General features: G+C 42.7%; 2 protein-coding genes across 2 annotated transcripts; one reads left to right on the plus strand and one right to left on the minus strand.

Annotated features, from left to right (window-relative positions):
• Positions 1-36,034: 36,034 nt before the first annotated feature.
• On the plus strand, positions 36,035-39,470 carry marcksl1b (MARCKS-like 1b). Its single transcript, XM_048613037.1, has 2 exons — positions 36,035-36,476; positions 38,134-39,470. The coding sequence occupies exons 1-2, from the start codon at positions 36,408-36,410 to the stop codon at positions 38,719-38,721; spliced, it is 657 nt and encodes a 218-aa protein (XP_048468994.1). The 5' UTR covers positions 36,035-36,407; the 3' UTR covers positions 38,722-39,470.
• Positions 39,471-51,189: 11,719 nt separating this feature from the next.
• Positions 51,190-67,768, minus strand: LOC109913967 (probable histone deacetylase 1-B). The gene is made up of 10 exons (XM_048613038.1): positions 67,603-67,768; positions 66,993-67,134; positions 63,116-63,208; positions 62,752-62,860; positions 61,698-61,838; positions 60,558-60,666; positions 58,045-58,175; positions 54,654-54,803; positions 53,184-53,241; positions 51,190-51,898 (listed from the first exon to the last, which is right to left on the minus strand). Exons 2-10 carry the CDS (start codon positions 67,047-67,049, stop codon positions 51,862-51,864), a joined length of 885 nt encoding a protein of 294 aa, XP_048468995.1. The 5' UTR covers positions 67,050-67,134; positions 67,603-67,768; the 3' UTR covers positions 51,190-51,861.
• Positions 67,769-68,484: the final 716 nt, after the last annotated feature.

A 68,484-nucleotide genomic window follows, 5' to 3' on the forward strand; every position in this document is an offset into this window, starting at 1 on the left:
AAAAAACAGAGTTAACATTTCGGGTCAGAACAGTTCTGAGGAAGGGTCACCGGACCCGAAACGTTAACTCTGTTTTCTCCTCCACAGATGCTGCCAGACCTGCTGAGCTTTTCCAGCAACTTTGTTTTTGTGTCACTATTTCACAGCTTTAGCATTTCTGATCAAAATATATTATAATCATAAAATATTTGGCACAGAAACAAGTCCATTTGACCAAATTTTTAATGTGTTGTTCAAACAAAATAATCCAATTTTTTAAACTCATTCTTTTAATTGCTTTTCCCTCAGGAATGAGCAGGATCCTAGTGAATGAATCCACATTACATTCTTGTTGATGCCTCAATGTTGTTTTTGTAGTGTGGAGCTCATGCTGCATTTAGCACACTAACGGGTCTCAGTAACATTTTATATACGATCATCATTGTTTCATGACTATTGTACTTTAAATTGCTTGATAAAATTTTTATTTTTTTGATGCTCTTATCAACCTGTAGTACTGCCTTTAGCATATGTGAAACTACATTTTCCTGCACAGCCATTCAATCATTGCTGCTGTTACTTTGAATACTGAAATGTATCTGTTCACATTTATACTGAATTCCATCTGCCAATTTGTACCCATTCTCCATCTGATTAATATCACTGCAAAGCTTCCTTTGGTCTTCTCAGAATTAACTGTGTGCTCTATTTCAGAACAATCTTAAGGTGTTAACAACACTAGATCAAAATCATTGCTAGACGTATGACAGATTTGAACCATATACAACACTGGCACCTACTTCAAACTCTGAAAAATGGTCCTAAACTCTGATTCTCACATTTTAATGTAGTTTTATATCAGTTTTTGAGCCACCCCCCTGTTCAATACCCAGACTTTCTTGAGTAACTCCCTCACATGGTATTCAACGAGGCACATATTTACAGTCAATGTAGATATTTTCTAATCAACCTGCTCAGAGATGTTATTGCACATTTCTAGAGCAGGTGGGACTTGAATCCTGGCTTCCTGGCCCAGAGATAGGGACATTACCACTGCACAACTGGAGACCTGTTAAAATCTATGTTGATATTTTTAATCAAGTTGTTCAGACATAACACACCTCTGAAGCAAGTGGGACTTGACCACGGCTCTCCTGGCCCAGAGTAGGGGCACAACTACCTTATTACTCTCCTCTACAACCAGTCAGTTGATCATCCTTCCAAATATCCCCTTGTTTGACTCTATATCCATCTTGTCTGATTGTGTTTCTGGGGTGCTCATTGGAATGTTATAATGGCTCAAAATGCTTTATATAAACATGATTTGCTGTTGTTTAACCATAACATTCTTGAATCCAATGCTTCCAAAGTTTCATTAAGTCATCTGTCTACTTCCCTACACCAGCTTTAGTGTTTGGTGCCATATCCCCCACTGGGAATTATTCTTCAATCCATTGGAGGTAAATGCATCTGATTATGCTGGTTCCTGCAAATGAGCTAGTTCTATGGCTGAAAACAGCAAATGCTGGAGATCACAGCAGGTCAGGCAGTATCCATGGAGAAAGAGCAAGCTAATGTTTCGAGCCTAGATGCACTGATGAAGAGTCATCCAGACTTGAAAGTTAGCTTGCTTTCTCTCCATGGATGCTGTCTGACCCACTGTGATCCCCAGCATTTGTTGTTTTCAGTACAGATTCCAGCATCTGCAGTAATTTGTTCCTATGTAGTTCTATGGCTACCTAAACAGTGTTTTTCAAAGGGCGGTAAATATTAATGTTATTTGTGTAAATGGCTGCTAACATAGTCATCTTCATTCATAGGCTGCTGTTGCCTGGATCACTCCCATCCACTTCCCAATTGATAAGCAGATGTGTGTATATTGCTGGGTTTTATTGTGACTCTAGACTTAAACATGTTCAACAAAAACACGTGTCTGATTGTTTTGTGGTTTTGACAAGGTTTAATCAAACACTCATTAACACTTCATAATATCTACTTTGTTCAATTGATCATTAATTACAAAGCTGAATGCAGTCTGGGTCTGAGGCGCTGGGGTTTCTTGTTTGCCTTTAATGAAGAAAAGTTACACAAACAAAACACAAATACGTTAGTCACGTGGTCTCAAATGTTGAATATATTTCAGCTGTTTTTATCTGGTATTTCCTCAGGGAGTGCAATATGGAAAGCAAAGTGTCACAGAATCTTTTCATGTTAATGAGATTCCTCCAAGTGCTTTGTGATCAGTTACTTTTCACTATGATCTCATTTGGGATTTCCCCTTCAGTAATTTCCCTTCATGCCTGGACTTGTGTTTCATCATGAGCAACTTCCTGTCTTACCGATAGGCAGCACAAATTTGTGCGGGGGAGAGTGTGTCTCACAAAGTTTTTTGACATGATTGATGAGGGCAGGGCTGTAGATGTTGACCATATGGATTTTAGCAACGTCCCTCATGGCAGACTGATACTAAAGGTGAAGTCACATGGGCCGTGAACTGTTAAGAAAATGCAGAATTGGCTTGGTCATAAAAAGCAGAGAGTAGTGGTGGAAGGGTGTCTTTCTGACTGGAGATCTGTGACCAGTCATGTTCCGTAAAGATCACTGCTGGGACCCCTGTTGTTTGTAATATATATAAATGACGTGGAGGAGAAAATTATTGGTCTGATGAGTAAGTTTGCGGATAACACAAAAGATTGGGGGAGCTGTGGATAATAAGAAGTATTGCCAGAGGATACAGCAGGATACAGATAGGCTGGAGACTTAGATGAAGAAATGGCATGGGAGTTTAATCCGGCCAATTGTGAAGTGATGCATTCCAGAAGATCTAATGGAGAATAGAAGAATACAGTAAATGGTAGAACCCTTAGAAGCATTAACATATAGATGGATCTTGAAGTACAGGTCCACAGCTTGCTGAAAGTGACAGCACAAGTAGATAAGATTGTCAAGAAGGCAAATGGCACACTTGTCTTCATCAGTTAGGGCATTGAGTATAAAAATTGCCAAGTCATTTTGTAGCTGTATAGAACTTTAGTTGGACCACATTTAGAATGTTGTGTATAGTTCTGGTTAGTACACTACCAGAAGGATGTGGAAGCTTTGGAGAGGGTACAGACACGGTTTAGCAGGATGTTGCCTAGTTTGGAGGGTATTAACTATGAGGAGAGATTGACAAACTTGTTTTGTTTTTACTTGAATGTCGAAGGATAAGGATTACTTGATAGAAGTTTACAATGTTATGAGACGCATGGATAGAATTGATAGTCGGAGTCTTTTTCCCAGCGTTGAAATGTCAATTACTGGACAACATAGGTTTAAGGTAAAAGGGGGTAAATTTAAAAGGAGATGTGACAGGCAGGTATTTTACACAGAGGGTGGTAAATGCCTGGAATGTGCTGCCGGAGGAAGTGGTAGAGGTGGATACATTAGCAACATTTAAGAGGCATCTTGACAGATCTATGTACAGGCAGGGAATAGAGGGATACGGAACACATCGCGGCCAAAGGCTTTTAGTTTAGAAAGGCGTCATATGTCAGTGTGGTCTTGGTGGGCTGAAGGGCCTGTTTCTGTGCTGTACTGTTCTTTGTTCTCTCCACAATTTATCCAAGCAACTTTTGCTGGTGAAAGTCTCTCAAATGAAAATTAAATTTATCCTTTCCTCTTGACTTCCCCTTAATCTTTGAATACTCTTTTGTACTGCTTTGGTTCACAATCCTCGATGCGCAAAATGTAGTTTCTTGGACATTATCACACAGTAAGTACATCCAAAGCAATACAATAGCTAAAACTACAAATGAAATATAGTCCACTATAGCCCAGAATTCAATCTAAACTTCTTGCTATCTTCCACCATTCAGCAATTTCAAATTCTTCAATTGCCTGCTCTATTTATTACCCTACAGCATGTGTATGATATTTTGCTGTAGGGTTCTTACCCTCTGCATTATTGATCTCACACTGAGAGGTGGAGGGTCTGGATAATATCCAATATGTAGGATATCATTCTTTAAGAGTAGCCACACCTGGAGATGGGTTATACAATGAAAGTCTATCAACCTCGTTGGGTTCTACAATTGGGGAAACTCAGAACTGGTGTTTTCCAATGGAGTATCTTGTGATCTCCCAACAGATAATGGGTAAATCCCATACGTAATTCCTAATCAGTGATACCTATTGACTTGGGAAACTTGGAACCAGGAATAAGCCTGCAAGGCTCTATAGGAAAGCTCTCTCCTTACATTAACGTACAGTGTGTAAATAGTTATTAAAGGTTGATTTGCACCAGTATGGGGACAAACCCGCCTAACTCTCAAACCTCAGTTTGAACCAGCTATGCTAGTCATTGTAGGATTTTCCCTTATATTGTAGAATGTGTTAGTTCTTGCCTCAGCCTATGTTCCCATGCTGGGTAATTCCACAATAATTGTGATCTCACAGGCCAGAAAAATATGTGGGTGGACCACAGACCCCAGTGGTTCCTTTTAGGATGCAGCATTCCATGTCCGATTATAAAGTTCTTTATGAGATTAAATTGATAATCTTCATTCTGTATCAAGCACACTCTTTAATCCCTTCAATAAACCTGATATGAAATGAAAAATAAAGATTGTTTTACTAACTGGCCTCTCATAACCTATATTCCCTCTAATTTCTCCTGCCACTTCAAGATCTGTGAGTGGCTTTGGGAATCAGAAGTCCACATGCCATTCAATGTGTACAGACCCTCCTACAGTTCAGAGGAAACATTATACATAACCACAGCTGGCAAAGTCACATTGAAGTGCTGTCACTGTTGCAATGTAGGAAATACAGCGTCCAATTTGCACAAAGCAAGACTCCATAAATAGTAATGCAATAGTGATTGGATAATTTACTTTGGTGATGTTCATAATCTCAGAGTAAAGGAGCGCATGTTAAAGGCAGAATGAGGCGGAATCTCTTCTCTCAGAGGGGAGTGAATCTGTGGAATTCTTTACTACATAGGGCTATGGAGGCTGGGTCATTAGGTGAATAGAAGGCTAAGATAGACAGATTTTTAATCAGGAAGGGAATCAAAGGTTATGGGAAAATGCAGGGAAGTGGAGTCAAGAATGATTGAATCAGCCATGATCTTGTTGAATGGCAGAGTAGACTTGATGACCGAAATACCCTTCTCCTGCTCCTACATCTTATGGATTGATAAAGGGAAAAACATTGGACAGGAAACCGAGGAAAACTCTCCTATTCCTCAAAATAGTGTCATGGGATTTTATATATCCACCTGAGAGGGCTGATAGAGCTTTGGTTTAACAGTGGTTGGCCTGAAAGCCAAACAAAAACTCCAACAGAGCAGCATTCACTCAATACTGCACACGACCATCAGTTTTTGATTTTTGCGCTCAAGTCCTGGCGTGGAAACATTTGATTCAAAGACTAGCGTGCTCCCTACTGAGCTTCCCAAGGGGGCTCCCATTCTTTGTTAGCAAGAGGAACACAAGTAGCAGTAAAACCTGTGAGAATTAGAATGTCATTCTCATTCAATGCAATAATCTGGTCCTTACTCTCAGCTGAAATCTAACAGGGATCTTACAAGTACAATATCACTTCCTTGCTCTTGCGTTCCATCATTAGAACAGATGCGAAGCAGATGGAGAAACTGGGAGAATGGAATAGAGTCTTTACAGGAAGCAGGGTGTGAGGATGTATAGTCGAGGTGGGAGTTGATAGGTTTGTAAAAATACCAGTTTTCCTAGCTGCTATCAGTTCTAATTAAAACATTAACTCTGTGTATTTCCCACAGATGCTGCCAGACCTGCTGAGGTCCTCCAGCAATTTTTGTTTTTGTTTCAGACCTCCAGCATCAGTTCTTTGATCTATCCCCTGGTGCTGTATTGACCCACAAGAGGAAACATCCTTTCCACATCCACCTTGTCGAGACCATTCAGGACCTTACTTCAATCAAGTTGCCCCTCACTCTTCTGTCGAGGGGAAACAAGCCCATTCTGTCCAGTCTTTCCACACGTGTCAACCCACTCATTATAGGGATCAATCCAGTAAAACCTCCTCTGAACCATCTCTAACACATTAACATCCTTCCTTTAATCAGGAGACTGAATTTTATTTGAGATGTGGTCCCACCAATGCCCTGTGTAGCTGAGGCACAACATCCTGAGGAAGGGTCCCAACCTGAAATGTCAGCTTTCCTGCTCCTCTGATGCTGCCTGACCTGCTGTGTTCCTCCAGCTCCACACTATGTTATCTCTTCCTTATTTTTGTGTTTGATTCCTTTCGGAATGGAGGATAACATGCCATCAGCCTCTTGATTACCTGCTGCATCTGCAGACTAACCTTCTGTGTCTCATACCCCACAATATCCAGATCCCTCTGCATCTTGGTGTTCCACAGCCATTCACCATTTAAACAATACTCTGCTTTTTTTTATTCTAAAGTGAACAACTTGTTGCTGGGAATGGAAGATTTGAGTTATAGAGGCTGGATAGGCTGGGACTTTTTTCACTTGAGTGTACGAGGTTGAGAGACGACTCCCTGGTAGAAGTTTATAAAATAATGAGAGGTATAAATAGAGTTAATGGTATATGTCTTTTCCCTAGGATGGGGGATTTCAAGACTGGGGGCATATTTTTAAGGTGAGAGAAGAGAGATTTAAAAGAGACAGGAGGCAAAAATTTTACTCAGAGGGTGGTTCGCGTGTGGAATGAACTTCCTGAGGAAGTGGCAGCACGGTGAGTCAGTGGTTAGCACCGCTCCCTCACGGAGTTGGGGCCCTGGGTTCGATTCCACCCTCAGGCGACTGTCTGTGTGCAGATTGCGCGTTGTCCCCGTGTCTGTGTGGATTTCTGCCGGGTGCTCCGATTTCCTCCCGCGAGCCGGAGGTGTGCAGGTTGGGGTGGATTGGCCATGCTGCATTGCCCTTGGTGTTCAGCAGTGTGCAGGATAGGTGCATTGGCCGTGGGAGGTGCAGGTTTGCAGGGATAGGGTAATGGGATGGGTCTGGGTGGGATGCTCTTCAGCAGATTGGTGTGGACTTGTTCGGCTGAATGGCCTTTTCCACACTGTAAATATCCGAAGGATGAGAGTATAATTACAGTGTTCAAAAGACATTTGAAAAGATACATGAATAGGAAAGATTTGGAGGGATATGGGCCAGGAGCAAGCAGGTGGGATTAGTTTGGGATTATGTTCAGCATGGACTGGTTGGACCAAAAGGTCTATTTCTGTGCTGTATGACTCTATAAACTCTATAAAGCCAGAGATACTGAGTACCTTATTAACTGCTCTCACCATCTGTCCTGCCTCCTTCATTGATCTTTGCACATATATACCCAGGTCCGTCTGCTCCTGCAGCCTCGTTAGAATTGTATTCCTTATTTTGTATTGCCTTTCAATATTCTTCCTAGCAAACTGCATCACCTCACACTTCTCTGTATTGAACATCCTATGCTATTTATCCACCACTCCATCAATTTGTCAATTTTTTTTAGAGTCCCACACTGTCCTCTTCACAGTTTACAATTCTTTCAAGCTCACTGCCATCTGCAAACTTGGAAAGTGACCCCTGCTCATCAAGTTTCATATCATTAAAACAAACCTGGAAATGTAAAAGCAAGTAACCTTCCCTCCATCCTAAGGTCAGAAGTGGGGATGTTTGTCAATGATGGCATAATGTTCAGCACTATTCACAAATCCTTAGACACTGAAGCAGTCCATGTTCAAATACAGACAATTTCTAGGTTTGGGCTGATATGGGCAAGTAATATTTGTGCCATGCCCTTGCCAGGCAACGACCATCTCCAACAAATAAGAATCTAATCAGAACTAAAAAAAAAACAAGGAACTGCAAATGCTGGGAGTCTGAAACAAAAACAGAAATCGCTGGAAAATCTCAGGACGTCTGGTAGTATCAGTGGAGGTGAACTCTGTTTCTTTCTCCACAGATGCTGAGCTTTTCCAGCAATTTTTGTTTTTGTTTAAGAACCTTACCAGGTTTCCTTGACATTCACTGGTGTTACCATTACTGATTCCCCCACTACCAACAGGCTGAGGGTTACCATTGACGAGAAACAGAACTGGGCTAACCATATAAATACAGTGGCTCCAAGAGCAGATCAGAGGCTGGTCACCTCTGATCACCTCCAGATTTCTCAATCCCTTTCCAGGATCTACAAGACACAAGTCAGAAGTGTGATGGAATACTCCCCACTTGCCTGGATGGGTGCAGCTTCAACAACACTCAAGAAGCTTGACACCGTTCAGGACAAAGCAGCCCGCTAGATTGGCACCACATTCACAAATACCCACTCCCTTCACCACCTGACACTCAGTAACAGCAATGTGTGCCATCTACAAGATGCACAGCAGAAATTTGTCAAGGCTTCAACAGCACTTTCCAAACTTGTATTCTCTATCATCTCAAAAGACAAGGGCAGCAGAAACATGGGAACACCACCACCTGCAAGTTCCACTCCAAGCCACTCACCATCCTGACTTGGAAATATATTGCTGTTCCTTCACTATCACTGTGTCAAAATCCTAGAACTCCCTCCCTAACGACATTGTGGGTTTACTTAAGATTAGGGATTCCAGCAGTTCAAGGAGGCAGCTCACCACCACCTTCGAAAGGACAACTAGAGATGGGTAATAAATGCTGGCCCAACCATTAATGCCCATGTCCTATGAATGAATAGCAAAGAAACAAGTGAAAATGGGAAGTGTTGGCAGCTGTAAAGGTGTGAAAGCAACTTCTTTAAAATAACTAGTGCAGCAAGTAATTATCTCCAGCAATTCAATTTTGCAACCAGAAGGTAATTATTCTGTGCTTGCTAAACTGGTGCAGGGGCTGGAGATAGGGTAGATCACACAATAATAGTTTTTGAATATTTCTTAAAATATTTTTGAAAATACTTTCATATATAAGACTTTGTGTGTTGAGGTGGCAGGCAACTGGAAGCTCAGGGTCTTTTTTGTGGACAGTACGTAGATGTTCTGTGAAGCAGTCACCCTGTCTATGCTTTGTTTCGGCAATGTAGAGGAGACGACATTGTGAGCAGTAGACTAAAGTCTTTTGGCAAGCTTGCTTTCATTGGTCAGAGTGTAGAGCAAATAAGTTGGGACATCTTGTTGGAACTGTAGAAGACATTGATACGGCCGTAGTTGGAGTACTGTGTGCAGTTCTGATCCTCCTTTTGTGGAAAGGATATTATTAAACTAGAAAGAGTGCTGGAAAGCTTTACTAGGATGCTACCTGGACTGGAAGGTTTGGTTTATAAGGAGAGGGTGGATAGGCTGGGACTTTTTTTCCTGGAGCATAGGAGACTGAAGGGTGGCCTTACAGAGGTCTATAAAATCATTAGAGGCATTGATACGTTAGATAGCCAAAGTTTTTCCCCATGGTAGGAGAGTCTAAAACAAGAGGGCATAGGTTTAAGGTGAGAGGGGAGAGATACAACAGGGTCCAGAGGGACAATTTTTTTTCACACAGAGGGTGGTAACTGTCTGGGCTGCCAGGGGTAGTGTTAGAGACAAGGACAATTTTGTCATTTAAGAAACATTTAAACAGATATATGGTTGGGCTAGGTATGGAGAGATATGGACCAAAGGCAGGCAAATGGGACTAATTTAATTGTGAAAACCAGGCAGCACAGACAGGTTGGGCTGAAGGGCCTGTTTCCATTCTGTAAACCTCTGGCTCTATGACTAGATTGTGTGAAGTGCAGGTAAAGAGCTGCTTCACCTGGAAGGTGTGTTTGGGCCCTTTGATACTGAGGAGGGAGGAGATAAATGGGCAGGTGGTACACCTTCTGTGGTTGCAGGGGAAGATGTCGTGAGCTGTGGTGGTGTGTTGGGAGTGAAGGAGGAGTGATCTATGGTGTCCCGGAGTGAACGGTCCTTGCGAAAGGCTGACAAGGGAGGGGAGTGGAATATGTGTCTGGTAGTAGCAGCTTGCTGGAGATGGCAGAAATGGCATCTAATGATGCTCTGGATGTTGAAGCTGGTGGGATGGTAGGTAAGGACAAGGGGAAACTTATCACTGTTATGGGAAGGAAGTGAGGGGGTAAGGGCCGAAATGCGGGAGATGGATTTGACCCGGTTGAGGGCCCTGTCAACAGCGGGGTTGGGGAATCCATGGTTGAGGAATAAAGTGGACATTTCAGAAGCCCCCTTGTCAAAGTTGGCAGCATCAAAACAGATGCGACAAAGGAACTGGGAGAATGGAATAGAGTCTTTACAGGAAGCAGGGTATGAGGATGTAGAGCTGTGGGAGTCGGCAGGTTTATAATGGATATTAGTGACCAGCCTATCCCCAGAAATAGAATGAATGTTGAGGAAGGGAAGGGAGGAGTCAGAGATGGACCAGGTGACAGTGAGAGCAGGGTGGAAATTGGAAACAAATTTGAAAAGCTTTTCCAATTTCGGGCGAGAGAGGAAATTCATACTGATGATGTCATCAATATACCAGAGAAAGAGTTGTGAGTAGGGGCTGGAATAGGACTGGAACAAAGAATGTTTCACGTACCCCACAAAGAATAACTGGGACCCATGCGGGGACCCATGGCCACCCCTCTGACCTGAAGGAAGTAGGAGGTGTTATAAGAAAAGTAGTTCAGGGTGAGGACGAGCTCGGCCAGGTGGAGGAGGACAGTGGTGGATCGGGACTGTTTCCAGGAAGAAGCGAAGAGCCCTGAGACCATCCTGGTAGGAGATGGATGTGTAAAGGGATTGCACATCCATGGGAAAGAGGAGGCAGCTGGAGCCCACAAACTGGAAATTCTGAAACTGGCATAAAGCGTCAAAAGTGGGTAAGTGGGAAGGGACCAGACAAGGGGAGAAAAAACCCGAGTCAGGTTACTTTCAGGCTGTGCAATATTTGCGCTGTTGGGGTTTTGTTGCACATTGTGTAGATTTTGTACCTCACCACAATGACAGGTGTCAATGCAGCTGAGGCGGTCTCAGCCCAGTCTTTATTGCCTTCGCCAAATGATGTCTCTGCTGCTTCACAGCTGATTGAGCTTCGAGCTTCACACGGTTGATTGTCACCAGCATTGCCACTTCCTAGAAAAGCTTTGGTGAATGACAATCATTGCCATATCACTGCAAAGTGTTTGCATTTGTTACCATCACTGGAGCCAGGAGGCGTCTGGATGCAGCAGGCTGTCACATTTGCAACAGTGAAACCTTCTTGGGCTACGAGCCTCGGTCACCATGGGGTAGACAAGCTCAACAATAATAGATAATGTCTTCTCAAACTTTGTGCCTGAGAGCACACAGCACCACAAGGTATCACAGTGCTATCGGGTATGATCGAGAACTGATCATTTCAAGATTGAGCGATTTGCACAGTATCATCCCCACTCAGTCCTATCACAGCATAGCATAGATTGTGCAACCAGCCACTTTCATGACTATAACAGGACGAAGGGGCTACCCTGAATATTTCACCTCTTATTTCCATCTGTTTCACATCTAGTGACACCTTTCTACTTAATAAGCTCTCCACTCTTTATCATTACACATTATGTTCTTCTGTAAACTTAATAACTGGTAAATTATCATGTGAGAATGTGAAAAATAGCATTCAATGGTTTCAGTGTGTGGTTAGTACATATCAAGAGCCTTTACGCCCACTCACAGATCAATTCAATTCTTCATTTGTGAAAACACAATTTAACTTTCTCTCATTTCTCTAAACCTGTTTGCTTTAATTGAAATATTACCCACATACTTCTCAAAATAATTGCACTGCATAGCATCTGTCACAAACACAGGTCAAGGTGATTCACAGCAAATAAACTCTCTGAAACATAAGTATTGTTGTAATATCAGAGGCCAGACTACCAAAGTGCACATAGCAAGATCTCTCATACAGCAACATGATAATGACTGGGTAATCCTTAGAATCTCTACAGTGTGGAAACAGACCATTTGGCCCAACAAGCCCATGTCAACCCTTTGAAGAACATCCTACCCAAACCCACAAACTACGCCTTCCCTGCAGCCCTACATTTCACTTGGCTAACACACCTAACCTACACATCCCTGAACACTATGGGCAATTTAGCATCTTTGGACTGGGGAAGGAAACCAGAGCATCCAACAGAAACCCACACAGACACAGGGAGAATGTGCAAACTCTACACAGACAGTTGCCCAACAGCGGAATCAAACCTGGGTCCCTGACACTGTGAGGCAGCAATGCTCACCACCAACCCACCATGCTGCCCTTAGATAATCTTCTTATTATTGATGTTAATTGGGCAAAAAATACCAGATGGGACTTGGGGGAGAGAAAATGTTCCTGCTCTTCTTCAAAATAGTGCCCTGGGCTCTTTCCATCCATTTACTGAAGGGGCCAAAAGATTTAAAGTCTCATCCAAAAGATGCCCTTCCAAAAGCACAGAACTCCCTCCACATGGCACCAGAGAGCCAGTCTCGATTCTTGTCTCTGTCTTGAAGTGGACTTCATTTACTAATGATCTGATTGAGTTGAGCTAGCCACAATAGCCCTGGTGCAGCTGATATTAGCCCCAGCATGATGCCTGTGTGGCAATGGTCGAGATTTATATTTATGCTGGAACATCAATTTCTACAGGCATCCTCTACTACGTGGACAGCAAATGTATGAGGCCTCATTATGGAAATTTGTTTAAATTTTAGACACACAGGAAATTCCACAAACCTGTTCATTGAAACATGTAGGTGACAGAGGAAATCCCACACTGTTGCAGTTAGGGGCATTTTGTACTGGGTTTGGTTAACTCAGTTGGCTGGATGGCTGACTTGCAATGTAGTCTGATATTTAACAGTGTGGGTTCAGTTCCTACCGTGGCTAAAATTACCATGAAGGGCTCTCCTTCTCAATCTCTTCCCCTCACCTGAGGTGTGGCGACCCTCAGGTTAAGCCACCACCAGTCTTCACTCTCTAATGAGCTCTATGGCCCAGTAAGACTATGGCAACTTTACCTTTTCTTGTTTTGGACAATTACCCTACACCCTCTAACCTTGGGAGGGGGAGGGGAGCCCAGAAATAAATAGAAGGAGGGGGGTGGGAGCAGGGTAGATGGGAAGGAGATAGGTGGGTGCAAGTAGGGGGTTATTGTGGTTGGTAAGTGGGAAGGGTGGAGCGGATATGTGAGTCAAAAGATGGGCAATTTGGGGGAGGAGAGATTTTGAAGTTGGTGAAGTAAAAATTCAGGCCATTGGTCTGTAAGCTCCCAAGGTGAAATATCAGGTGTTGTTCCCCCAGTTTACATTTGGCCTCACGCTGACAGTGGAGGAGGCCGAGGATGGACATGTCACCAGGGGAGTGGGAGGGGGAGGTAAAGTGGATGGCAACTGAAAGGTCGGGTTGTTTGGTGTGTGCAGAGCACAGGTGTTCTGCGAACCGGTCTCCGAGCCTGCGTTTGGTCTCCCTGATATATAGAGGGGACCACATCGGGAATAACGGATACGGTAGGTGAGGTTAGATGAAATACAGGTGAATCTCTGCCGGATTGAAAGGATTGTTTGAGGCCTTGGATGGAGGTGAGGGGGGAGGTGTGGGGGCAGGTGTAGCACTTCCTGCGGTTGCAGGGAAAGGTACCAGGCATGGTGGAGGGGTTGGTGGGGAGTGTGGAGCTGACATGGGAATCATGGAGTGAACAGTCCCAGTGGAAAGCGGACAGGGGTGGGGTCTGATTGTAGGTGGCGGAAATGTCAGAGGATGATGCATTGTATTCGGAGGTTGGTTGGGTGGTTTGTGAGGAGCTACACCTGTTCCTACACCTCCCATCTCAGCTCCATCCAAGGCCCCAAACAATCCTTCCAAATCCGTCAGAGATTCACCTGCACTTCATCTAACCTCATCCACTGTATCCGTTACTCCTGATGTAGTTCCCCCTATATCGGGGAGACAAAATGCGGATTCAGGGACCGGTTTGTGGAGCACCTGTGCTCTACACACACCAAACAACCCGACCTTCCAGTTACCATCCACTATAACTCCACTTCCCACTTCCCTGGTGACATATCCATCCTTGGCATCCTAGACTGTCAGAGAGAAGCCAAATGTAAACTGGAGGACCAACACCTGATATTTTGCCTTGGGAACTTACAGCCCAATGGCCTGAATATCGAATAAAAACCGAAAGAACTGAGGATACTGTAAATCAGGAACAAAAATAAAGTTGCTGAAAAAGCTCAGCAGGTCTGGCAGCATCTGTGAAGAAAAAATCAGAGTTAACATTTCGGATCCGGTGACCCTTCCTCTGAATATTGAACTTCACCAGCTTCAAAATCTCTCCATCCCAACCTGTCCACCTTCTGATTCACCTCTCCACTCCACCCTTCCCATTGACCAACCACAATAATCCCCTACGATAACAAGGTGTAGAATTGGATGAACACAGCAGGCCAAACAGCATCATAGGAGCAGGAAGGCTGATGTTTCGGGCCTAGACCCTCTAATTACAATAATCCCCTACCTGCATTCACCTATCTTCATCCCACCTATCCACGCTCCCAGCCACCCTCCCCCTCCCTCTATTTATTTCTGGGCTCCCGTACCCCTCCCCAGTCCTAACGTTGATTTCCTTGCTCCTCGGATGCTGTCTGACCGGCTGTGCCTTTCCAGCTCCACATTTATTGACTCTAGCTTCCAGCATCTGCAGCCCTTACTGTCTGAACCCTCTAACCTTGTCATGTTGTGTATCTCTCACTTCTTTTGTACCGCTATGGTCTGCTGTACATTCAACCACACTTGCCTTAGACTCCGGAATTCTCTCCCTCTCTAAAACATTCCTCAAAATCAACATTCCATGAGGAGCTTGAACAGTTCATCAACTTTACTAACACCTTTCACCCCACACTCAAGTTCACCTGGACCATCTCTGATACCTCTCTCTCCTTCCTGGGCCTTTCTGTCTCCATCTCTGGTGACCGCCTCAAAACCGACATCTATTTCAAACCCACCAATTCCCACAGCTACCTAGACTACACCTCCTCTCACCCATCTTCCTGTAAGAATGCAATCCCCCACTCCCAATTCCTCCGCCTCCGCTGCGTCTGCTCCCAAGATGGAGCATTCCACTCCCGGATATCCCAGATGTCCTCTTATTTCAAGGACCGCAACGTCCCCCCTACGATGATCAAAAATGTGCTCAACCACATCTCTTGCGTTTCCCGCACTTCTGCCCATAAACCCCCTCCCCTCAACAAAAATAAAGACAGAATCCCCCTTGTCCTCACATACCACCCCACCAACCTCCGCATCCAACGTATCATTCTCCATCACTTCCGCCACCTACAATCCAACCCCACAACCAAAGAGACATTTCCCTCCCCACCCCTATCTGCCTTTCATAGGGACCGCTCTCTCCACGACTCCCTCGTCCGCTCCACACTCCCCTCCAGCCCCACCAACCCCGGCACCTTTCCTTGCAACCGCAGGAATTGCTACACTTGCCCCTACACCTCCTCCCTCGCCCCCATCCAAGGCCCAAAACAAACCTTTCACATCAGATAGGCGTTCACCTGTACATCCATCAACTTGGTCTCCTGTATCCGCTGCTCCCGATGTGGCCTCCTCTACATCGGTGAGACCAAGCGTAGACTTGGAGACCGCTTTGTGGAGTATCTGCGCTCTGTACATGACAAACGACAGCACCTTCCGGTTGCAAACCATTTTAACTCCCCCTCCCACTCCCTGGGTGACATGTCCATCCTGGGCCTCCTCCAGTGTCACAATGACACCTCCCACGAACTAGAGGAGCAGCACCTCATATTCCGCCTCGGGAGCCTACAGCCCGTGGCCTAAACATGGAATTCATTAGTTTTAAAATCTCCCCACCCCCGGCCCTATCCCACATCGAACCCTCCCTCTCATCCCCGCCTCCTTGACCTGACATAACCTGTCCATCTTCTCTCCCACCTATCCACCCCACCCATACTACTGACCAACCCCCACCACTCCCTACCCGCACTCACCTATCACCATCCCACCTACCTTTCCCCAGCCCCACTCCTTCTCCCTCTATTTATTTCCCAGCTCCCTTCCCCCTCCCCATTTCTGATGAAAGGTCCCAACCCGAAACGTCAGCTTTCCTGCTCCTCTGATGCTGTCTGACCTGTTGTGTTCCTCCAGCTCCACACTGTGTTATCTCAGACTCCAGCATCGGCAGTTCTTGCTATCTCTGAGTGATTTCATCATGTTTTCCTTCTTTGCTAATCCTTCTTCTTGACTCCATCATTCGCTCAGTAGTTGATGTTGTTAGATTACACTCCTGTAATACAGATTCTATACCAGAATGTCTGATGAAATGCGATCAACTTGAAATGTCAACTGCCTGACTTTGCTGATCATTTACAACACTTTTTGTATGTATTTCAGATTTCCAGTGTCTGTAGTATTTTGCTTCTATGTAAAAAGAAGTGCAAATTATACCAGTTTATACCATTCCCATTCTCCTCCAGAGCTCAGCTTTGATTGATTGATTGATTGATTTATTGTCATGTGTACCGAAGTAAAGTGAAAAGCTTTGTTTACGAGCAGTTCAGGCAGATCATAGTAAGCAAAGGATGTACAGATCAGAAAGACTTAGACAGAGGTATACAGGTTACATTGCACAGGGTGTGCGCTAGGCGAGATCAATGTTAGCAAGATCAGCATTATTTGAGGTTAGACAGTCCATTCATAAGTTCCATTTTTAGGATGTGTTGAGTCCTGGACTGAAACTGAGGTAAACACTGATTGTTTTAGCTTGCACTGACTCCGAGCAGTCGCCGCGCACTACCTGCACAGCACTCCTGCCTTCCCCAGCACTCCTCCTACCTCTGTCCCCATCAATCTCTTTAACAGCACGGAGAACAGCAACCTAGGTTGATCCTCCAATGTGGTACTGACAGAGCGCTGCACTGTCAGAGATATCACCTTTTGGATGAGTGGTCCCATACGCCCTCTGTCAGGGGTGTAAAAGACCCCGTGACACTACTTTAGGCAATATTTGTCCCTTAATCAGCATCATGAAATAGACCATATTACCTGATCATCATTTGCCATTTGTGGGATCTTGCTGTGTGAAACATTAGAGATCCAGCAGGCACAGAAGGTGTCAGATAAATGCAAGTTGTTCTTTTCAGCCGTTGAAATGGTCTGAAATTTTAGCACATCCTCCCGTTTTATATAAATGCACTGACTCCTCAGATTCTGCTGATGTCAGGGGCACCTGAAGACTGACAGCAGAGACCCTGCACCAACACGATGATGGCAGGTGTAGAGGCCTCAAGGACATTCCTGCTCACTGACTCATGCTGAGACATGCTTCACAACAGCTGTCTTCTCATATCGCTCCTCGGTATGAAAGTTATACCCATTGTCTGCTTGACAACACCCAATACTGATCAGAACCAAGAAAGATTTTATCAGCCAGAAAGTGACTCTGAACAGACTCATCAGACTTCAAGTTCCAGGGCCTTCCCATTAGTCATGGTTTAGGTTTTAAACTCGGACCAGATTTTCAAACACCGTCTTTAATTTTTACACATTTCTTATCCTGTTAATTCACATTTTCAGATGCTTTGTATTCTATAAACACGTATCACAGGCTGCTCCTGTGACTTGCAATGTCAAACATTATTGCAATGGCTCAATGAGTTTATCCAATTGCAAGAGAGCCAGAGAAAGTTGGATAATCATTTCCCACAGTGTGTTGAGTTTCTGAGAAAGGGTCACTGGACCTGAAATGTTAACTCTGCTTTCTCTCCAATATATGTGGCCAAACCTGCAGAGTTTCTCCAGCAAATTTCTGTTTTTGTTTTCATATTTCCAGCATCCGCAGTTCTTTGTTTTAGTTTAGTATATTGAGTTCACTGTTGAACAGGAGAGCTCAGAACCTCTGTAGGAAGAGGAAACATAGAAGCTTCTTGCTCTTGAGTGTGCTTCATAAATCCTGGTGGTAGTACCTGATTGGAAAGGATTATACAGACACTGCTGCAATGCGCTCCTGGTGAATTAGCAGGATTAAGTGTCACGTTTGGCCATAAGATCATAAGATATAGGAGCAGAATTTGGCCATTCAACCCATCGCATCTGTTCTGCCATTCAAACATGGCTGATAGGTTTCTTAAGCCCATTCTCCTGCCTTCTCCCTGTAACCTTTGACCCCCTTACAAATCAAGAATTTATCTACCTCTGTCTTAAATACACTCAATGACTTGGCCTCCTCAGCCCTCTGTGGCAATGAGTTCCACAGATTAACTACCCTCTGGCTGAATAAATTCCTCCTCATCTTAGTTTTAAAGGATCATCCCTTCAGTCTGAGGCTGTGCCCTGTGTCTCCTGACAGAGACTAGTGGAAGCATCTTCTCTAAGCCCACTCTATCAGGCCTCTCAGTTTTCTGTAAGTTTCAATCAGATTCCCCCTCTCATCCTTCTAAAATACATCAAGTATATACCCAGAGTCCTCAACCTCTCCTCGTATGACAAGCCCTTCATTCCCGGAATCATTCTTATAAATCCCTCAGGACACCCACCAAGTTCAGCATATCCTTCCATAGATATGGGGCCCAAAACTGCTCACAATATTCCAAAAGCAGTCTGATCTTATACAGTCCCAGCAGTACATCTCTACTTTTGCATTCTACTCCTCTTGAAATGAATGCTAACATTGCATTTATCTTCCTAACTGCCAACTGAACCTGCATGTTAATGTTAAGAGAATCCTGAATTAGGGCTCTGAAGTTCCTTTGTGCATCATATTTTTTTAATATAGAATCCCTACAGTGTTGAAACAGGCCCTTTGGCCCAACAAGTCCACACTGACCCTCAGAGCATCCCACCCAGACCCATTCCCCTAATCTATATGTCCCTGAACACTACGGGCAATTTAGCATGGCCAACCCAACTAACGTACACACCTTTGGACTGTGGGAGGAAACCGGAGCACCCAGAGGTAACCCACACAAACACGGGGAGAACGTGCAAACTCCACACAGACAGTCACCTGAGGGTAGAATTGAACCTGGGTCCCTGGTGCTGTGAGGTAGCAGTTCTAACCACTGAGCAACCATGCCACCCCTAGGATAATTTTGTTCAACATGGCGGAAAAGAAGAAGTATCTGAAGCCTTTCCCCATTTAGAAAATAGTTTTTGTCTATATTCTTCTAACCAAAGTGCATAATCTTACACTTTCCCATGTTGTATTCCATTCGCAAACTAAGCTGGCTGTGAATCTGGAGTCACATTTGGGCCAGACCAGATAGGGATGGCAGATTTCCTTCCTTTAAGGACATTAGTAAACCAGATGGGTTTTTACAACAATTGATGTTGGCTAGATGGTTGCTGTTGCTGATATCATCATTTTATATATTCCAGATTTATCAACAGTATTGAAATTTTAAAGAAATACGAACTCATGTCCCAGAACTAATTACTGATGCAGTACACCACCATCTCCCTCAAACAGAAGAACAAATGATGGCTGTATTATTGCAGGCACCGGACAATGTTTTTGAGAGATATTTTTGAGATTCTTTACTCAGAGAGTGGTCAGGGCGTGGAATGCATTGCCGGAGAGGGTAGTGGAGTCGGCCTCATTAGGGGCATTTAAGTGGCTATTAGATAGGCATATGGATGATAGTATAAGGTAGGGGTGGAAGTTAGGTAGACCTTAGGATTAGGGTAAAAGTTCAGCACAACATCGTGGGCTGAAGGGCCTGTACTGTGCTGTACTGTTCTATATTTGTTGAGAGGAAGAATGTTGAACTGATAGAGAAAACTATCAATCAAAGATGACTGAAAGGTCGCTAATTAAAATTGATGGGCAGATGTATTTCAAAATCCTTCAAACGAAGCCATGATCATATAAAGTTTGACCAACAAGAAAAAAAAATGGATAATGATTTTCTGCTCTTGGAATTATGTTTGAGGAACAGCTTTGGGCATACAAGCTGTAATGCTAATTGTACTTACCTGACAAACCAATTAACAAGAAACCACAGTGGGTCAGACAGCATCCATGGAGAGACAGCAAGCTAAAGACTCTTCATCTAGACTCGCAATATTAGTTTGCTCTGTCTCCACGAATGCTGCCTGACCCACTGTGATTTCCAGCATATTTTGTTTTCAGTACAGATTCCAGCATCAGCAGTAATTTGTTCCTCTCAATTAACAGGCTTGTATTAAATTTACTCATTAAATACTCCCAGTATAGAAGTTTGTGAATCCCTTTGTATTACCCTCCTCAGCTACATTCTTGCTCCTGCAGAATTGTCACCACACTCAGTTCATAATGTTTAGTGGCATGGCAGCTCCTATTTATGGTCTTCATCGAAAAGTGGATGAACCGTGGAACTCAATCCCAGATAAAAATACAATTCAAATTATTCAGTCATTGTAAATCAGTGGCTCTGGACATTGTTGAAATAAAGTTCAATTCCCTCTACCCTCTTAATTCCCTAACCTTTAATTTCCTAAAGGGAAGCCCAGTGTCAACTCAATCAGACCAGGCAGCTGTTTCTTATTAATAATATTCACAGAATGGTATGAATTGGTCAGGAAGTTGGAAAAAATCTTTGTCCTTCTTTGAAATAGTGTCGTGGGAACTTTTACATCCACCTTCCATGGGAGGCAAGGGCCCTGAATTAATTACATAGCTGGAAGATGGTGTCTTGGAGAGTGCAGCTCTCAGTTCACGCTGAATCTCAGCTTCGATATTGTGTGTGAGGGTCTGTCACCCAATGTTATTTGGTTAAAGAGATGTCAGAGAGGAACCCACTACCCTCCTGCTGTCACCCAGCAATTGGCGAGATCACATGACTCAGGGAGCTGAAAATAAGCCTAAAGTGAAATTACAAATTTTCCTAAAGGCTCGGTGGATTTACCTCAGCCTGGAAAATTTGAGATGGGATCTTATGGTGCAATGGTGGTGTCCCTATCTCAGAAACAAAAGGCCCAGGTTCATGTCCCAACTGCTCCAAAGGTGTGTAATAACAGGTTGATCAGAAAATGTTTACAGACTTTGCGATTGCAGGTACCAGCAGACTTCCAGTCGCACTCTGAATGGGCAAAAGCAACAGGAAACAAGCTGTTTTTAATCTCAGTGAATTTTCCCTCCTCTGTTGGGACAATTTTGAGATAAATCTCTGCAAAATTCAATAATTTCCTCATGGTTTAAGCATCAGCAATTAATGCCACATGTTTTCAATTTCCCATTGGGCCAGATATTTTAAAACTGCTTCTGTGGGAAATGCTTTTCAACTGACTGCAGAGGACAGCATCAAATAGCTTGCATTTTGAAAATACTTTGCTTCTGATTCACTTAAAAGAATCCCAGAAATGTAGCAACAGAATGTCAACACCAAATGGTTCAAGAGAATTCCTGCTATGTGAATATTTCTGATTAGGGAATTACTGATACACAGAATGTCCAATTAAGCCTTCATAGTCACATTAAAAATACAGACAGAAAGGATTAACAGGAAAGATGGCAATGTAACAGATGGACAAGAGAAGGTTCTTTAGATTATGAAAAAATCATTACTGTAATGTTCGCTGTGTCAGCTTGTCCCATTTTAGTCCCAATTCCCAGCTATATTTCTATTCCCCAAGTATCTTTCCCACTGCCATTCAAATCTCACGTACTCAAGTACTTCTATCAACACAGCATCAGCCTGCATTGATTTTGAGCCATGAGCTAATGACCTGGGCCAGTAATTGAATGAATTTCTTTATCATTGATTTGAAATTATGAGACTATGTTCCTTGACCCAAGCTGCAAATGTCAAATTGACAGGTTGGATATTGGGGAAAAGAGTACGTAAAAATTTCCACTATAACATGTGATGCCAGGCTAATGAAGGCATGCAAAATTCTGTTTGTTCATGAGTCTGGCTTTTGCAATCAGTCAAGTATTTATTGCCCATCTTTAATTGCCCCTTGAGAAGTTAGTACTGAGCTACCTTCTTGAACCACTGCAGTCCATGTGCTGTAGGTTGGCTCACAATGCTGTTAGAGACAGTGTTCTGGGATTTTGATCCAGTGACAGTGAAGGAACGGTGATATATTTTCACATCAGGATGGGGATTGAGTTGGAGGGGAACTTGCAGGTGGTGGTGTTCCCACGTATGTGCTGCCCTTGTCCTTCTAGCTGGAAGTGGTTGTGGGTTTGGAAGGTGCTGTCAAAATAGACTGGGTGGATTGCCATGTCCGGGAGCATCTACAGAGAAAGAGATATTTTGAGTCCAGTTAACCTTCATCAGAACCGAAAGTAGCTGGGAAATGGGTTGGGGTGGGGGAAGCGGGGATTGAGCCTACAGAGGGAATGTGGAAAAACAGTAAGCAGCAAAAAGATTGTTGATAGTAAGCCAAGGCAGCGCTTCTTGTACTGAGCTGAATTCCCTTGGTGTCCCATGTACTTTTTGGCCACTGTACCAGGCCAGAGCCATACACTGATCACCCTTATATTTGAATTCCCTTCCTAACAGCACTGGGTGGTTGTAGGAACACCATGTAGTATGGAGCAAGTCAAGAAGCAGCTTACCACCATCTCCTCAAGAAACAAAAACAGAAGTTTCTGGAAAAGCTCAGCAGGTCTGGCGGCATCTATGGAGAGAAATCAGAGTAACATTTCATGTCCGGTGACCCTTCCTCGGAACCCTGAGATTCGAACCCTAGCGTTTCCGACCCGAAACGTTAACTCTGATTTCATTCCACAGATGCTGCCAGATCTACTGAGCCTTTCCAGCAATTTCTGTTTTTGTTTCTGATTTACAGCATCCGCAGTTCTTTCAGTTTTTACCATCTTCTCAAAGGCTGTTGGAAAATATATTCTGCATAGCCAGCAAAGCCCACATCCTGTGAATGAACAAATAAGAATGACATAAGATTAGAATATAAATAATAAATAGATTAATGATAAGAATATCTTTATATATATATCAGGGCAGCACAGTGCTTCAGTGGTTAGCACTGCTGCCTCACAACACCAGGGGCCTGGGTTCAATGCCACCCTCAGGCGAATATCTGTGTGGAGTTTGCACATTCTCCCCGTGTCTGTGTGGGTTTCCTCCGGGCGCTCTGGTTTCCTCCCACAGTCCAAAGATATGGATTGGCCATACTAAATTGCCCATAGTGTTGGGGGATGTGTAGGTTAGGTGGGTTATAGGGGGATGGGTCTGGGTGGGATGCTCTGAAGGTTGGTGTGGACTTATTGGGCCGAAGGGCCTGTTTCCACACTGTAGGAATTCTATATATAGTATATATACAAAGTCACTAAAGCAGTTCAGTTCTGTAGAGTGGCATAGGGAGAAACATACAAACAAACCAAAGGCATTTCTAACCTGTATGAGATTATATTTACATATATTTGAGGCACCAGAATTGGGGGGGGTGGGGGGGGCGATAATGAATGGTGCCCCATTTAATGTTGGCAGAAAGATCTTAGTTGGTGGTCTTTCCTCATTGTGCTTTGGTAGTAGCTGCCCCAAGCTTTAGTGGGTCCTTCAGCATGTACTCCTGGACTTTGGAAGGTGCCAGTCTGCAACATTTGGTCGACGTCAACTCCTTGCTCTGGAAGACCAACAAGTTTCAGGCAGCCCAAAGAGTTTCTTTCACCGAGTTGATGGTCCTCCAGGCGCAGTCGATGTTTGTCTCAGTGTGCATCCAGGGGACTAGACCGTACAGCACAGAGTCCTGCATCACAGAGCTGGCTGAGACGAACCTCAACAGAAACCACTGCATCTCTGTCTAGAATTCCTTTACAAAGGCACATTCTAGAAGGAGATGTGTGACAGTCTCAACCATATCCCGCTCCCCCCCACTACCCTAGCAACCACTTCGAGGGCAGCATGCAGTGGCACTGAGAGTCTGGGCGTACATAAAGGATCTCACAGGCAGGGCCCTTCTCACGACCAGCCAAGCGATGTCTTGGTGCTTGTTGGAAAGTTCTGGTGATGAGGCTTTCTGCCAAACAACCTTGATGGTCTGCTCTGGGAACAACCCAACAGGATCCATCTCTCCTTTTCCTGCAGAGTCTGGAGGACGCTGATCACTTTCTGATGGACTTGTCCTGATGATGAACAGTGGGATGGTAGGACATGGAATGAAAAGAGAGCCAGAAGGTCATTTTGTGTGCTGTAGTTTAAAGCCTGCGTGACTGTTCCCACAACAACATAAATGACACGTTTTTGCATTTTCTGCTCCAGTCATTTTACTGTGTTGAGGTGACAGGCAACAGGAAGCTCAGGGTCATCTCTACAAACAGAATGTAGCTGCAAAGTGGTCGCCCAGTCTGTGCTTTCTCTCCGCAGGAGGATACCACACTTTGTGCAATCTAAAATTAGACTGAAAATTGTTGGAAATGTACAACAGGATTATCAGTAAGATTATTTAAATGCATGTCCTATATCGTAACTTTCTGATCTGCTGAGTACAATTTATTGAGTTTATCACAAGATCCAAACCTGACACATATCTCCCTTGATTTCTGTATCAGTGTTCCAGCTTTACCAATTGGTTCACAGCCTGGATTCACACTTTGGCACAAGAAATCCTTTCCTGACACATCCTGACCATTACTCTGACTCCCCCATTGTTCAGTCTACAGCAACTTCATGTATTTGTTATCACTTGACAGACAGAGGTGGCTTCAGTTCCTGGGGCACAACAAGTTAGCTGTAAAAGTAGACCACTCAGCCCCTTAAATATGCTCTGCCTTCAATAAGATCATGGCTGATCTGTGTGTGTTTCAAATTCCACACGTTCCCATCCATCTTCCCGATAGCCTTCTATTCCTCGAAAAAGAATTTATCGAAAACAAAAACAGAAATTGTTGGAGAAATTCAGCAGGTCTGGCAGCACCTGTGCAGAGAGAAGCAGAGTTAATGTTTCGAGTCCATCAACCCTTCTTCAGAAACTGAAAGCAGCTGGGCAGCATATATCTCGATGATTGGGTGGGAGGATGGGGTGGGAGTGAGTGGATAGGTGCAGATGGAGCCCAGAGAGGGGGTAGGGAACAAACAATAGGCAGCAAAGGAATTATTGATAGTAAGCCAAGGAAGAAGAGAAGCTCAATAGGTAATAATGGGGACTATGAATGGGTTGGCTGTGCTGAAAACTGCCAATAACATATCAATGCCTGGGGTGTGGAGGTGGGTAAAAGATATAAAGGAAGGTGTTCATGCTGTAAAATTATTAAACTCGATATTGATTCTGGAAGGCTGCAGGGTCCCTAAGCAGAAAACGAAATGTTGTTCTTCCAGCTTGCGTTGAGCTTCGCTGGAACACTGCAGCAGGCTTGAGACAGAGATGTTGGCCAGGGAACAGGGTGGTGTGGTGAAGTGGTAGGCAACAGGAAGCTCAGGGGCATTTTTGCGGACAGGACGTAGGTGTTCTGCAAAGCGGTTGCCCAGTTTGAATTTCGTCTCCCAATTGTACAGGAGACCACACTGTGAGCAGCGAATGCAGTAGTCTAGATTGAGTGAAGTGCAGGTAAAGCGCTGTTTCACCTGGAAGGTATAGAATCATAGAATCTCTACATATTTCTTACATAAAGTATATACATTGCCTGGCATGGCGGTCACTCAGCCCAACTGAGTCTTTAAAGACTGGTGGCCTTTAGGCCTGGCATCATGGTCTCTAGGCCCAGCATGGTGGTCCTTCAACGGTACATGGTGGTCTCTAGGTCCAGCATGGTGGTCCTTCAGTGGTACATGGTGGTCTCTAGGCCCAGCATGGTGGTCCTTCAATGTGGACTTCTGGCCTTGAGGTGATTCCTTGAAGTGCGGTCCCCCTGTGACTAAGCACTTTAAAAAGACTGTAATGTTTGAAGTTTAAGCTTTATTTCTTTATTTTCTACTTAAATGTAAGCAGGTCTGCAATGTTTAATTTTTAACCTTATTTTGTACGTTTTACGCTACTATTCTATAATTACTGCAGTGTTTAACTTTTAACTTTGTTCTTTCTTTCTACCTTGTTCCTAAGATTCTGTACCTAGGTACATCTACCTGAAATGGTACCTTGCGTGTTGACATTATACACTTTTAACTGTACTCCTGTACTTGTGTACTTGAGTACACATAACAATAAAATCAAATTAAACTTTTGCAAGTTTCATGTATGGCACTTGTGGTAGAACCTGGCTTTTAAGGATCAGTCTCTCAAGTCATTAGCAAAGATGTTCCAAATGAAGACACTGCGTCTCAAAAACAAGCACTGAAAATGTTGGAGAAACTCCACAGCTCGGCAACATCTATCGACACAATAACGGTTAATGTTTTGTGTTCTGATGAAAGGTCACTGGTTTTGAAACATTCACTCTCTTTCTTTCTCCACAGATGCTGCCAGACCTGCTGAGTTTCTCCGGCATTTTCTGTTTTTGTTGACATTTTGAGTTCAGTTCCAGTGATATCCGAGATAGTAGGAACTGCAGATGCTGGAGAATCCGAGACAACAAGGTGCAGGGCTGGATGAACACAGCAGGCCAAGCAGCATCATAGGAGCAGAGAGGCTGAAGTTTCGGGCCTAGACCCTTCAACTACCAGAAAAACCCTTTCTGATGAAGGGTCTAGGCCCGAAACGTCAGCCTTTCTGCTCCTATGATGCTGCTTGGCCTGCTGTGTTCATCCAGCCCTGCACCTTGTTGCCAGTGATATCCTGTCTGTTTGCTGTGTGCCTAGTGTCTTTCATAAACAGAAATTTTGGAACATTCGCATTTTTCAATGCACTGGAATTTTCCAGTATTTTGCTAATCCGTTAAATGATGTCCAGCAAATTGTGTAATTTATTGCAGTGAATATTCTGCATTTTGTCAACCAATGTAGAACAATTGCATTCCCATAGTGACAAATATTTTGAATCAGGCTGCAATGCAAAGATTCACAGGCCATCAAGTCATTGAACAAACAATTAAACAGCAGATTAGTTCATTCTTTTCCCCTTTGTAAATGCTAATCTTTCAATTGTTCATTTTAACTGACTAGTTTAACACCTTGTCATTCAGTCAGACTGTCTGAATGGATCTAAACAATGTAAGAAATTTTAGCTTGATTTTCTCAAATTATCTCCTGTGCATTGTCAGTTCCACAGTCTTCCAGTATTTTGTCTAATCCACATGCAAATCATAGTTTTTCTTTCTCCCATCATAGAGTCTCTTTTTATGGTGAATTGTGTCACTTACCATGCTGTGTAGATATCCTAGACCCAACTTTCTGCTCATTTTGAGTCAAATCCGTAACCACCATTGCCCCATAACTGCCCTGCTCAGCAGAGATGAGTAGGGCCATTCAGTGGTTTACATTGCTCCAAATTCCTGATGAAACTTCTGAAATTGGTAGACTTTGGATAATTTAATGCCTGCCTCTGGTACGTTCCCAGGGTACGTAGAATCCCTACAGTATGGAAGCAGGTCATTCAGCCCACTGACTCCATACTGATCCTCTGAAGAGTATCCCACCCAGACCTACACCCCTACCCTATCCCTTTAACACTGCATTTCCCATGGCTAATCCAGCTAGCCTGCACATTCCTGGACACTATGTGCAATTTAGCATGGCCAATCCACCTAACCTCAACATCTTTGGACTGTGGGAGGAAACCGGAGCACCCGGAGGAAACCCACGCAGACACAGGGAGAATGTGCAAACTCCACACAGACAGTCGCCCAAGGGTGGAATTGAACCCAGGTCCCTGATGCTGTGAGGCCGCAGTGCTAACAACTGAGCCACTGTGCTGTCCTATCATGGGGAAGTAGATCCATCATGAAATTCTGATGGACTTCACATTACCCTCTGGTTACGTCAATGTACAAGATTCCATGACACTATTCCAAAGATGAGCAGGAGGGAGTTCTCTGGGGGGTCTTGGCCAGTATTTATCCCTCCCTCAGCATCACAAAAATTGACCATCCGATCATCATCACATTGTTGTTTGTGGGATCTTGCTGTGTGCAAATTGACTGCTGCATTTCCTGCATTACAACACTTTGAAACATCTGGCAGTAATATACATGTAGTTCTTTCCTGTGAAGCTACAGTATCAAAGTTTATCCGTTTTCTATTTATAATTACCTAGACTGGGTGTTTTGATATTAAAATGAAGAGCATACCATACACACACAGACATATGGAACAACTTATTTTCATCCGTTTACACTGATAATATGTGGCTGGAAGCACTTTCAACACACTGCTGGATGTGATGGACCAAAGTGCATTTACCTGTTCTCTAGATCGCTATGACTTTCACACTAAATTAATATTGTACCAATCAAAATGGCCCATAAAGTACTTTGCTGACTTGACTGGAGGATAGTTTTCGAAAATGCACAACTGAGTAAAGTTGATTAACTAAAATGACAACCGAAATAACTGTGGATGCTGTAAATCAAAAATAAAAACAGAAGTTGCTGGAAAAGCTCAGCAGGTCCGACAGCATCTGTGGAGACAAAAACAGTCAAGGTTTCGAGTCCAGTAACCAGCATTGTTAGTACAAGTTCTGCAACAGCTTAAATCAAAGTAAATTCATCATATTTATTAAGAATGACATCAAAAAAGACATAACTTTTACTAGGACAACAACTAGACCAGCACTGATCAAGATATTATATCTCTGCTGGTACCCTGCTCATGGTTGAAAGGTCCACATATTTCACTTACATTTTCCACTCTCGGCCACATTCCTGAATTTGCAGCTTTGGTCAAAGCTTATTTTCATTTATTTTCTCATTCATTGCTTAAACAGACCTTTGCTATCTTTTCGCAAACTGCCAGAAACTATTCCTATGTTCTCTAATTCTTTTATTAGAGGGAAAGTTGCCTAGATTGGGGACTGTGAGCAAAAAGCAGCAACCCTTACACATTCCAATTGATATTGCCAGGGAGAATGAAAGCTGATTAGATATTGTTCTTAGATAACAAGGTGTAGAGCTGGATGAACACAGCAGGCCAGGCAGCATCAGAGGAGCAGGAAAGCTGACGTTTTGGGTCTGGACCCTTCTGAAAATACTGGAGAAACTCAGTGAGTCTGGAAGCATGAGTAGAGAGTCCAATATGACTCTTCTTCGGAACTGAAGCAAGGTAGGATTCACTATGTTAAACTGTACACTCAACGTAAAATAAAGCAAGTTAACCATTTATACGTGACCTGTTTTCATGTGATTAAAATGCACTACAGGATGTAGTTGGAAGAACACAACATTCAGTTTGTATTACAGTCAGGGTCTAACTATTACAGCCCACTTACAGTATTGATTATATTGGGCACACAGCCTATTGAATGACCAATGAGTGGTGCTGCACCCAAGAGTCTAAAATGACTATCAACTTATAAAAGTGACTAACATAGTACAGCAAGAACTCTCACCCTCCTGTAAACATCATGTAAATGTTATTTTCTAGCCCATGAATATCAAGGTGTTATTGTAGGTTTGTAGCATTAATAACAAACTGATCTATTCAATATTGGTATAATACAAACGCAAACGTATTAAATAGACAGGCAAGTGTGCAAGAGTGTCTTCGTCCGTGTTCAAGTATATAATGTGGCAATTTGGGATAGAGAAAGCTAAAATAGAGCAGTGCAGTGTGTATTATGGAAGTAAATTGTTAGTTGCAAGTTGAGTGAAATTCTGAAGGTAAATACTCAGTGTTATATTCAAGGGAGGAGTGAGAGACCTTGTCATACATTGTAACAAATACAGAACAGAAAGCACTATTCTGATCTTACACAAAACCTTGGTTAGGCTGCCTCTACAACATTGTGTTCCATTCTAGTCATGTCAAACACTTAGACATTGAGACTTGCTGGTAGTGACTAGAAGAGAGCCTTGGGTAATAAAGACGTAGAAAGCCTTCATCACCATTGAACATTCTGAGAGATTAGGTTTCTTATGCTGTGGAATGTAGTTTCGGTCAAGTTGATTGAAGGCTTTACAGGGATGACAGCACTGGGGCTGAGTCCATGTGGACTAATGATTTAAATTGGACATCTAGGACAGGAGTTGGTGTTATATCAGGGAACACACATATAAAATACATTAGTGGAGAATCAGTTGTCAGGAGATATTTCTTTTCACAGGCTTTTGGAATCAGCTGTCAATTTCCAACAGTGAGCATGGATTTGCTCCAAACTTTCAGCAGGGAGCCTGAGGGTTGGTTAAAGACGCTAATATCACGACATTGCAAAGATTAATGGGGTGTGTGTGATTGATGTCACACTCAGAGTAACCTCCTAAAACCAACTGGTGATGGTCTTGAGGAACCAGAGAGGAATATTTGGAGATTGTTACCTGGATGGATAATATGCACAGATGGCAGTTTGTGTTTGCTGAATATTCTCAGAACTAAAATATGCCTATGTTACCTGTCAAGATTTACATATGCAGTTGAAGCAGAGGAGGGCTGATGTTTTGAATAGTTAGCACTGAGGCCATATCTCAATGACGGAAGATGAGAGAAAACTTGAAATGCAAGTTGTGAACAGGGGCTTAACAACTCAAACACGTTTGCAATGAGCTTACCTGAGATTGCAACCTAATTTTGAACAAAAAAGCCTCTAAAAATTCAATACAAATTAGGAAGCATATGGTTAGGCATCTTCGAAAATTGCAACCAATCTATATTGCAGGGAAGAACGTATTTTGGGCTCGACACATTAAGCCCATCTTGGTTCTGATATCTGTGCCTGTTGTTTCCATAGAAACTGAAATGCTACACAGGGGTTGGAAGTCATCACCATCTCATATTTTTTAGATTTAATTCTTTTGCTTTTTTTTCCAAGATGTAGCTCAAACTTAAATGATGAAAATCTTAAAATCACAGTCCACTTCAAACCTCAGCTGACCTTTACTAAAGTGTATGAGATTTAAGGTTGTTGCTGCAATCACAATATTTTCATTAGCTGACTTGCTTCCAGAAAATTTTGTACAATTATTGCCATGGAAACACACTTGTCGTCAAACTCAAACAAGACAAACTGTTAGAGTAAACTAGCTACTTATTACATTTAATGTATTCACATTGGTGTTCTTGAGTAATGCGGAGCTTCCCAAAATAGAACAAACCACAAATTGCTCATTTTTTTCTTTCCTCCAGGTTTAAATTGAAGGTGACAATTATTATAGTATTTATTGCATGCCATTTAGACCAACTGATGTATATTGGACTCTGGCTCAAATGAGTCTGCCACCACTCCACATCCAAAATCTCATCCTATCAACATATCACGTTTTCCCTCATTTACTCCCCTTCAATGCCCGAATGATTATTCCTGCTCTGCAAGTATACAGAATAGGCCCCTTGTAGTGCAGTGATAGTGTCTCTACCTCTGAACTCAGAGGCCCAGGTTCAAGTCCCAACTACTCCAGAGGTGTGTAATAATATCACTGAATGTGTTGGTTAAAGAACTGGCTTAGTTGTTAACACATGCTTTTGGCTCAATGTTCTGGGTTCACGACCCCCTTCACTAGCAATTGCAGATAGTTCGGAACCAAACTTAGGGTGTGCTGCATTATCTGATGCACTATGTTGAGTTCTGAACCACAGCCATAAGTTACAATTCATTGAAGATTGAAATTAAAGCTGATTTCACACACAGCTTCATGATGATATGGTAAACACCAAGGATGTCAGGTCTTTGTGGTGCATTTAACATTAAAGGGCAGTTCAAATTGTCTCATTAGCAAGAGTTTCATAAATGTCTAGAGGTACACAGTGAGTTTAGTGATCTCAATTTAAATTTATGATATTCCATGTTGCCTAGAGGATTTGTGAGAAGAGGCCACAATTCTAGATTCTGCATTACAATGTAGTATATCGGTATTGTACCAAACCTAAGCACTGCAGCTCTTCCAGAGGCAGCTCACCACCACCTTCTCAAGGCAAGTTATGGGTTGGAAACAAATGCTCAACTTGACAACAATGTGAAATATAATAATAATTATACTACCATTTCTTAGATGTCTCCATATCAGCTTTCTCCACCACTTTGATAGAGGGCCTTATGTATGATAGAATCAATAACCTGACCAATGCGTGACTTAAGGCAGTGAACATCATTGGGTTGATGTCTATGGACCAAAGGCCATCAGAGTTTATCTTGATATAACATCCACTTTCGAAAAAGAGTTATTGTCTAACAGTAATGTTTTGTGACCCTTGGTTGATGTTATTGTTCATTAAGACGATAAGACCATAAGGCATAGGAGCAGAAATTAGACCATTCAGCCCATCGAGTCTGCTCTGCCATTCAATCACGGCTGATATGTTCCTCAACCCCATTCTCCCACTTTCTCCCCGTAGCCCTTGATCCCCTTGATAATCAAGAACCTATCTCTCTCAGTCTTAAATGTACTCAATGACCTGGACTCCACAGCCTTCTGTGGCAATGAATTCCCTAGATTCACTACACTCTGGCTGAAGAAGTTTCTCCTTATCTCAGTTCTAAAAGGTCTACCCTTTACTTTAAGGCTGTGCCCTCGGGTCCTAGTCTCTCCTACAAATGAAAACATCCACTCTGTCCAGGCCATTCAGTATTCTGTAAGTTTCAATTAGATCCCCCCTCATCCTTCTAAACTCCAATGAGTATAGTCCCAGAGTCCTCAAACACTCCTCATATGTTAAGCTTTTCATTCCTGGGACCATTCTCGTGAACCTCCTCTGAAATTGCTCCAGGGCCAGTACATCCTTCCTGAGATATGGGGCCCAAAGCTGCACACAATTAACATAGCTTTACCAAGGACAATGCCTTCACCTCACAGACCACTGACCAGACAGTTATCCGCATTGGGAAATGCAGACAAAGACTATCCGGCCATACTCTCTTTCAAAAACATGACTCACTTGAGATCTTGGTTTTCTATCTTTCAGATATTTGCTAGTCTCTTTCCCTACATTGCCAACTATGGGTTGGTTGGTATTTCTCACCACTGAGCTACAAAGTTCAAGTTCAAGTCCCACACCAGGGTGTGAGTCTGTCACTTCAGTGCAGCACTGGGGAGAAGCTGCACTGCCAGAGGTGCCACATTTCAGGACCAACTCATTAAGGTCCGAGTGTGGATGCAAATTACCCAATGGAAATATTTTGAAGAAGAGCAGCCAAATTCTCTTTGGTATCCTGAACAATATTAATCCCTCAACCAGCATTACCATATTGAGGTTTGGGGGAATCTGCTGAATGCAACTTGGCTGCTGTATTTTCCACTTGGCAATGGTGATTATGTCAAATTCCTTGGTCATGAAGGGCTTTGAAAAGTTTGGTGTTTGTGCAAATGCAATAATATATCCAATAATTAATTAATTAATTGAATCAGATGAGACTTCACACAATAATAGGGGCTGAATGTCCACTGGGTGGTCACAGTTGTCAGGTACAAGACAGCAATCATAGTAGATTCATTAAGATGTGGATTCAGCAATCTAGAAATTGTTACTGATTTTCTCCCAACATTTCTTACCCCGATTAGGAATATAATGAAAAAGGATGTGTTTGCATGTTCACAGAACATTGTAACGGAATTGGCAGTAAATTATTGCAGATGTTTGGAACCTGTAATAGCTCTGATGAAGGGTCAGCTAGACTCAAAATATTAGCTTGCTCTCTTGGATGCTGCCTGACCTGCTGTGATCTCCAGCACTTTTTGTTTTCATGACAGAATTGGGACTTGAGCTGCTTCTAACAGAACTAATCTCTTCAATTTTCTCATTCTGTTGTCATGTTTGAATATTCATGAATTATCCATTTGTAAGATGTTGTCAACTCTGCTATACCACTGGTACTGTCCACAAATTTCACTCCATAAAGAAAACCTGAATTTTAAAAATCCCCTCACCAGTTCTCCCATTCTTCCGACGGTGAAGGTTTTAAATTTCTGCCAGTTACTGCCTCAGGGAAAATTTCTCCTGCTTACCTCATCAACTTCCCCCTCCCCCAGCAGTTACTGGCCATCACTTCCAAACCTCTTCACCCTGAGGATTAATTCAATGTTTGCAATGTCTGCACTTTTCAACAACAAGCGCAAAACTGTGGATGTTCTAAATCAGAAACAAAAACTGAAGTTGCTGGAAAAGCCCAGCAGGTCTGGCAGCATCTGTGGAGAGAGATCAGAGTTAACTTTTCGGGTAATTCTGATTTCTGTCCATAGATACGGCTAAACCTGGTGAGCCATTCCAGCAATTTCTGTTTTTGTACCCAATGAAATGTTTGAGGATCCTTTTTTCATGTGCATAAACACAGCAGGTTTGTTTTGGTACACAAACTTATCACATTGTTGTCTGTGGGATCTTGATTTTTTTGGAAATCTCGTTAGGGCACTGCTCCTCCTTCAACAACAACTTTGAGGAACATTTATATAGAGCCTTCAATATGGGAGCGCACTTCATGCTTCTACAGCAGGAGCCATGATCAAACACTGAGCCACGGGAGGAGATCCTCAGGCAGCTGACCGAAAGTTAGCTCAAAGGAGCAGAATTACAGGAGTGTATTAGACGAGGAAGGTGAGGAAAGGCGCTGAAATTAGGGAACAACTGGGGGCGCGGCCAAGAACTAGCAGCCAGAATTCAGATAGTGCCTTGGGATTGTGAACATCCTCGTGGAGCACCAGAATTGGGATGGAGTTAAAAAGCTAACTGCAAGGACAACAGGTCTGTTCTGTCGAAGGGTCACCGGTCTCTGAGTCTCTCTGCACAGATGCTGCCAGATCTTTGAGTTTCTACAGCAATGTCTGGTTGTGTTTGTTTGGGCTCTGGTTCTGGAGCACGCGTGTCCTCAACACTGGACTCAACCAATCTCACTAGGCGTTACGCTCACAGCAGAGCTCATTAAAGACTCTCTCTCTCTTTCTTTGAGTTACAATTCCTGCCCATCTGATCCTTCGAGTCAGCCATAGGCAGCGCGTTCCACTGGGGCTGGGGTGTTGGGAGAAGCCACTGAGAATCAGTCACTCTCCGCCAGTGAGGGATAGCTCAGGTTGGAACATCCTCCCCTTGTCCGGGGTAATTAAAGGGAGCTGAAGTACAGATTCCCCAGAGAAATACCACCCCCCCCCCCCCCCCCCCAAAACACACAACCCAGAAGAGATGTATTGTACTTCTCCAACGTGGCTTCAAAGCAAAAAGATCCGATCGTCTCCATGAAACATGAATAAAGCTGGAATCTGCCGGCAGAGCCCAGAATGTGTAGGAGAAGCTTTGAGAGACACTGCCCCCTGGACAAAGCACATTAACACGGACAGAGTCGCCAATTCCGAACTCTGCTCAATGCTTTCAACGAAACATTGCAAACATTTCAACATCAAAACACAACAGTCTCTCGTTTCTAACCCCACAAGCCTTTCCACAACCCGCCAATGCTAACGGGGCATTGTTGAAGGAAATCTCACAAGGTTTGGGAAAGCAGTCAGGCCAAACCGAAACCCTCTGCTAAAAAAAAGAGGAACCCTTAAATTAATATTCCCGGAGAAATGAAGCAGGCAGTTTCTGTTAGCAATTCTCAATGAAAAACTGACTCAGATTGAATGCAGACATTCACTGATGGAAGTGCGGGGGGGGGGGGGGGTGGGGGGTAAGGGGACAGTGTTCAGCTCAGTAACAATGCCAGCAGAGAGAGAGGGGTGGGGATTTAAGGCAGGGCACGTTAATATCACAACCCACATTGTCAGCGTGGTCACATTCATCTATGAGACCTCGTGTAAAATAACACAAAGCTGCGAAGCATGAAATCCCAAATAAATTATTTTATTGTGAGCTAGCTGCAAATTCTTCCAGTCTGTCAGCCGCCTTGTCAATCAAACCTCATCTCGCAAATAAACATCCGCGTCTCTCTCTTCAGCTTCATCTTTGTCCTCTTGCAGCTTCTAAAAAGTGCCATCAGCTTTAAAATCTTTTACTTTTTTTAAGAAAGAAAAGATCCAACTCTGTTGACTATGTCCTCCCCCCCGGAAAATTGGGGATTTTCGGATTGAAGTGGGGGTAGAGTTTGCCTGGGGATTTTTACTATTGTTTGATGCTGGATCCTCCCCCCTCTAAGGCTCCGATTGGACACGGCTGTATTACCGTGGCCCCTTTCCCCACCTCCTTTATCTGTTGGGGCGTTGGTGCATATTAGACAGAGGAGCGTTTTACGCAGTTCATTTCTGTAGATGGGGACCTGGTGAACGGATTAACAGACACACGGAGAAAGAGAAAGGTTCAGCTGTGGGGAGAACAGAGAATTTAAGAGAGAAGAAAAGACTTTCTCTGAGTCTGCCTTCTCAATGCTATTTGTGAGCTGAGTGGAGCTAGTGGCTGGGTTACAGCTTTTGCCTGTGCACAGGTTGCTTTTCAGAAACCTGTGTCTCTTGAGTTTGTGCATCGAGTCGGCGGCGCTAGTTCCCTTTGTTTGAGTCGGGGTGGGTGTGTGTGTGTGTGTGTGAGTGAGAGTGTGTGAGAGAGAGAGAGAGCGCGAGAGACAGAAACAGACCGTACTCAGCATGGGAAGCACACTGACTAAACCAAAAGCTCAGGATACAGCTGGAGTAGCTGGCAAAACCAACGGCCAGGTAGGATTTTAATTCTCTTTGTCTATAAATTGTTTAATTTTGAAATGACATGGGATGTTTTGTAGCGACAGGGGTGTGTGTGGGGGGGGGGGGCGTGTGGATGTGTAGCCTTGATACAAACTTGGAATTTCAAATCCACATTGTTTTTCTCAAGCGGGAGTGTGTGGGGTTTGGGATTGAACTGGGGCTGGGTGGGGGAAGATATTGTAAGAGGGTTATGAAGGATTTCTTTTTCTTAAAAAAAAATTTAAAATCCTTTTTGTGGGATTTAAGATTTAAACCGTTCCCAGGGCTATTCACCGTGGAAATGTTTGGGACAGTTTATTTTTCACGTGAAAGTGGAAGCTTCCAATCTCAAACCTGGGGGCAATAAAGTGGGGTGGGGGGTGGGAATAGGGGGTAAACCCGGGAATAGGGGGTAAACCCGGGATCAGTGCAAGCGCAAAAAGAGAAATTATTGCAAAAGCTCAACATCTGTAAAAGAGAAATTAAGAGTTAACGTTTTCCCCGAAAGTTCTGAGGAAGGGTCACCGGACCCGAAACGTTAACTTTGATTTTTTATTTCTCTTCCACAGATGCTGAGCTTTTGCAGCAATTTCTGATTTTACAGCATCCGCGGTAACTTTTTTTTTTCCCAGTGCAGGCTCCGCCGTTTTGTTTTTCTGTATTAAATGGGGAGGGGGGGGGGGGGGGGGGGGGGGGTGGTGGTAGGGTTAGTGTTAGTTTGTGTTTTGCCTGAGGTTAGATTTCACAGCCGGGAGTGTACTGGCGGATCCGGGTCTGGCGTTCGCCTCCCGGCCACCCACAACAAAAGGAACTTGCTCCGATCCGAGCCCGATTTTCACGGGATTTTAATGACCGGCGAGAACCTGGCAGCCCCTTCCTTCAATCCCGGTGATGCTAGCCCGCGCCGGGGGCTGGGCTGAGCGGAGCGTGTGTTCCCAGTTGGATTTTTTTTGGGGGGATTTGGCGGAAAATTCGGGCGGTCTTTGCGCCGAAGGACGGACGGGAGCGCCGCCTGTCGGTGGAGGGCGGGAGTGCGGCGCCTGAGCGCAGTCTCCCCCCTGGGGGGGAGGGGGGGGGGGGGGTGGGAATGCGAAACGCAGTGGCCCCCCTCTCACTGTGTACCTTTTCCGAAGGAAGCAGAATAAGTGACTCAGCCCCAGGTTTCACTTTCAGAGTGGACAGCCTTTTGCTGTGGGGGGGGGGGGGGAAATCCCCCGGCGGACCTGGGAAAGTTTCCCCCCCTTTTTAGCAACTACACGATCCAGTTTTGAGTTGCCCTTTGGATTTTTTGGTACTTTCCCCAGGGCTGTCTTTTTTTTCTCCTGTTGTCAGTTTCAATATCACTTCATCCGAATAATATTTACTGGGGAACACGGCCCTACTCAGACTGGTAGCCAGTGTTTGTGGATATTTTCTCTACCAGCCTGTTCGAGGTGTTATTACACAGCTTGGGAGCAGGTGAGGACTTGAACCCAGGCCTCCTGGCCCAGAGGTAGGGACACAATGTGCCCAGTTACTGGTTGTACACTGGGTGTTGCTGGTGAGATGCTTGTGTTTGACTTTTGTTTTGAATTGGGGAGTGTCAATGAATTAGTGTAATTCACTCTTCCTTCTAAGGCTCACTGTAAACCATGTGCCAATCTCATTACAGGAAAATGGCCATGTGAAGACCAATGGTGATGTGTCTCCAACTAAAGCTGATGGAGAAGCGGCTGCGGTACCAGCCAATGGAAGTGGAGCCAGCGAGGGATTGAAGGAAGCCACTGAGAGTCCAGGCGATGCTATAGAACCAGCACCACCTGCTGAGGGGGAAGGTGCCAAAACTGAAACCACTGAAACCCCCAAGAAGAAGAAGAAAAAAGCCCTGTCTTTCAAATCCTTTAAGCTCGGCAAAATGTCCTTCAAGAAAACCAAGAAACCAGAGGCGGCTGAAAACAGCCCCACTGAAGATAAAGCCGAAGGCAAGGCAGTGGAAGAGACGAAAGCAAGCAGCAGTGAAGCTAAAGAGAATGCTGCAGAGGAGCTGAAGGAGGAGAAACAGGCAGAAGCCAGTGCTTCTGAGGGACAAGAAACCAAAGCAAATAATGAAGAGTCTCAGACTGAGGAGACAGTCCCTGCAAAGGAGGAACAGACTTCAGGAGAAGAAATCAAGCAGGAAGCAACTGAGGAACCTACAAAACCAGCAGAAAGTGAGGAGCCTAGTTCAACACCTGCATCAGCTGAGCAAAAGGAAGAGTAACTCTGAAACTGTTTACAAACTTACTCTGTGCCACGTGTTCACATGAGACCAATTTGCCCCTTCCAGCAGTCAACCCTAATCATGGACATGCACACAGCCCACTTCTTTTGTTGCTAGATCTGTTCAGCCAACTTTAGTCTTCAAATTGTCTCAGTATTAAAGTTTGCCTCTTTTCACCTTTTTTGAATTTGAAATTGTATTTTCCTGGGAACAGCTTGGGTGCAATAAATATCCACTTCCCCAGTTTTGGGATTTAAAATTAAGTTTATTGAAGAAATGAGAGGATGTGACCTGGCCAATGCTGAATTCCTTCAATTGTCTACACGTGGCATTAATCCTTTTAGTCACACGATCTGAACACTGATGATATAACTGGACCTGGGTTTGACTGACACACTTTTGGGAAATCCCTTTTCATCAGTTCTTAGCATTTGCAGCCCTGCTTTGTTTCCCAATTTGAGACATTTTTGTGCTTTTTAGGAAAACAGCAGTTTTGATTGAAGCTTCTAGATTTTTTGTAGTTTTACAGTCTGACTACAACACTATTGAAATTTTAAGTATACTGTGTTCCCATTAATTTTTTTTGAGGGGGAGTGCAAAGAGTTTTAAATGTGATGTTTTTTGCTGTTTTTTTTGTCCTGTAAATAAAACTTTGGCCAAATTGATTTGCAATTTTTTATTGCTAACTTTTAAGGTGGTATAACTATTGTAACATTAAAAGGAAAAATAAATTTCACCTGTGGACTGTTCAAGTGTATTTCAACTTTCGCTTACTACAGTGAGTTGGATGTGAGTGACTATTCTAACTTCTCACAGTCCAAGGTGGTTTACATTATACATTCTGTGAACCTCCCAGTAGGTATGAGTGCTGAACTATTTCAGGAAGGAGGTCATTAACAAATTGGGCTCTTGAATATAGTCCAATGATATTGGTTTTTAAGTTGGTCAAAGATCAGAAATAGATTTCCATGTTTCATTTGTCCTCCTCATTGTGGTAATTGTACAGTTTTAAAATAACTAATAAACAAATGGAGGAATCATTGTTTGTACTGCAGCCATTGACATCTCTACTATAAATCACGTTTTGAAGAAAACTTAATTCTTGGCAAGTATTGTCTGCCTGAACAGACAACAGGATGAGGCTTTTCAGCTACATGACTGTCTTCGGCCATCATCTTTGGTTATAATCAGCCATGACTCCAAATTCCCAACTAATCTATGAAACCAAACAAACTTGTGAATTCTTATCCTTTTAAGATTGTGCTCTGTAATCATGGTGGGTTTTTTTTTGTCTTTAATCCTTAACTGCTCGTTTTAACCATTCATTTCTTCCTCCAGTTGGAATCAACATTGAAGTATGGGACCTGAAATCAAGGCAGCTTTAATAGGGTTAGGGTTAGGCTCTGCTCCTATGATGCTGCTTGGCCTGCTGTGTTCATCCAGCCCTGCACCTTGTTGTCGCGGATTCTCCAGCATCTGCAGTTCCTACTATCTCAGCTTTAATATCTGTTCTTGCACACTTTTATTTAGAAAGTACAGCCTTCCCTGTTTTCATGTATTGGGCCTTTTTGTTTTAAAACAGCTGCTCTTTGTCTTTGTTCCATACGTTCTCTACAATCATCAGTTTGGGATCAAGGGCTTTGATTTAATCTTAAAGAATTGACTGAAGTTGTGAATATTCCTGTTTGAATGGACATCATCCAAATAATCATTGCTGATCTGAATTGCTGGTGATGGTTTGTTTAACCAGCTAATGCTGGGGCACAAGTGTCTGCATGTTATTACCACTGATTTTGCTCTGGGATCAGAATCAACAGAGGAATCTGATCCACTCCAGTCCTGGGAATCTTAACTGATTACAAAAACACAACTCAGCTAGGTCAGTTATTTAGCCAGTGATTTTGCATGGAACCTAAATTTCCTTGTAATTTTAGAATATTATACCTTAATTTCTGACTGTAACCACCTGGACAATTCTGTCAGCTGGTACTGATAAGTGGATGTTTCCCCTTGATTCTTTTGTATTACAGGTTGTTCAAATTGGAGAATAGCTGACATACCTGCTGAATGTGGGTAAGTATAAGGTATTGCTCAGAATATCCACTTGAGGTGCCAAATGAAGGACACAATATAGGTGACTGAAAGGCAAGTCGGAGTGTACTGTATGTAATACAGAATGTCCGTGGGGCATTGGTCATTGGCATCAATGCAACTGGAGTAAAGGACTGGGTAATATTGGTGAAAAATCTTCCAACTTTTTAACATTAAAAAAAATGCCTAAGTGAAATTGACATTGCTATTTGTGGTGGTACATTTTGGTAAATGCTAAGATACCTTTAAGGATTTGGTTGGATAGTAAATGAAGCTGTTTCCACACATCCCCACCCCAATAATTCAAGCACCCCTTTGCAATAGAAATAGCTGTTTGGTCTTTGAAGCTGATGTTAAAGATGGCAGTCAACAGTTGGCTCAAAGGGCAGAATGTTCTATATTTGACTTTGTTTTATCTCCATTTCACCTCCTTGTCCTATCACTTGGTTCCATTAGTATCCAAAAAGTTACTTGCTGCCTTGAACAAAACATCTATAGCTCTCAAAGTAGAGAACTACAAAGGTATACGCAACTGAAAGATGTTGGAGCCATTGAATGGGACCTGCTAACCATCACCTCCACTTGCCTGCATTGTCCCAACTTACAAATATGGCTATCCTTTGAGTCTTTCTGTGACCATTAATGTTGGATTCCAATATGATCTCTCTTTTCAGTTGATTGATGTGATTCAACTCCTCTCAAAGTAGAATATTTGACAAACAACCTCTGGACCTGGAGTTTTACATCCTCCTGAAAATCGCAACTAGAATGTGTGGCGTTTAAAATAACCTCCTCATCTTTTGGTGACAACAAGGTGCACAGCTGGATGAACATAGCAGGCTAAGCAGCATCATGCTCCTATGATGCTGCTTAGCCTGCTGTGTTCATCCAGCTCTGCACCTTTTTTTTTTGTCTTGGATTCTCCAGCATCTGCAGTTCCTACTATCTCTGCTCATCCTTTAGCATCATTTTGTGGAGAGAATTCTTGCATTTGGCATTCTAAACTAATGAGTGAAAGCTTGACTTAACTGGTTAACTGTCTCCATTCACAGATGCAATCAGACTTGTTGAATAGCTCCACAGCAATCTTGATTTTATTGCTGAAATAACTGCCTCATCAACTGAAAAATAACTCCTTAGCAATGTAGCAACTGCAGATGGTTTTGTACTCAGCACCTCCTGTGGTGGTTGTTATGTATCTGAGTAGTATAAAATCAGTTGTTTTATCCCTCCCAACTAACTTCCTTTACCTCTTGCATACTCTAATTACTTCACTTTACAAGTTGTAGATATTTTTAATCAGCCTGTTCAGACAAGATGAGACGTACCTCTGGAGCCGGTGCTACTTCAACCTAGACTGTCAGGCCAGAATTTACACATTGTAATTTTGTCTACTGGAGATCAGCAAATGTACACAATCAACAGGGCTGACTGGATAATGGTAAAGAAAGCCCAAAGCTCTTTGGCTGTTGAACTGTCCTTTACAATATGGGCCAGCTATTCACTCATATAACAAGGGGTGGGGAGGTGAGAAATGCAGATACAGAAACTACTGGAGAGAATCACCAGGTCTGGCAGCAACTGTGGAGAGTCCAGTGACCCTCGGAATTCTGAAGAAAAGTCTAGACACGAAACATCAGCTTTCCTACTCCTCTGCTGCTGCCTGGCCTGCTGTGTTCATCCAGCTCCACACCTTGTTATCTCACAACCATAAATCGGATTCATCTCTGTAAATGCTGCCCAGCAATTTGTTTTGTTTTTGAGGGTTCAACAACTCACATTTAAACGTGCTTTCAATGATTCTAAGCATTTTTACTCAAAGCATTAGGATGACATAGAAGGGAGTATGAGCTCCTACAATTGAATCAAAATATTTAATTTAAGCAATACAATTATCCTATTCCCAGGTACTTGTGATTATTAAACAATTGGTGCTGAATTATAGTTACCATACTTGAAGAATGAGGTAATGCAAAAAGAAAAATTGTGATTAGTAGCACATCCCAAAAAGTGCTTCACTAGGCACGCTTCCTGCTGTCAGAGTTCCACAAGGAATAACAAGGGTGCTCTGGAGTAAATTGTCACTGAATGTGAGCTCCCAGGTAATGGTAATGTATCCCATTGCAGCTGGTCCCAGTGACCGAAATGGCAGATCCAATAAAGGTAGAATAAGCTATTGTGATCTTCTGGGGAGAAGGAATTAACGTTGTAAGTACATACACGAAAGGAAACCATGCCCATATACCACGGAAACTGCCTGTTGGAGATGCTTTTAGAGGCACTCGATCCACTTTGCTGGTATTCAGGGTGTGAGCCTTGCTGACAAGTAGGGCTCTCAGAATAGAAACCAGAAGAAATCCAGCTCTCTATTCCCACCACCTCCCTCCCCAAAAGCCTCTGGGGTATTCAGACAAATCTGTAGCATCCAGAATTTTTTTTCATTTATGAGATGACGGTGTCACTGGCCAGGCCAGCATTTATTGCCCAAAAGAGTCAACCACATTGATCTTGGTTGGAGTCACATGTAGGAAGACCAGGAGAGAATGTCAGATTTCCTTCCTTAAATGACTTTAGTGAACCAGATGGGTTTTACCTGACAAGCGACAATGATTTCATAGTCATCGTTAAACTCTTATTTCCATTTATTGGATTAAAATTCCACCTTCTGCCATGGTAGGATTTGAACACTGGTCCCCAGCACTTTGCCTGGGTCTCTAGATTAATCATCCCGTGATAATACCAGCAGGCTATTGCCCACTTCATGCCAGTTAACTCATATTTTTATCCTCTGGCCCTGAAAGATTCCAAAGCACCATTTTGGGGTTTGGAGAGATGCTGGTGAAAGTCAACCTCAGCCCAGACTCTTGGCACCATTCAGTGACCAAGAGTGGATAATGCATGCCCTTCACAATGCTACAGAGATGCTTCAATGTGAAGGGACAGGCTGGGTCTAAGGGATACACAGTCTCATTCAGAGACTAACAAAACAAACAGGTTTAGGAAACATTAATCTCACCTGCTCATGTCAAAGATGGCCCCTGGGTGGGGTGAAACATGCGTAGCACAATTCTCTGATGATTTATGGGAGAGAACATGCAATATCTGGAAAGGGCTGGTCCTGGGGGTTGGGGTTTATGAGAATACCATACCCAAGCCATGCATCTCCTAGGTCAGGGTAAAGAACAAATACTCGAGGCAAGTCAGTAGCCTGTTTGGTGCAATGGGAAGGATTGTGAACATGACTGCATAGAATGGGAGGGTGAAATATACACCACATTGCCCCTTCTTTACCATATATTAAACGATTCATTTTGTTCAAATTCCGCCAAAATGACTTGTCACGTGCTTGGACGAATCCTTCTTTGTGGAGTGGAGTGAATGGAGTAGTGGAACTGTGACAGGTAAATATTTACCAGATTTATTGTGTTGATATATTATGGAACCTTTTCTTTCTGAGGCCACGGCCATATTCCTATTCATTGTATTTTTTTAAAAAAAAGGTTTATCTACAGGCATAAGAGTTTGGAAATACAGAGACACTCAAAAACAGTTTACATTGAAATGTGTTAAATTGTCTTCACGTCGCCATTTCAGTGTAACGCAGAGAAAATACTGCTCTGAAGAGCTAGCTTCTCAATGACTAGTCAATATAAACAATGTCATTACCGTATAAAGGGAGCGTGAGATTTGTCTGGGCTGTCGTTCAAGAGTTCTCCTTGAAACTGTCACCAAGTTGGATAAGGAGCCCCATTCATTGTGTTTGCTGGTTGTGTAACCATTGTATCTCTCCCCTACCCCTGTATTTGCCTATGCAACTACAATTCAAAAAGCAGTGCTTTGAAGAAGGCTGTGAAGAATTTTGGGATGTTCTGAAGGTGTGATAAGCCACATTATAAACCAGTTTTATTCCCCTCTTAGCGTTTTCCAGAAATAATTTAAACTTAATATGTTTGAAGGTGGGTTTATGAAAACGTAAAAGTTAAAATAGATCACGTGGAATTGTATCCATCAATCAAACCCATGCTCCAAATAAAGTATATAACATGTATATTGGTATGTATTGTATATTGGATTGGTATATCGGCCATACACTTTGATCATGGCCATTAACATCCCGGCGTTAGAAGGAAACATTCAACAATGGCCTTCCAGCACCATCAAGTGGCCGAAAGCAGAACTACACCTGGTCAATTCACATTTCGAGAAACGCTCCCAAATTTCCAGGGTCACCAGGTATGCTGCAAGTATGTTCAACCGCAGATCCTGATTGACCACGCGGAGTGGCTGGAGCTGTGGATAGACTCAATATGGAGCATCCACGATGCTGAGGATGTTGTGGATAGCAAGTTTAGCGAGCTAGTCACACCATCAGTTCACACTTATCACCATTAGTCACACCAACAGGCAGAAAATCACTGGGTGACCACCAGGAAGACTAGTAAGTGTGGGCAGGCAGTGCAGGAGTCTCCTGTGTCCATCCCCCTCTCAAACAGATAAACTGTGTTGGATACTGTTGGGGAGAATGGTCTCTCAGGGGGAAAGCAGCACCAGCCAAGTTAGTGGCACCAAGACTGGCTCTGCTGCACAGCAGGAGAGGGAATAGACGGGAGAGCTTTAGTGATGGGGATGTGATTGTAAGGGAAACTGACAGGCTCTGACACAGCAAACACAATTCTCGAATGGTATGTTCTGAGGAAGGGTCACCAGACCCGAAATGTTAACTGATGTTTTCTTCACAGATGCTGCCAGACCTGCTGAGCTTTTCCGTTTTTGTTCCTGATTTACAGCATCCGCAGTTCTTTCGGTTTTTATCTCGAATGGTATGGTGCCTCCCTTATGCCAGGGTCAGGAATGTCTCAGAGCCCCTGCAGGACATTCTGAAGGTGGAGGGTGAACAGCCAGCAATCATGGTGCATGAGTACCAATGGCATTAGTTAAAGAAGAAATGAGGTTCTGCAGCAAGAATTTAGAGAGTTAGGTTGTAGATTAAAGAGGGAAACTATCAAGGTTGTTACCTCTAGATTACTTCCAGTGTCACCCAATACTGAGTATAGGAATATGAACATATGTCAGATGAACACGTGGCTAAAGGGATGGTGTAGGAGAGAGGGCTTTAGATTTTTTGAACATTGGGACAGTTTCTGGGGTAGGGAGCAACTGTACAAACTGGATGGGTTGCACCTGAGTTAGAATGGGTCCAATATCATTGCTGGGAGGTTTGCTCATGCTGCTGGGGAGGTATTAAGCTGATTTGGCAGGGCAGCGGGGCACAGAATAGATGTAAAGTGAGGAGCAAGGTCCTCTAATCAGAAATAGAAGGAATACCAGAACAGTCCAGTAGTTGGAGAAGACATGGGCAGGATAAGGCAATGGGAGGTCTGGGAAGCTGAATTGTATCTATTTTAAAGGAAGGAACTTGACTTGTAAAATGGATGAACTTAGAACATTGATCAGCACATAGGAATATGTTAATATTGCATTCACTGAGACATGGTTGAAGGACAGACGGGACTGACAGTTCAACATTCCAGAGTATAGCCGTTTCGGGAGCGATGGGGTTGTGGGGGACAGTACATAAGAGAGGTGCGGTCGTTATATTATTGATATATGACACCATCACCACAGTAACGAGGCAGGACATCGTACAAGGGCATGTATGCAAAGCACAGAAAGGTGTGAGAGAAACAGGGTTATAGTTGTCAGGGACTTAAACTTCGCTAACATTAACTGGAATTGCCGTAGTGTGAAAGGATTGTCGGGGGTGGAATTTTTAAAGCATATGCATGAGAGCTTTTTGTGCCAGCAGGTAGATAGTCTGACTAGAAATGGGCAGTGCTAGATCTAGTCCTCAGAAATGAAACCAGTCAAGTGTTTGAAATTTCAGAAGGCATGCATTTTGGGGATAGTGACCATAACTCTAAGTTTCAAAGTCATTGTGGAAATTGCTGAAGATAGTGCCGAAGTTGTGTGTAAATTGGGGGAAGACCAGGCCGAATGGTCTGTCCTCAGTAAAGAGCTCACATTCGTGCCCCTCTACACCCACCTCAATGAGTTCCATGCCCGCTACAGCATGGAACTCTTCTTCCACCACCACTGTTGAATAGGCTGGGGCTATTTTCCCTGAAGTGTCAGAGGCTGGGGGCTGTGACCTTACAAAAGTTTATAAAATTTTGGGTCATGGATAGGCCTTTTCCCTGTGGTTGGGGAGACCAAAACTAGAGGGACATAGGTTTAAGGTGAGAGGGGCAAGATTTAAAAGGGACCTAAGGGGCAACTTTTTCACGCAGAGGGTGGTGCGTGTATGGAATGAACTGCCAGAGGAAGTGGTGGAGGTTGGTACAATTACAACATTTAAAAGGTATCTGGAAGGGTACATGAATAGGAAGGGTTTAGAGGGATATGGGCAAATGCTGTCAAATGGGACTAGATTTATTTAGGATATCTGGTCAGCATGGACGAGTTGGACCAAAGGGTCTGTTTCCGTGCTGAACATCTCTATGACTCTATAACACCTCCATGCCTTCTTCATCAGTAAAGACTCCCAACCACACTCCAGGGATCCCATCTCCCGCCTCCAACCTTCTTCCTCCTCTTGGACACCCCCTGCCAGTCTCTTACCCGCCCTGGACCTCCTCATTGCTAACTACCAACGTGACATTGACCACCTCGATTTCTCCACTCCCCCCTCACCCCTCCAACCTCTCCCCCTCCGAATGTGCAGCACTCCCCTCTGTCCACACCAATCCCCGTTTCACTATCAAACCTACTGACAAAGGTGGGGCAGTGTAGTCTGGAGGAGAGACCTCTATGTCGCAAAGGCCGAACACCAACTCTCTGACACTACTTCCTACATCCCCCTTGACCACCTCCCAACCATGGGCCATCGAGCCACCATCTCCCACACTGTCCAAGCCCTCATCACCTCTGGTGACCTCCCCTCCACCCACCTCCACCCTTATGGTCCCCCATCCCTGCACTGCCTGCTCCCCAAGATCCACAAACCCAACTACTCCAGCTGACCTATTGTCTCCACATGCTCCTGTCCGATCTCGACTCCATTCTCTCCTCCTTGGTCCAGGCACTCCCCACCTACATTCGGGACACAAACCACACCCTCCACCTCTTTGGTAACTTCAAGTTCCCTGGCCCCGAGTGCTTCATCTTTACTATGGATGTTCAATCCCTATACACGTCCATATGCCCCAAAGATGGCCTATAGGGCCTCTGTTTTTCCTCTCCAACAGACACAGCCAGTACCACTCCTCCCCACCCCCCACCAATACCCTCCTCAGCCTCGCCAAACATCCTCAACATTTCCTTCAATTCTTCCCACTTTCTCCCAATCCAGGGGATTACCATGAGCACTCTCATGGGCCCCAGCTACACCTACCTGTTTGTTGGTTACGTTGAACAGTCCCTCTTCAGTACGTACCCCAGTACTGCTCCCCAACCTTTCTGCCACTACATCGATGACTGCATCAGTGCTGCATCCTGCACCCAGGCTGAACTGGAGCAGTTCATCAACTTCGCTAACAACTTCCACCCCACCCTCAGATTCACTTGGTCTATCTCAGACACGTCCCTCCCCTTTCTAGACCTCTCCATTTCTATTTCTGGCAACAGTTTACAGACCAACATTTACTATAAACCCACAGACTCCCACAGCTACCTGGACTACACCACCTCCCACCCTGTATCCTGCAAAAAATCCATCCCGTTTTCATTGTGTCTGCTCTGACTAGGAGACATTCCACTCCCCAGCATCCTGGATGTCTGCCTTTTTCAAACAACACTCTTTTCCCTCCCAGACAGCCCTTCACGCCTCCTTCATTCCCCACTCCACAGCTCTTAACCACTACCTGCCACCACCCCAAACATAATAAAGACAGTGTTCCCCTTGTCCTCACTTTCCACCCCACCAGCCTCCGCATCCAACATATCATTCTCAAACACTTCTGCCAACTCCAATTAGACCCCACAACCTGGAACATCTTCCACACACTACCCCTCTCTGCCTTCCGTAAGGACCATTCCCTTCGCCACTCCTTAGTTTGTGCCACACTCCCCACCAACCACTTCAACCCACCCCGCCCACCACCTTCCCCTCTAACCATAAAAGATACAACACGTGCCCACATACCACCTCCCTCACCTCCATCCAGGGCCCTAAACAGCCCTTCCAGGTAAGACAGATCTTCACCTGCATCTCCTCCAACCCAGTCCAATGCATCCGGGTGCTCCTGATGTGGTCTTCTCTAATCGGTGAGACCAAATGTAGACTGGGTGACCGTTCACAGAGTATCTTCACCTGGCCTGTAATGGCCAACCTAACCTCCCGGTCACTGGCCATTTCAAATTCCACCCGCCCCAATATGTCCATCCTCAGCCTCTTCCAGTGTCACAGTGATTCAGAATGTAAATTTGAAGAACACCTTATCTTCGGCCTGGGCACCCTAGAGCCTGGAAGACTCAACAATGTGTTCTCCAATTTCAAATAACCTTCCCACCCATCCCCCACCTCCTCCCTTCCACTCCACCTTCTAACCCTCCCTTCTAGCTACCAACCAGATCTGTCCCTCCCATTGACCAACCAAGTCATACTCAGCACCAGTATCCACCTATCACCACCATTCTGCCTCCACCCCACCCACCCCCTTTATCTGCAGCTCCCTCTTGCCCTACATCCAGTCCTTAAAAAAGGGGTAATATCCAAAATATTGACTGCTCCTTTCCCCCAGATGCTGCCTGGCCTGCTGTGTTCTTCCAGCCTCCTGTTTGTTTGTTTGTTTAGAACATAGAACAGTACAGGCCCTTCAGCCCACGATGTTGTGCCGACCTATTATCCTACTAGGATCAAACTACCCTGCATACCTTACGTTATACTATCATCCATGTGCCTATCCAAGAGTCGCTTAAATGTCTCTAATGTATCTGACTCCAACTACCACTGCTGGCAGTGCATTCCACTTGCCCACCACTCTCTGTGTAAAGAGTCATAAATAGGTTGATCAAAACACACGATTACCGAAATCAGGTCAGTTCTTTAATTCACTCAGGGATGAGAGTGTCAAGGGCTGGGCTATCATTTATTGCCAATGCCTAGCTGCCCTTCAGAAGACGGTGCTGAGCTGCCTTCTTGAATTGCTGCAGTTCAGTTTGGATAGGTACAAACAATGTCATTAGTGAGGGAGTTCCAGGATCATGATCTAGCAACACTGAAGGAACAGCAATCTACTTTCCATCAAGACACGATGTTAAGTAGCTTGAAGGGAGAAAATTGCAAGTGTTGACGTTCATACACTTGCAATTTTCCCCCTTCAAGCTACTTACAAGCAATTAAACATCTCTTGTGGTTGCATCAAAAAGTGTTTCACCCATCTGGGGCTCTGCTCTCTCCCACAGGTAAGAATAAGCAATTATTTATTTGTAGAAGGTCAATAAGTTTTTCAAACACATTTGGGAACACACCTTAGACAGGGTTGCTTCTAAGCCAGTAATCTCAACACCTGAAGGCCACAATCTATGATGCTGTTGGTTGCCATCTTATCACTCAAAGCTGTTGCATGAACACCGGTTATAACTATATAGTGCATTTCTGTTTTCAACTCCCCCAGTTTTGTCATCTAGTAGGCGTGTACCCCTACCTATGGTTTTGAGTCAGCCTTTTAACAGTTTGCAGTAGATGGCAGTCAGGGATCTACATCCACACTCTTCTCTGCTCTTCAACTTATTTGGTGGCTCATCAAAGGAAAGATACAGTGCTGAAGAACAGAATTCTTCCCATTCCACACATTCCTCCACTGCTAGCACCAAGCACACACGGGTCAGAATGAGATGCAGATCCCTCTATTGTGCAGCAACTTCCAGAAAATCATGCAACGTACCAGAGTAACATCCGATCCATTTTGCTCTCCTATGAATTGTCCTGATTAGTAAAAGATGAAAAGCTCTAACATTCCCTTTTTAGCAATACTAGTCATGTACCAGCAAATGACTATCTGAAGGAAATGTAAACACAGGGTTGTTATGGTAACTGCCATTGTGAACAATGTTCAATGAGTCTTTACTGTTGTACCAGTGACAGCTCCTTGTGAAATTTACCTCATCAATGGATATAGATTAGAATGTGGAAATTATGATGCAAATCTCTTGCAATTCCATCATCAATAGGCACAGCCTTCTGCATCCCTGCCTTGCTCCATCATTAAGAACCTAATAGTGTCACTTACCTATGCGTCAATTAGCTCCCTAACTCCGGTATATTCACTGCGGGCACGTTCCTGTGAAGTGCCATTTTGTATTTGGTAGCTTAAGGTCATACTAGTGTAATTGTTTCATTAAAAATTGTGGACCTGAGCTTAGGAAACAGAAGTCACATTTTGACTGAAATATTTTAATTAAGTTTTGGTCAAAAAGATCATGAAGTAAACTTAATTCACACATAGCAAGAATAAAAAACCCACACACATCCACCCATATTTCAGTTGGGCAATAAGAGTTTTACTATAAAGATTTCTTTTTAAAAATGGAAAACATTCCCTTAAGGAGTCTAAGTATAAGTCAACTGATTTTATCCAGTTTATAATATATAAAAAAATTAATAGAATATCCATCTCACATATCCGATTACTACCTTGAACATGGGAGGGTTACATGATTCTCAGTATTTTCACAGAAATACAAATGGTTCATTATGGGACAGTAAAAATGAAAGCCAGGTTGTCATTTTCAACAACTTTCAAGGGTTGACTTAAGAGTGCTATGTGTTTAGCAAAAAGACTGCCCAAGCAAACAGGAGTCAAAAATGCCATTTGTTTACACTGGAAAATACAGGAAAGGTTTAACAACTCCTTAGCCAACTTCACTTAACAACTTAACATCTTTTGGATCACGGATTAAACAACTTCAAAGGTCAAAACGGTGTTTACAAATAAATTACATGGTCCATTGTACGTTGTAAAAAAATAAGCATTTCTAGGGTCAACTAATAATGCTACACTACAGTAACCATGCTGCGAAGAAATTGAGCCAACGGGTTTCTGTCTTGACTTATGCGTTGCTTGGTTTTGTCTCTTCCACCTTAATTCTAGAGAGTAAAGCATATCGAATTGGTGAGCTGCACAAAGATTCACGTTAGAATTGTGACATTACTATTACACTAGTCCATGTTAACCATGCAATACCTTAGACCAATCATATTCTTTGGAGGGGGTGTCAAAATGTTACCCCATTAATCACCCAATCTAGGAATCTTACTCAAATCCACCTAAGTGCTGAGGCCCATTGCTGGCTTGCTTCGTCCAGCATTATGCATTCCACACACACCATGCAATTCTAGCCCAGTTTTCTCCTGCTGTAAAGGAGATGCAAATATTTAAGCTGTTACCTAATCTAACATGTACAGTAACTAATTCCCAGGAGCATATAACTGCCAGCTATCTGCTTAACCATGAAGGTAGGAGAATAAACACTCATCAGTCAAATGCTATAGAAATAAACAATTGGGCCAAGTATAATTATAACGTTCTTGATAAGTTTTGGCTCATTTTATGCACCGATACTCTTAAGTTTGGAAATGTATAGCAATTCTTGACTGTAGAATATACTGTAATTTATGGAAATTACTCTACTTGACACCTCCAAAAGATTGAGCCCATAACTGATCATGTTCCATTAACCAAATTGGTCCAAAATAAGCATACAATCAACTCCAACCACCCAAACTCCCCAACTCCCAGAGTCCTAGATCCATATTACTACCACTTCCTGACACAGAAACAAACCAATTTTACCCCTTACACAAATACAATTTTCCTGACAATCAGGAAGTTTGAAATCCAGAGCATCGATTACAGAAATGGATTACAAGATATACAGAACAGGTGAAGCACAAGCATGTCAGAGAAGGGTGCAGAAAACGGAAGAAAAACAGTGCATACAAGAGTGAAGGAGGTCCAGAAAGTGAGAGAGAGCACAAGCGAGCAATGGACGTAGATGATGCATTCTTACGAGTGAAACACAAAGCCAATAATGCAGGCAAGTACCTGAGAGAGAGGCAGGCAGAACAAACAGACAGATAACAGCAATTATCTACCAATTGCCTGAGAACACATGCAAAGGGTACAGAAGGTTCATGTCCACCACACAGAAAGCAGGAAAAAGGTGTGCAGGGGTAAAAGATTAAAGAACACAAGGTGGTACAGGAAATATGATTAATCGAAAAACATATGATTTAGAGAGGCAGGCAGAAGACAATACGCAGATCAAAATAAAACAAGCCAAAGAGGGAAATGGGGATACAATACTGAGAATTGCTTTTAATTTTTCTGCTTGAAAAAAACTGTAATATTGTACACAGGTAAAAATCATACCCTTTAGTTTCTAACTTCTCTGGAACACCATCTTTGGCCTTTTCTTCCTCTTTCCCATCTGGAAAACAGAAACGTTTCTTAATCACTTAAATACTGAAATTAAGCTGTCGAACTGGCAGCAACTACGTATTTGCGGTAATTTAGGAACACGTACGCACACAGTTCCAAACACAATACCATGCAAAATACATGTGATGTTGTGGCTAACAAATACTGTGTACAAGTGGGGAAGGACATGTGATTTTCAAATGGATTCATTGGTAGGGCGAGGGGATGCTAGGAGAGGCAGGAGAAAAGATTCCCCCCAGTGAGGTGGACAACTGACCCAGAAGCCAGAAGATACTGGAGGAGACAGACCCACCATCCCATTGTTAACCATAAATGTTAAAGATTGTATTTTCTTGTTTAGTTTGATACTTAGTTGGTCAGGTCTGAACATACGACAGGTATATAAGGAACAGCAAATAATGACTAAAACATTAAATATAGAGCGAGAGAAAACAAGAAAATCAAAAGCAGACAGTAAGAGTTTCTACAAATATTTCATGAGGTAACAAAGTGAGCATTGGCCCTTTAGAATGAGAGACTGGAGAATAAATAATGGAAAATTAGAAAATGGCAGATGAATTGAACAATTATTTTACATCACACTTCACTTATTTTCCTCTGTTTATTTAACCACTTTTTTTAGTACAATGTCTATGTTCAACCTAGGCTTCATGTTTTTCGTAAGCCTTATTTACAGTTCTAGTATCATGCAATACCGTGACTCCACACTAAATGATTAAACAAATCTTCCAAATTTCCCATCATCAGATCCCACTCGTCAAGGTTGATGGAGTATTTGTTGGAAAGAAAGATTTGAAATCCATCACCTTTTGGTATCTACAACATGTTTTCCCTCCAAGGGTTAGGCTCAAATACCTGCTTCAACAGGTTCTGTATGCAAGGATTGACTGATACCTCTCCAGGCAGCCTGTTACAGCCAGGCTCAGACAGAAATCAGTGTTTCAGCTGAAACTAAAGTTACAAAACATTATACAAATTCATTCCCCTGCCACCTCGATATATGTATTTAATATGCTTCATGCTTTATCCATCACCAGTGTATGAGGTACATCTCCAGTGACTCCTAATTTTGAATATTAAATGTTTTAATATAGCATCTTCACAATTTGGTAAACTTTGCTGTGTAAAACATGCAATCAAACCATTCACATCTCTTCTCTCACTTATTGGTATGATCAAATACCAACATTCTTTAGGCACGTTATAGGCTTCTCCTCCATAAAAAGAGCAGTTCTATATAAGAGAATCAATCCAATCAATGTAACTGGGTCAAGTCCTTAGTTCCAACACTGTGCTACCCACTGAATCTGATAAATCAAAGTTGATACAAAAATCTGTGGAGTTTTTGAACTTTGGAAACTTTACACTCTCCTTCAGCACAATCAGACAACTGTCACTAACCTGCTTTTTTCTCCTCTCCCTCTTTCTCTTCTTCCACTTTGGCACGCTTTAGTTTCTTGTAATTTGCAGTGTTTCGTCGCCCTCCTTCCCCTTCATCTTCAGAATCCGAGAACTCTTCATCACAAGCTATTCTTTTGTCTGAAGCACGGACTGTCAAGAAAGAAAGATGCTTAAAAAAAAACTACTTTGATTAATTTGCGGTGACTTGCTTTTGAATCTATAACAAAACATGGAGACTATCCAAAGATTCCACTGTTAACTTGATCCTGAATTCAGGTACTGTGTGATTGCTTAAAGCTATATATACTGGCTGAACAATACCTGAAATTATTTATGCTGCTTACCCAAAAATCCTTTGAAAGGAAACAGAACATAACAATTTGCTAAATTTCCCTCCTCCCATTTTTTTTCCTACCAATACTCAAAATGCTTCGAGATATTTACAAGACCAGCCATGCTTATATCCATTTAACTCTTCCTCTACGTCCAGAATACTGTCAGAATTGTGCTTTCCTTTTACAAAAGAAAAATTCTATACAATTACAATTCTGACTCCAGGCTTCTTCCCTTCAACATTTTCAGATGGTAGTGGTTTTCATGGGCAACTGAATTTTCTTCTTTTTCACTAGATACTTAACAGTTCCATTAGAGAACAGAGTAGAACAGTGAACAGCTAAAATCCTGATCTCTCCCACCAAGTCCAATTATCTTAAAGACAAATTAAGTATTGCTACCACCACAGCTGCTGAAATGCACTAATTTAACACAAATCAAAGAAATAATATTGAACCCATCTGATGAATATGATTTTAACATAGAAACATAAAAGATAGGAGCAGGAGGCGGCTATTCGGCCCTTCAAGCCTGCTCCGCCATTCTTCATGATCATGGCTGATTGTCCAAACTCAATAGCCTAATCCTGCTTTCTCCCCATAACCTTTGATCCCATTTGCCCTAAGTGTTAATACATTCAATGTTTTGGCTTCAACTACTTCCTGTGGTAATGAATTCCAAGGTTCACCACTCTATGGCTGAAGAAATGTCTTCTCATCTCCGTCCTAAATGGTCTACTCCGAATCCTCAGACTGTGACCCCCTGGTTCTGGACACACCCACCATTGGAAACATCCTCCCTGCATCTACCCTGTCTAGTCTTGTTAGAATTTTACAAGTCCGTGAGATCCTCCCACCACCCCGCCCCTCCACCCCCCATTCGTCTGAACTTCAGCAAAAACAATTCCAACCTAGCCAATCTCTCCTGATTCGTCAGTTTCGCCAACCCCGGAATCAAGAGCAAGGGCATCCTTCCTCAGAAAAGGAGACCAAAACTGCAATATTCCAGGTGTGGTCTCACCAAGGCCCTGTATAACTGCAACAACACATCCCTGCTCCTGTACTCGAAACCTCTCGCAATGAAGGCCATCATGCCATCTGCCTTCTTTACTGCCTGCTGCATCTGCATCCTTACCTTCAGTGACTGGTGCACAAGGACATCCAGGTCCCACTGCACACTTCCCTCTCCCAATTTACGACCATTCAGGTAGTAATCTGTCTTCTTGTTTGTGCTTCCAAACTGAATAACCTCACATTTATCCAAATTATACTGCATTTGCCATTGATTTGCCCACTCACCCAACCTGTCCAGATCATGTTGACGGATCTCTGCATCCTTGTCACAGTTCACCCTCTCACCCGACTTGGTATTATTTACAAACTTGGAGATGTTACATGTTGTTCCGTCATCCAAATCATTTATATTGTGAATAGCTGGGGTCCCAGCACCAATCCCTGTGGCACCCAACTAGTTACTGCCTGCCACTTTGAAAAGGACCCATTAATACTTACTGTTTGTTTCCTCTCTGCCAAACAGTTTTCTATCCATCTCAATACACTTACCCAATCCTATGCGCTTTAATCTTGCACAATAATCTCTCGTGCATGACTTTGAAAAGCTGAAACTCTTTTTGTATTACATTGGGACAAATGACACATTGGGAGGATAATACAACAGAACGGCACTCTCAAATTTAGGCAGCATTGTAGACTGTAGATGATCGCAAAAAATTAGAAAGGAATATTGTTAAACGAAGTGAATGGGCAAAAATTCTTCAATATGAAGTTCAACGCAAGCAAGCGTAAGGTTATCCATTTTGGACTGAAAAAGGATTGAGCAGGCTACTTTCTAGATGATATGAAATTAAATACAGTGGATGTCCAAACAGATTTAGGAGTTCAGGCGCAAACATCTTCAAAAGCTACAAACAGATATAGACAATAATTAAGAAAGCTAATGGAATGTTGGCCTTTGTACCTACAGGACTGGAATACAAGAACGCAGTAGTCATGTGGCAGTCATACAAAACACTGAGTAGACCCCACATGGAGTACTGAAAGCAAATCTGTGCACTCTACATTGTGGATATATCAGCATTAGGAGTACAACATAGATATCATTCTTGTAAACCTAGACTTCAGGGGGTTAAGTTATGAGGAGCAACTATATAAACTAGGCCTGCTTTCTCTAGAATTTAGAAGGTTAAAGGGTGGTACATGTTTGCAACACACTTCCACAAATGATAGTCGTTGCTAGATCAATTAGTTTTAAATCAGAGATAGGTAAATTTGTGTTAAGCAACGGTATTAAGGGATATGGGTCAAAGGCAGTTATATGAAGTGAGGCCACAGATAAACCATGATCTTTTCAGACGATGGAATAGACTCGAGGGCTGAATGGCCTACTCCTGTTCCAGTATCCAACAAATAGACTCCAAGTGAATTATACTTGGAGAAAAAAACCGGCCAGTGTTTTTCTTTCAAAAATTATTCATTGATCTCAATATATTCCATTTTTTGAGTATTAAGTGTTGAACACCATAGGTTAAATGTTGGTTGGATAGAGATACTTCTGACACATCGCAAAACTCCAAACCCACTGATTATTTGTTTCTCACCTGTCACAAATAAATGTCACAGCCAATGCTTAAGTAGTTAATTGGTATAGCCTGATTCAGGAAGCAAACTTAGTGTCCCCATTTATTCAGCAGATTTATCCAATGATGTCAGAAACACAGAACTGAAAGGCTTATTCCATAATCAATGCTGAATTATTCGATCACAGTCGCAAATAACTTCATTATCCCAAGAAATGAGAAAAACCCAACAATCCTAGTTGCTTCCAAGACAGTATTGCCGGTCAAGGAAAGGGTTAGGCTCAAACGCAATACCTTCTCCAATAGGTTCTGTACGCAAGCATAAACAGATCTCTCCAGGCAGCCTGTGTTACAACCAGGCTCTGACAGAACTCAGCTGTTTCAGCTAAAACCAGAAGAAAGAAAACATTGCATTATAAATTCTGGATTTGTACAAAGTTTGAAATCAAACACAGAACTCACTTGAAATGCGTTTGTCTGCATCTTCCTCCTCCTCATCCCCACTATCTTCTGGAACCGCATCTTCTGGGATAGCCTGCATCTGAACGCCTGGTGCATGTGGCAGCATGCGTAGGTTTTCAAACAAACGTTGCCTGTGAATTTACAGTCAATAATTATGTTTCTATGGCACACAGTCAAAGCTAATTGGTTTAAAATAAAAAGGATGACAATCCAATCGTTGAGGGAAGGTTAGCATTAAGGTCATCAGCTTTAACAGGATCAAACTGGTCTGGGTATTGTTAGCACTTCAGACTTCCTTTTCATTATTTTCTGAAACATTTCAAAAGCACTTCCAAACTCTATTATACAAAGAAACAACATTTTATAACAGAATTGTGAATGACTGTCATCCCTACAATCATTCCTCTGTATCTGCAAAATCACAAATCGCAAGTTTGCCTTTTTGCACCAAAAAAAGTTACCAACCATTTAAAATCCGCAAACAAAACTCACCTACCTACGATCACTGTCAACTTTTGCAGCAATCCCGCTCCCTGACCTGTTCTAGTTCTTCCCCTCAACAAGCAAGGGCGCTGGTGCTTGGGAGGATAAACAGGTTGAGGATAGCCACCAAATGGAGGTAGAGGAGGATCCATTTTGGGAGGGGAAAGAGTGGCTGGGAGGGAGGCACGTCTGCACCACCTTCCCCCTCCCACATCCAGTAATCACCCTGAACACCACCCGGCCCTGATATACAAAACTTCTCACTTTTATCGTTAAGTTAAAATACGCTACAATTTTAATCTGTTAATATTAACTTTTATTTCAGAAGTTTTAGTGTTTATCATTTTAACCCAAAAAATAATTTTGGGATCTGGGAACCTAACTTCATCTTTACCAGAAGTTATTATGCTCCGCAGTCATTAACTCATCATTCGCAAGAGGTTTTCAGGAACAGAAACCTCATAAACACAGAGAAATGACTGGATATCACAAAAGGTGAGCCGGCTGCATTTTTAAGGAACATTTAACTATTCTCATTTTGTGCAATGCACAGCAGTCTAAGCTGAAACAGTTGATATCGCTCCCATTGAGTTCAGTCATGGGTATAATTCACCAGGTACAGCTCACCATACTAACATTACTCCCTTTTTAATCTGCAGTTCTAAGGTGAAAAGCTTAAAAGCTAAACAGGTTGGGACTCTATTCACTGAAATTTAGAAGACTGAGAGGTGGTTCTCATTGAAACATATAGGATTGTTAAGGGTTTTGATAGAGTGAATGCTGAGAGGATGTTTCCCCTCATGGGAGAGTCTAGGAGCAGAGGGTGTCATCTCATTAATAAAGGAGCACCAATTTATGACCAGGAGGAGGAGAAATTTCTTCTCTCAGAGGATTGAGTATTTTAGGAACTCCGTCACAAAGAGCTGTGGGGGCAGAGTCCTTGTGTATATTTAGGCCAAGACAGATTCTTGATCAGTAGGGGAAATCAATGTAAGGTTATAGGGAAAAATGCAGGAAAAGTGATTTAAAGAATCACATCAGCCAGGATTATACTAAATGGTTGAGCAGGTCTGAGGGGCCGAATGACCTATTGCTGTTCCTATTTATTATGGTCTTACATAGGGACCTCCAATTTTCTAAAAAAATAGAAAATCCACAAAAGCATCGACTTTCAGCTGGATGAGTGATTACCATGGCGAGCTTGAACAAGATAATAACAATGAGAACATCTTATGCCTAAGCTCAGCTTTAGCACAAAAACTTGCACCTCACAAAACTTCCAATTTCACCTCTAACATCAGGTCTTTCTGTTCCTGCCTCAGCTCAAAACCTGCAAGCATCCTTCTCCACGTTTCTGGCAGCAGCAACAGTCTCCACCATCCAATCTTCTCCTCTCCAGCCCCTCTTCCTCCATAAACTTCCAGATCATTCAAAAATTCTGCTACCCAAATCCTATTCCACACCTAGCTCCACACTACACAAGTCCTGTTTTCATTCTGCACGTTAGGGATTTTGATGGACAGAGTCAATTTATAACTTCCATTCGAGTGATTAAATCATAACATGGTGAGACTTACCCCATTTCTGTAACCCTGGATCTACAATTCGCTTGTCAGAAGGTAGTGCCTTAGCACTACATTCTTTCCACTCCCATGCCTCCCCAAAAATAATCTAGCAAGTCTACTCGACATTTATATTTATAATCAATAAGCATTGGATTGGATTCCTTAAAGTAATTACCATGCACTAGCTAATGAAATGCAACTTGCTGAATGTTCGCAATGCACTGATCAACACAGAACTTGCATCATACTGGATCAATTCATTAAACCTAATCAGAGAATATACAACGGTTTTACCACTCACACAGCAGATTTTACAAACTGTTGCTCATATACAAATATTTGTCACTTTCTTATCAAGCACAAGGCAGGTCTGAAACAAACTACAGTTTATTGAGAAAATAATAAATTAAATAGAAATGCCTAACTTGACAGCACCATTTAATATCAATAACAGAAATTACATACTTTATCTTTTCCAGGTATTCATTGGTGTTCTGATTTGTCATATTGGAAGGACTAATGTGCAGCTTGAAGTCTGGTCCAAAGTACTCAAAATAATCGTTGTATGGCAGTTCTGAAAAGCAACAAAAAATCCATTTACAATTATCCCTTCTCATATGACAGAAGTGGATTCTCAGCACAGATTATACAGCCTTGAACTTTTGCACAATAGTCAAACTGGGATGCTGTGTTCTGCAAAACCCATTACATTCATTATATGAATAAGTAATTAATGACACAAACCGGGCACCAACAGACACCCAACATGGATACGTTGGTATCCAACATATGCTAGCCTCTAAGAACTCTCATGGGACATGCCAATCCTTTTACATAACATTTCTGCACTTCAAAGCTGTACCAGCAACTGTCATTGTAATCCTGCAGCAAGGATCCTACGTTCAGGGACGGGGCCAGGCTGAAACTCTGGGCCCTTTGTTGGCTCTCATAGCGCTCACTCGCTCAGAACTACTGATTACTTACACTGATTTGCCTTTGAGCTTTGCTCCCTCAGCCACAGATACCAGATTCATTATTGCTGCCTTTCCGTTCGCAAATGCCTATTTTAGAATTGAGCCTGCCCCCAGCAGTGTATTCATTCAGTGTTGCTATCTCTTGCTTCTCAACTAAAGTGTATGCCTGATTGATTTCTGGCTGACAATACAGTTGAGGTTTAGTGCAGAATTTGGATTGCTTGCAGACAGTGAGGCTGTGTTTTGGGAGCTCTGGCATCAATGGCATGCAGTATTTTGGTCTCTCATGTCTAACCTCATTTACTATGTTCATCTGACACCCATCACGCCGCCCCTCCGCCTCAGACCGGAAGCAGAAGCTAATATAGAACTTCAGGGAAAATAAAAAGCAAAATACTTCAGATGTTGGAAAGCTGAAACAAACAAAAGAAAATTCTGGAGAAACTCAACAGCTGTGACATTGGTGAGAGCATTAGTTAACATTTTGATTCCTTTTACTTTTCTCAAAACAGAAATAGTTTTAAATAATTATTAGATTTAAAACATTAACTATAGACCTTCATGGCCCCTGACATCCATCACATGCTTCTTTCCAACTTTATGGAGCCTTACAAGCAGTAAATTCACTTACCATTTGGAATCTCCGAGTCCAAAGCTACAGAAGTCTCATATGTCCAGCATCGAGCTACATTACGAATTGTGTATCCTCCACCTCCCAACATCAGTAAAGGCAGATTAAAGGTCTTCACAAATTCAACACATTTAGCATGGCCTGTGAATAAATCAAAAAATCTTCTATAAAACACTGACACTAATATCGATTAGTGATTGATTAACATTTGATTAGAACATTAATCCTCAGATTTAATGTTGTGGATGTCTTAATGTATATGATCTATTATCCTTAAGAAAATTATCCCAATCTTGGGAGGAGTAAAATACGAGGGAAGTGAAAACATATATACAACTATAGTGAATACTTATGAGCAAATATTGCTCAGCTTCATGGGGACTGCCATTTAAGAACTCCCATCTTCAGCTGTTCTGACAATATACATTAGAGACTTCTTGCATGCAATCGTAGCAGCTTTAATGTCAATGGAAATTAGCACTTCAGATCCACTTAAAGGGAGTGACATTGGTGGTTATACAGTAGAACAAAGGACCATCCCAGCACATCCATCCATACCAGGAAGATTAACACCAGTTGCAATTAGCCACAATAGCTGATATTCACTGTCAAAAGTATTCTAGTTACGGAAGGCACCAACGCATGGCACATTGTTCAACATTACCCCAATATGACTTACTGCCTTCAGAGGCAAACACTCTGACTTGGCCCCCCACAGCCTTCTGAAACAATGATTTCCATAGATTCACCAACCTCTGGCTGAAGCAATTTCCCCTCATCCCAGTTATAAAGGGCCACCCCTTCATTCTGAGGTTGTACACTCAAGTCCTAGTCTCTCCCACTAGTCGAAACATCTCTCTCATGCATACTCTATCCAGGGCTTTCAGTATTGTAATAATTAAGCATCTTAAGGACAGTGAAGAAAATATGCAAGAAGAGTTAAAATAACTGACAGGATCAATTAATAAATACAAAATGAGTGAACATTAATCAAATATCACTTTAGTAAGCTTATCCATCAGGCAAATATTAAATTAAAACTGAATTACTGTACCTTTAATAGTGAGGTTAAAACAGCCAAGTCTATCCCCAGACAAAGAATCAGCACCACACTGCAACGCAATGGCACTGGGCTGATACATTTCCATCACCTTACATATAATCTAGTAAAAAGAGAAAGGTTTTACCATACTGTACCGAGTCCCTGTACAACATGCTCTGTAACATGCCAAGAAATGGTTCAAGCCAAGTGAAAACAACATTTTAAGGCCAAAAGAAACTTGAAGTTACTTTCACATACTTCATACAGTTTGAAGGATCATGAAGTGGCCTTGGAAATCCGAGATAAGTATGACACAAATACGTTTACTCTACTAGACATCAGCTTTGGAAGAACTGCACTTAGAGGAACTACTTACAGGTTTGAATATGGCTTCATAAGATTCATCATCAATTCCATCTCTCAATGGGAAATTTACAGCATAGTATTTGCCTTTGCCTGCACCTATATCCTGTGCAACAGAAAAGGCTCAAATCAGCTTCCTAGAAATCAAATATATAAGCAAATATACAATTCTAACTTACATGAAAATGCAATAATACTTAACTGCAGCCAAATCAATGCTTTGCACAAATTTATTACTTTTTCACTTTGATACTATTGATTGCTATGTATTAAACCAAAATGCTTTACAGAACCAAAACATAGGAGCAAGCCATTTGACCCTTCAAGCCTACTCCATCATTCAATATGATCAAAGCTGACAATTAAACTCAGTACCCTGTTCCTGCTTTATCCTATATCTATTGATCCCTTTCTTCAAAGTCTTCAATGTTTCGGTCTCAACAGTTTCTTGTGGAGGAGAATTCTACAGGTTCATCATTCTTTGGCAGGGAAAATTCTTAAGTCTTAACTGACTTACCCTTTATCCTCAGGCTGTGACCCCTAGCTCTAGATTCTCCAAAAAAATCATTTCTGCATCAATCCTATTTCCAGTGAATATAGTCCTAAACAACTCAATTTTTCCCAGTATATCAGATCCGCCATCCCAGGAATCGGTTTGCTAAACCTTCTTATCACTCCTTCCATAGCCACAACATCCCTCCTATCAGAAGACCAAAACTGCACACAATGTTCCAGGTCTTACCAATGCCTAATATAGTTGCAGAAAGCCATTCTTGTTCCTGTACTTGAATCCTCTCACTATGAAGGCCAACATGCCACTTGCCTTCTTCACCATCTGCTGTACATGCAATACTTCCTTTCAGCAACTGGTGTACAAAGATAGAGGTCACACTGCACCTCCCCCTTTCCTGACCTATCCCTATTTAGATTATCTGCCTACCTATTTTTGTTACCAAAGTGGATAGCCTCACATTTATTCACATTATACTAGATTCGCCATGTATTTGCTCACTTACTTAACTTGTTCAAATCACACTGAAGCTTCTCTGCATCCTCCTCACAGCTCACCCTCCCACTGAGCTTTGTGTCATCTGCAAATTTAGACGTAGGACATGAAGTTTTCTTATCTAAATCATTTTTAAAAAAATTATATACATTGTGAATAGCTGCAGTCCAAATGCTGATTCCAGCAATGCCCACTAGTCACTGCCTGCTACTATTTATTCTTACTGTTTCCTGACTATCAACCAGTTCTCAATCTATTTCAGTACATGACCTCCAATCCCACATGCTTTAGTTTTGCATGCTAATCTCGTGAGTCCTTAATGAAAGCCTTCTGAAAAATCCAAGTAAACTTCCATGGCTGCCCCTTATCCACTCTTGAGTTGCATCCTCAAAAAATTTCAGCAGATTTGCCCCTTCGTAAATCCATACTGACTCTATCTGATCTTGTTACTATCTTCCAAATGCTCTGCAACTACATCTTACATTTTCAATTCTTGCATTTCTCCCACTACCAACTTTGAGCTAACTGGTCTATACCTTGTTTTCTCTCTCACTTCCTTAATTAGTGGAGTTACATTAGCTATCCTCCAATCTGTAGACGCTGCTCCAAAGTCCATAAAAGTTTGGAAGATGACCACTAGCATACTTTCTCTCGTGCTAGGGTTACACAATTTTCCCCATCTTAAATCAGTCTGTCTCCCTTTGCTGGACCCTAAACTGTTCCCAAATCCTTAAGTATTTTTGTTTTAATGGGCTAATTAGTATGCTGCTTCCTTGGATTTTACATAACCCTAATTTCCCTTGTTAGCCAGAGTCTGACTAGGTTTCCTGATTTCTTTTTGCACTAGATTGGAATGAGGTTGTTGACTTGCTCACCGAGCTGGCTTGTTCTCGTTCAGACATTCCGTCACCACGTTAGGTGATATCATCAGTGGAGCCTCCGATGAAGCGATGTTATTCTACTCCACTTGGAATTTATACTGCCTAGTCCATTATGGTAAGTAGTGTCATTTCTGGTTTTGATCTGTATGGGTTTGTACATAGGGTCCAATTCTATATGTTTGTTGATTGCATTACGGGTGGAGAACCATGCCTCTAGAAATTCCCGTGCATGTCTATGTTTGGCTTGCGCTAACCAAAGCAGTTCGTCCATGTGCTCTTTAAATGTTTGCTATTGCCTATCCACTGTCAAACCTTTAAGCAACGATTCCTAATTTATCATAGCCAGCTCTCACCTCATACCATCATAATTTCTTTTATTTAAATTCAGGATCCTCATCTCAAACGTCACCCTGCACCTCAATGAAGATTTCTGTCCTATTGTGGGCACTCTTCCTTAAGGGCCCATGCACAAGTCAGGACTGTCAATTATTTTTTCCTTGTTACAAAATACCCACACTCAAGGTTGGCCTTTTCTCTAGATGGGTCAACTTATTGAACCATGAAACCAAGTTTGTATACATAAAGAATTCCTCCTCTATGGTAATGGTACTGATTTGATTTGCTCAATCCAGATGCAGACTGAAGTCACCCATAATCACAGCCACACTTTTATTACTTAAATTTCTAATTTCTTTTTAAATCAACAGTGCTACCCAGTCTCTATAATTCCCATTATACCATACCCATTTTAAATCTATTTGCACAACTAATTCATTCTTTTTATATGAATGCTCTGCACCTTAAGGCACAGGGCCTTAAGGCTGGTTGTTTTAGCATTTTTAGTCTCTTTCAGTGTGGCCCTGCTTGATACTAGCTCTTGAATTCTCTGACTCTCACTTTTCTTGTATCCAGTTCTGCCTTCTGTTTTAGTCCCTATTTCCCTGTCATTTGTCTCCATGTATAGGTTCTCAAACCCTGGCTATTTTAGTTAAAACCTTTTGAACCTGTACTCGCAAATACATCTCCCAGGGCATCACCTCTGGCCATGCCTGTTTTGACGTACTGATGGTTTTATTTGTCTCCACGAGAACTATCAGTATGTAAACTGTGTATTAAACCATTATACTCCTGCATAATGAATCTGGGGAGAACTCCCCACTGGCCAGAGTCATACCTGGCACTTTGAGATGATGGTTGGTCATCTTAGCTCCAGGACATTTCTGTAGGAGATCCTTGATGTAGTGTCCTAGGCCCAACCATCTTCAGTTGCTTCGTCAATGGCCTTCCCTCCATTGTAAGGTCAGAAGTGGGCATGTTTGCTGATAATTGTACAATGTTCAGTGCCATTTGTGACTCCTCAGATATTGAAGCAGTCTACGTTCGAATGCAGTAAGACCTGGACAATATCCAGATTGGGGCTGCCATGTAGCAAGTAACATTCATGCCTCATAAGCCTGTTCATCATTCACAAGTGTGATGGAATGCTCCCCACTTTCTTGGATGAATGCAGCTCCAACAACACTCAAGAAACTTAACAGCACCCAGGACAAAGCAGCCCACTTGATTGGCACATTAACAAAATCCACTTCCTTCATCACCAACGCTCAGTAGCAGCAATGTATACTATCAACAAGATGCACTGTGGAAATTCACCAAAGATCCTCAAGCAGCACCTTCCAAACCCACAACCATTTCCAATTGGTAGGACAAGGACAGCAGATACATGGGAACACCACCACCATGGATTGTCCTGACTTGGAAATATAATCCTGGAATCTCCTCCCCAATGGCATTGTGGATTTACCTTGGCCAAATGGACTGCAGCCGTTCAGGGCAGCAGCTCACCACCACCTTTTCAAGGGTATTAGGAACAGACAACAAATGCTGGCCCATCCAGCGACACCCACGCACCCCAGATGAATAAAAATTTTTGATACTTCTCTATTAAATATACATACTTCCAAATTTCTCAATTAGATTTTGCAAAAAATACTGCCTCTTACCCGGAGATCTCCTGTGCCAGGGAAATATTCACCATATTTATGGAACGAAACAGTCATCACTCTGTCTGTTGTGTAAAAAGCTTCTTCAACACCATCACCATGGTGAATATCAATATCAATGTACAGTACTCTCTGATGATACCTTAAAGGAAGAAAAGCTCAATTGATCTGATGTGAAACACAACAGGTTAAAACTTAACAGGAATATTAAAACTGAAATTTTGATGACTCTGTTGGTAATTAAACTGTAGCGATTACAAAGTCTTAAGGTTTATTCTCACTGTTCTTGGGATGGGGACAGAAACCAAAGTTACCTTCACTAATTGCAATTCAGGTGAGAGATGAGAGTGGACAGTGAAGGGTGGAGATAAAGAAGAGAGTGTATGTGGTGGGAGTGTGGACAAAAAGAGCGGTAGATACAAAACGAAGGGATGAAAGTGAAAGAGAATGAAAGGGGGAGGGTGAAGAGAGAAAGCACGGGTGGGGGAGGGGGAAAGGCAGAGAGTAAATGGATGTTAAGGAGAGGGAAGGGAAAAAGCCCCCCATTTGATGTGAAAATCTATATTCTAAAAGAGCTCATACAGTTAGAATAATAAACTTTTATGCTTACTTCAGTAATTCGAGAATGGCCAAGACAATATCATTCACGTAACAAAAGCCTGATGCTTCCGATTTCTTTGCATGGTGAAGTCCACCGGCCCAGTTGACAGCAATGTCGGTTTGCTGCTTGTTCAATTTAACAGCTCCAGCTGTAGAAAGTAGCAATCTGCATTCATCCACACTACATTTCTTACATTTAGAGTATAGCAGTAAGCAATTTGTTTTTCTTAATTTTAATGCAATCTACAGCTATAGAGAAGGATGCTTCTGATTGAAAACAAAAGCCTGCATACCTCCTGAACATGTCAATCGAATTAAAAAGATTTCAAGGACACTTTTGGCACATTAGAAGAGCTTGACTGTGACAATTCTCTAAGTTGGATTACTTCACTAATATGTACACCAGAGTTGGAACAAGCACAAAAATGATAAGCAAGAAATTCCAAGGTTCAATAAACCTTTAACATCAAGTTATACTGGATCAACTGGCTTATTGGTTCAGATTATAAAGTTAGCTTTAACAGGAAGTGAAGAGAAAGGGATGGAGAAGGGTGCATAGGTGGGATGCTGAATCATTGGCTTTGGTTCCTTTTGATTACAGACTGACCTCATCTGGAAGTGTGTCACATTTGGTGGGATGAGGACTGTTCATTAAAACTGATCTCAGTCTGCATATCTTGCAAACAATCTCAAACGTGACTCACACACAAAGAATGCCCCTTGGCAGCTGTGACCGACACACCAACAAGGTGACAAGGCCTTCGAGAAAGGACTGGAAAAGCATTAGCAATGGAAGAAAACACATTCAATTCCCTGACAACAAGGTGCAGAGCTGGAAGAACACAGCAGGCCAAGCAGCATCATAGGAGCAGAAAGGCTGACGTTTTGGGCC

This window comes from Rhincodon typus, chromosome 27 (genome assembly GCF_021869965.1).
Source record: "Rhincodon typus isolate 14 chromosome 27, sRhiTyp1.1, whole genome shotgun sequence".
NCBI classification, from domain to species: domain Eukaryota; kingdom Metazoa; phylum Chordata; class Chondrichthyes; order Orectolobiformes; family Rhincodontidae; genus Rhincodon; species Rhincodon typus.

Coding starts and splice junctions, on each gene's coding strand:
- LOC109913967 (XM_048613038.1), bottom strand. CDS start 67,049: ATGACTGTTTCGTTCCATAAATATGGTGAATATTTCCCTGGCACAGGA. Junction 58,176..60,557: donor GAATACCTGGAAAAGATAAA/GTATGTAATTTC, acceptor GTAAATTCACAG/GCAACGTTTGTTTGAAAACC. Junction 53,242..54,653: donor GGGAGAGGAGAAAAAAGCAG/GTTAGTGACAGT, acceptor TCTGTTTTCCAG/ATGGGAAAGAGGAAGAAAAG.
- marcksl1b (XM_048613037.1), top strand. CDS start 36,408: ATGGGAAGCACACTGACTAAACCAAAAGCTCAGGATACAGCTGGAGTA. Junction 36,477..38,133: donor CTGGCAAAACCAACGGCCAG/GTAGGATTTTAA, acceptor ATCTCATTACAG/GAAAATGGCCATGTGAAGAC.